The following is a 72089-nucleotide window of genomic DNA, read 5'->3' on the forward strand; positions in this document are numbered from 1 at the left end:
ATGGCGACGGACCATCGCGACCAGTACTTCCAACTATCAACGCTCCACGATTTTCATCTACAGGCACAGACGTCGTGGACATCGAGTCTACAGAGGTGAAACAACCAGTTGTCACCAGTTCAAAGTCTTCTTCAAACCCGCCAGCACGGGACACATCAAAGCTGCCTCCTGGGTTCACGGAGTTCGAGCACTTGTTCACGCCAGAACTTGGTCTGGTACGGAACCAGACGCATACTGTAAAAGTATGCCAGAACGTGCCTCCTGTACAGTCAAGGCTACGTCGTCTGCCGATCACCCTACGTGATGCAGTTTCCGAAGAAATTTTCAAACTTGAACGTCAAGGAGTCATCGAGAGAATCAACGCCTCGGAATGGGTCTCACCAATCGTAGTAGTTAAGAAAAAGGACGGCAGCATCAGGATGTGTGTCGACCTGCGTGCGCCCAACCGGGCCGTCGTCACAGACTCTTTCCCTTTGCCACACATCGATGAGCTCCTCAACTCTTTACAAGGAGCATCACACTTTTCCAAGCTGGACCTAGCATCCGCGTACCACCAGATCCGACTCGACCCGGTGAGTCGAGATCTAACTGCATTCATTACTCATTTATTTTTATTTATTTTATTTATTTATACTACCGGCCGCCATGCGTTGGCCAAGGTAGGAGGGATACATGGATCAAGTTTTACGAGAAAAGCAAGCACAGAGTGTAACAGCGCAGCAAAACAAAACAAAAAAAAAAAATTTACATATATGATTACGAACACACAAAGAGCAGAAAAATATTCGTTTGAGGGGTATCAAGGCCTGAAACCTCAAAACTCTGGTAATTCGTTTATCAATGTTAGAAACAACGTTAGACAATTTGAAGAGACGATTTGTCCGGGTAACGCATTCCAGGCATGGATAGTACGAGGAAAATAAGAGTATTTGTAACAGTCGGTCCTGCACTTTATTTCAGTGATTGATTTACTGCGTTTATTTCTTGTGAACCTAGCTGTGTTGAAGTGAAAGTAATCTAGATAATCCAAGTTGTAGTTCCCATTTATTAGATTAAAAATAAATTTCAGTCGATTGATCTTTCTACGTTTTTCTAAAAGCGGAAGGCCGGCCTGTACATAAAGCTCCGAAATCGAGGTGTTTCTGCCATACTTGTTAAATATAAATCTTAATGCCTTCTTCTGAATTCTTTCTAATTTGTTAATATTACATTTTGTGTAAGGATCCCACACAACGTCGGCATACTCGAGTATAGATCTAACAAACGTTTTGTACGCCATGAAGGACTCTTTAGATTCAAGAGAGTATGTTTCGGTTTGGCATCCGCTCCTGCAGCGTTTCAGCAGATAATGTCAAAAATCCTCAAAGAATCTAAAGGAGTGCAGTTCTACTTGGATGACATTATAGTTTACGGATCCTCTCAGAAGGAGCATGATCATAACTTGCGAGAGGTGCTGTCAGCTATCTCCCGAGCGGGAATGAAGCTAAACATGGCCATAGTCTGTCCATGGACGGGTTAGCACCCCTTTCATTAAAGGTAGACCACGTCCAGAATTTTGAAGCTCCCTCAGATGCAGCCAAGCTTAAAGCATTCCTTGGTCTCATTGAGTATTACAGCAAGTTTATTCCGCACTGTTCAACCATAGTCGAGCCTCTGCGACGCCTACTGCGAAAAGGCGTGCGTTTTGTCTGGTCCCCTGAAGCTCAGGCGAGTTTTGAGAGAGTTAAGGCGAGCATCCATAATGCTCCCATCTTATCCATGTTCGATCCGTCCTTGTCAGTCGTAGTATCGACTGATGCCTCTAACTACGGTCTAGGCGTTGTACTTCAGCAACGAGCCGGGAGGCATCTTCAAACAGTTGCTTTCGCTTCCAGGTCGCTCACCGACGCTGAGCGTAGATATTCTACAGGTGAAAAAGAAGCCCTAGCTTGCCTATGGGCGTGTGAAAAATGGCACGTTTACCTATGGGGACGTCCATTCACCATTCGTACAGATCACCAGGCGTTGGTGACGTTACTCTCTAACAAAGGCTCAGGAGTACGTCCGCTACGTATCACCAGATGGGCATCTCGTTTGTTAAACTACAACTTTCGTATGGAGTATCAGAAAGGTGTTGATAATTTAGTAGCAGACGTCCTGTCTAGGCTTCCCAGTCCTGATACCGAGAACGGTATGTTTTTCGAAGAGGACGTAGTATCCCTAGTCATTGCTCCCTTGTCTCGCACAGATTTTCAGACAGCTACGGCCAATGATCCAGTTCTGCCTGGTGTGATACGGTATACTATGTCGACATGGCCACCGGATAGTGCCAGTGTGCCAGATTTGCGTCCGTACTACAGTGTAAGAAATCAGCTATCAGCGCACAATGAGTTGTTGATGCAGGGCGAAAAGATAGTTGTCCCGCAAGCTCTCCGAGAAAACATTGTAGATATGGCACATGAGACACATCAAGGAATCGTAGGAACCGCCAGCATCATCCGCGATCGTTATTGGTGGCCACGGATGGATGAACAGATCAAGCATAAAGTACAGCATTGCGCAGTCTGTAACGCGACAGACAGACCGGTCAAGGCAGCATCTGCTCCGCTGCAACCAGTCCAGTTTCCAGATCAACCGTGGGATAAGATTGGGTTGGACATTGTAGGACCAGTAGATAAAGCACCGCAGAGTCAGAGATTCTTCATAGTCCTCGTTGACTACCACTCTAAGTGGCCAGAAGTCCAGCATACTTCGACAGACACATCAGCAACAGTGATCGAGTTTCTAAAAAACATTTTCGCTCGAGAAGGACTTCCTCGCGAGATCGTCACAGACAATGGTGTACAGTTTGTCTCCAGAGAATTTGAAGAGTTTTTGAAAGGGCATGGCATTAAACATCTCAAGTCGTCATTGTACCATCCACAGTCAAACGGCCAAGTGGAAAGGTTTAATAGAGTTCTAAGGTCTTGTCTGTAACTTGCTACAGTTCAACACCGACCTCTTCCTGAAGCCGTTTAAGAATACTTAGAAGCATACAGACAGACGACACATCCAGCTACAGGGCGAGCCCCTTCAGTTTTGTTGCATGGTAGAATACATAGATCAAGAATGGATATCCAAGGTGTACAGACACCACAAGTGACAGAAAAGCATAGGAATCAAGCACAACTTCATGAGCGAGTTGAGAAGTATCAGTTCAAGATGAAGCGATATGCAGACACTAGAAGAGCGGCTAAAGAACCGAGGTTTTACGTAGGACAGTCAGTCCGAATTTTTCGTCCGTTGCATCAGACTAAGCTCCATAGCACGTATACAGAACCGCAAGTTATTGAAGAGCAAGTTGGTCCAGCAACGTACCGTATGCAAGATGGCCGAAAATGGAATGCGAAGAAACTTACGGCGGTACCTTCACAGTTGCAGAGGAGTTCGCTACAAGCAAGCGCAACCACAAATACAAGTCGTTTGCCACAAGAATATTTTGATGACGATGATAACGATTCAGTTACTGACAAGATAACAGTGCCTTTTATGCGTATGAAGTCTAAAGTTTTCACAGCATCGCCTTGCAAGGATGCTGTCCGTGAGAATCCAGCGACTACGACTACAAAGGAGTCAACGGTCCCTCCCGCTGCCCAGCCGGAGCCCGTCGTGACTTCATCAGCCCAGTGCTTTCAGCCACCGGATGCAAGCACGCCGGTTGCAACGCGTCCAGCGACGCCAGAATCGACGAATCTTCTAGAGCCACCTGACGGTGAAGTGAGTGAGTCAATGGTGCTTGAAGATCCCTCAGCAGTGACAGAGTCTGTCGGGATCACAGAGTTCCCTGTAGCGACCACAGTGTCTTCTCTATCGGTTACGGAACAAGAGACTTATGTACCTGATGACCGATCACAAACGGACAATCAAGTAACAAGCTCCACAACACGACGTTCCACAAGGCAAAGACGCTTGCCCGAGAAACTTAAAGACTATGTACTTTCCTTTGTTCATGATACGTCACATAGTACGTCTAGCGAGATTTTTGATGTTTAATTAAGACTTATAAGCATAATTAGATAAAAGTGCCTAACGCAAGTGTGAACGTTTTCAGAAATTGTAGAGGACTGTTTTTTCCCTTCGGAAGACTGTAACGCAAGCCAAAGATTGTATTCTGGAAAGAGCATAACGTGCCGTTACAGGCGTTTTAAGAATTTGATTCTCAGTGTGATACCGCAAATAAGTTCTTTTGTTAATTTTTTTTCCAACGGACATACAGTGTAAAACGGGCATGTGTTGCGAATAGTTCTTGTAGTTTCTCGAAATATTACGTCACTGTTAGTGTTACAGTGTATAGCCTAATGTTCGTCCAGAATACTGTCCAGTCAGTTAAGCAAAGAGTGTCTACGTCATGCTCTGGGTAAACTAACGTAACTCACAACTAACCATTGTTCTGAGCATAACTTAAGAACGACTACGTTGAGAATTTTTTTGAAGGAAAGGAGGAAAGGATCAGGAAGTGAAAAGTTCAACTTTCTAAGCAGTGTTCTCCTAACATTTTCAATTCAAGGAAGGGAGAAATGTAGTGTCAGCGTATCTTCCATGTACAGCGTTTCAGTTGGCTTCACGAGCAGTAGCATGTTTTCCTCTGTCATTTTATGGGGAGGAGAAATGTAGTGTTGCAAACTAGCGCCATCTACGGGAGTGTGTAAATAAATGGGGCGGCTCGAGGAGCTTGCTTGGGGCGGCTCGAGGAGCTCGCTCAGAGATTGGCCCGAACGTTGACCCGACGACATGTCTCTTTGATATGACCACCGGCCCGGCTCGCGTCATGGGGCCCTGTTGGGCAGCTCGGTGAGTTGCGCCCTTGCCGGCCACCCTCGTCCTTGACATGTAGCTGGACCAGGGGGGATCGTCGCGTGTACCCCCCTAAACCATAACATATATGCTCTAAGATAGGCGCAAAAAGATTCGAGCAACCTTTAACAATAAAGTTAGGCACATGATCTGTACCAGATGTTAGTTTCGGCTTTAGTTTCCTTATAGCCGCCAAGATCTCGCTAACAGTGACTTTGTCTACTGCACAAACATCAGAGTAGACAGGATCGTCAAGAAATGCACTATCTTTAGGGACATCGGAGGAAAAACAACCACTGAAATGACTTGCAAAAAGTTGGCGATATCCTTCGGGTTAGACAGATAATCAGAATTTCTTCTTAGACAGATACCGTGTGTACTGCCTTTTGTATGTTGTCTAGCAAATTTCCAAAACTTATCTGGTTTGTGAAAAATACTATTTTCTACTGCGTTTCAATGCACACACTCGTCATGAATAAACAACTTTTTAACAAGAGACCGATAAATGCTGAACTCAGCATACCACATATGCGATCCATTTTTTTTTTTTTTTTGTACAATTTGTGACAATGTGATTTTTTCTTTATGTAATATATTAGATCTTTAGAATACCACGAAGGATACTTTCTAGGTTTCGATGACCGTTTTGGAATAAAGTTTTCCATTCCATTTCTCACTACTGTCGTAAACGACTTCGCCGCTGAGTCGACAGAATCGTCCTTCAAAATGGATGACCAGTCGTAATTTTCAAAAAACCTATAAAGACCAAAATAATCGCCTGTGTTGAAGGAGTAATACGTCTGCTTTGGGAGAGCTGCAGATTTCAACGAATTATGGAAGGCAACAATAAAGGGTGGGTGAAAAGCGTCAACCTTAACAAGTGAAACATCGGCAAGAGTTAAGCCGATGATTGGCACATTTGAAAGAAAAAGATCAAGGACGTTCCCAGCGCTGTCATCACACCCGTTTAATTGACTAAGGCCATTAAAATGTATGAAATTCAATAGGTGAGACGACTTGCTTGCTGTTATACTGTTTTGACTAGTAACAAATCCTGACTGCCAGTTGGCACCAGGTAGGTTAAAATCACCATAAATGTGCACCCTGAACTTTGAAAAGTCAATTTCTTTTTCCAATGTATCAAAGTGTTCATTAAAAATACGATTATCCGATAGGGGAGGGAAATAATATTTCCCAATTAGGTAGTTACAACCATCATTTGAAAGCAATTCTAACCAAACGCATTCTGGGTAGGTTTCAAGGTCTTGTCTGCGATGCGAGGTAACTGACTGATTTACGGCGATTAATACACCGCCTCCGAATTTCTGGCGAGTTAAAGCATAATCACGGTCACGACGGTGGACGGTATAAGAAGGGGTCTGCACTTGAAATTTCCTCGTTGAGCCATGTTTCAGTTAGACAAATGATATTAAACTTGGAAGAGACTACATTTGGCAGAAATGTGTCTGCTTTGGTTCGTAAGCCACGAGTGTTTTGGTAGTACGCATTAAATGTCTCCATCATTCATCTTGGCATGATTGTTTTCAGATGTGCTCATACGCGAAGCGTCCAACCTTCCAAAGAACGGGTGAAAAATACAACCATCGGGCCACACTTCCGGTCTGTTAATTAATTCGAATGAGTCCTGATTCACCTCGACATGGAAGGAAGAGTACGTCTCATACTTGGTCTTCATTTTAGAACAGCAAATCGGATTTCCCTTCAACAAAGGTTCGACGAGTAAAAGAACGTCAGAAGCTGTCGTGTCTGGAGCCAGACGTGAAACAAACAATGCTGCTTTCCGAGGGCGGGAAATTACGCCCACTTTCGAAGCCTTTCCAGTCCCAACCATTGGTTTGGTTCTTCGGCGTCTGTTCACGATCGTGAAGCCATCGGGCACTTCTGTCGCACTCAGGTGCTCACCTTGGCGGGGAATCTCCCGTAGACCAGCAGCTTGTGACGAGTCTTGCCCGTTCGAGTTGATTTGGCGCACTTGTGCGTCAACTGCCGGGAGAACGCCCCCCGGCGCCGCCGCGGATGAACTCGAGGATTGCCTCGGCAACGCGGCCTCATTGGATTCCGCCGTGACGGACGAATACTGAGTCCTTGGTGGTACCGGTGCGGTAAGTCGTTCCAGAAGTTTTCGTTTGAGGTCGAAAACTTCAGAACGATGATCTTTGTTTTCTTCTCTGAGGCACTTCACCTCTGCTGTCAGTACTTCCATTTTGATGCCGATGGTATTGATGCAGCGTTCAACAACTCGCTGGATGGAGCCTTCCCCGGTGATGCCGGTCTTGGTAGCAGAGACGACCTCTTCGGGGTCCTCAGAAAATGTGTCTGAGTCATACCCATCCTTCGAGCTTGTGCGATGACGACGAGTGCATTTATTGCACTTGTAGGCACTTTTTCCTGACTGCATAAGCACTTCGTATTCGCCAGGACCAACATTAACGCAGTCGCAATGAAAAATACGTTTGCAACCGCCTGCACAAGCAAGGAGGTTTCCGCTGTGTGCAAAACGTACTCAACTTTTACACGTCATTTCATTTCATTTCATTTGTTCAACCCTTAAAGGCTCAATGGGGGGAGGGGCAGGGAATATAAAATCGAAAATACAGAACACTGCACGAAGCGAAAAAAAAACGCCCATCATTTATATATTTGTACACGCTATAAAAATAGCAAAGCAAATCCACACAGAAAACAAAAACATAGGTCAAAAATCACCAACGCAGCGCCTATGTAAGCACTAGCAAAACAAAATAAAAAATAAAATAATAAAATAAGTAATAAAAGTAAAAGTACCCAACTATGAAAAACAATGTAGAAATCACCTCACGAAACAGACCGGTGTCACTAATGTCGACTAACGTCATTCCGTAATACGGAGACTTCCATTTTAACCCAGTGTACCTAGCGCTGCCAGCGCTGCTGGCAGTGCTCCGGAACTTGGAAGTTTTTAACGGCTTTGTTTGCTCGTATGATAAAATCAGTAGTAAAATACATCGCTGCAACCGAAATGTTCTGCACGCTTGGACTGGAAGACGGAATTAGAGGCGCCTTTCGCTTTCGCTGAAGCTCAATCATCTGGGCAACATTTATTAGACAACCCGCGGGACATGCTCCAAAAAGCGAAACCCAAAGAATATGAAGTGGGAGGGCGCTACATTTACCCCCGTGGACTCTTAGAAAAAAGCTAGTAAAAAGCTAGTAACTGCAGCAGTTATTGTCCCTTTCTGACCGTTACTACCTTTCACTATTTACTACCTCAAACGCGCGATAGGTAGTAAAGTGTTAGGAAAATACAGCCATTACTACCTGTTTCTGAACGTTACTACTTGCTTACTAGATATTTACTACCGCAAAGGCGCGGAGAAAATGTCGGCGCTTCTTCCTACCCGATTGCCAGCGTTAGAGACGTACTTGCTGTTTCTGATCACAGAGGGAGGTATTCAAACGCAATCGTAGCGTCAAATATTGTATGAGGGGGCATGTTTAAGGGTTGGAGCTGACTTTATAACGATCACAGCCTCCATACCAGCACGACGTGGAAGCCAGCGCTGCTATGGTGCCTGGATCGCGTCTCCGACTGGTGTGTTTAGCGTCCTATCCCGCCCATACATTAAAAGTGGTCCCGAAGTTGCAAGGAATGACATCACAGAAGCCGAAATGTCAGGCTCTTGCCAGTCGCGATCCTTACGGTTGGCCGTAGAAATGCTGGCGAAAAGCACGAGCGAACGCGAGTGTCGCTGTCATCACAACGTCCTGGGCGTCCTAGGCGTCCCAACTTCCGGCTACTGTAGCTTCCGTGGACTCTCACAGTGGAGAGCGACCTGCAGCAGAACAGGCGTCTGTCACACGTACCGCAGCTGTTGGGACACCGCCAGGATCGCGTCCGACGACAGCATGACACTTCTATGACGTCATCAGGCGGAAATCGAGGGGCCACTTTCTTGTACGCGGTAAAAACACCAGTCGGAAACGCGTTCCAGGCACCATTGCGCTGTAGCGAGCGCAGCAGCCATTGTTGATGGGATGGTCATGCGGCTTACTTTCTTTCTCGTTTGCATTTATTTGTGAGTGTTTATATTTTCATTTTGGTTTTAACTGGGATGAAAATACCCAAATAGCGCATACTAAAACCTTTAAGAGATCAAAAAAAAAGAAGTTCGTTCCGCTTTTATATTTTTTTTTTATATTTTGTATTCCTTTAAAACTAATGTTTTTCTTCCACAAGTGACGCTTGGCAACCTTGTACGACAAGCAAGTTGGGGCCAGTCGGGGCAGTCGGAGTTTGCAAGACACTCATTTTTCTGATGTGAGCCTGCCGTCTTTGCCTTGTGTCGGTGGAGTTTTCGTGTTTCCGTATTGGAGTGCATAGTTAACGGTCGTGCGCTCGACGGGGCGAGTGTGTGCGTGGACCTGAACTGCTCCGAGGATAGTTCTTACTAGGGTGCCTCCATGTGCTAGGGTGACCACCCGTCCCGCGACTCGCGGGACTGTCCCGCATTGAGGGTTCATGTCTTGCGTATCGCAAGAAATACCAAAATCCTGAAAATGTCCCGCATTTCACACCGCTGTAAAGTTCACTATGCAACTCATGGCGCTACTGAACAACGGGGCACGGGGAAGTGCGGAGGTCGCTGGCAATCGTGTGGATCGCGATGGTACAGCATTTTCGATCCAAGCATTGCGGGAAGCGACCGTCGTTTTAGCATTAGAACCGACGTGCATGAGCCGTGGTCCTCTCTTCCCTTGGTGGCAATATATTGCCAGAGAAAATTGCTCGCCGAAAGTTGAAAATAAATTATTGTAATTATTATTCAAATCGTGCTAATTCAATGCAAAAAAAGTTGCCGAAATTTTTTTTTGTTAAGATGGTTACACAAGCTACACGACTGCAATTAACAGCGGTCAAAAACAACAAGACTCGAAATTTCTGTTGGAGCAGGCTGGTAAAAATAAGAATCAACAGGAAACCATAAAAGATTTATTGTTTCTTCTTTCCTTCTGATGCATTGAGTTCTACTGCAGTCGATTTTATATTTTCAACTTAGGCCCGTTTGTTAACATATGTGCCATTAAAACTCAAAATAAATCACTGGGAGTTAAAATTATTTGAGCTTCATTGCCGCAATACAATTTGCAGCTGTAGAATAGGCTTTGAGACAAAACAGGATAGGATGGTAAATGTGCTAAAAGAGCCTCATTTCGTGGCGTCTGTTGATGCATTTCCTCGAATATTTATTTTTTCTATGATTTTATTTTCCCTCCTTATGCCCTAGTCTTAAATTAAAAAAAAAAAAAGACAGATTGGGGCACAAGGAGGGAAAAATATGCTTCCTGCTTCTACTCCAGTCTCGAGTTAAAAAGCATCATGGTAAACTTCACCGGCTCGACTGCGCACTAAGTTAATTTTTTCAGTTGCCACAGTCCAAGTATATTACCGTTAGTCTCTCCACCCCCCCTCTCCCCTGGGGTCAGCGTGTCCCGCATTTGGCTAGCAGGAAGGTGGTCGCCCTACCATGTGCGCTTCGCATAGGGTGATGCCCAACTGCCTGTTTCCCTTTCCCACAAACTCGTCCACCGCCATTTTGTTCCTCATTGTTTCCCCGTGCGCCGGAAAGTGGCCTTTATGTCCATCGGTCCTCCCATCCGGGGGGGGGGGGGGGGGGGGGGGGGGGAGGAGGGGGGAAATGCTAGCCCTCCCTCGTGGGCTCCACAACGCTGCTTCGAACTTGAGAAATAAAGTGCTTGTTTCCGGGAGGGTTATAAGCCCGCGGATTATCGCCGAGGACCAAAATGGCTACTGGTTTTTCGGCGAGTTGTATTACAAAAGTAGGCATCACCCTAGCAAAGCGCACATGAAGGCTCCCTAGTTCTAGCGAGCCGGTGCCGCTGTCACCCCAAGCAGCGCCAGAAAGTGACTTTCGATCGGCCGACGGTTGGCCAGTGTCTGGACAGCTTGGCCACTTTAAGTTCTTGGCCAAAGGAGACATAAAAACAAGGCCGGCAAGAGTCCGGCCACAAACTAGCTGGCCAGACGTGTTGATTTTCAGCTTGGCCGCCGGAGACATAAACGCGGTTGGCAAGTGTTTGGCCTCCAGTGCTCATATTCAGCTTGGTCGCCGTCGACATAAACACGGCCGGCTAGCGTTTGGCCAGAAGCGCTGATTTTCAGCTTGGCCGCCGGGGACATAAACACGGCCGGCAAGTGTTTGGCCAAAAGTCCTGATTTTCAGCTTGGCCGCCGTGGACATAAACACCGCCGGCAAGTGTTTGGCCAGAAGTCCTAATTTTCAGCTTGGCCGCCATGGACATAAACACCGCCGGCAAGTGTTTGGCCAAAAGTCCTGATTTTCAGCTTGGCCGCCGTGGACATAAACACCGCCGGCAAGTGTTTGGCCAGAAGTCCTGATTTTCAGCTTGGCCGCCGTGGACATAAACACCGCCGGCAAGTGTTTGGCCAGAAGTCCTGATTTTCAGCTTGGCCGCCGTGGACATAAACACCGCCGGCAAGTGTTTGGCCAGAAGTCCTGATTTTCAGCTTGGCCGCCGAAGACATAAACACGGCTGGCAAATGTCTGGCCAGAAGTGTTGATTTTCAGTTTCGCCGAAGGGACACCCATAATCTTCACTTTCATCACGCTGACGAAACTTTGGCATGACGACGGGCAGCGACAGAAGCATCATAAGCGAGTGGTTGGCAGGATTGTAGTGCGTGCATCGCGTGAACACTTTTAGCGCAAGCAAACGATCACCGTTTTATTCAGTTTTTTTTTCATTAGACTTCAAAGGATATTTTCTTGACTAGCACTGCCGTGTGATATGTTCATTTGGAACATTACCAGAAGTGGGAAAATATTTTGCCCGCCGTTCTTTGAAAATAAAATACGAAAACAGCGCCGATGTCATCTTCGCGCTAAAAATATCGCTCTGTCGCTGCGCGGCACTCTTAGCACGAATAGCACATTCGCGTTTTTTTGTTTAGTGCTCCGCATATTTACTTCCCAACTGCACTCTAAGAAAAAAAAAAGTTGGAGTTGGGTGCATCGGGCGCACATGCACCCCTCTGCTGGAAGATGCACCCTCCGTTACCCAACCAGTGTACTTGTACACCGACCATGAGCCCCCTCCTCCACCTTAAAATCCTATAGGTGTATCAATGCACCCAGCATTAGTACACCGCCACGCTAGCCACGCGCCCCGATCAGCTTGTGCTTGGATCGGATAAGATTGGATCTTTCGGGCTTCGTGCTTTGGATGAGCCTAAACATAACGTCTCTCATACATTGATTACACAAAAAGGTTGCGATGCTGCGCGGGCCGTTGCTGACAGGCAGTGCTCCGTAGGGTACGCCCGGCACGAGAACGTTTTCGCGTTCGCTCCGCAAAGGATTTTCAACGACAAAGCAGCGTCCTGCATCAACAGAAAGCTAACGCTGCTCGCGAGTCCCACGCTCAAATTTTCGCAGAGCGAACGCGGTCGGTCAATGTAGTCACCGAAACAATCAATAGGAGACTTTTTGATCACTTGACTCCGCTCTCTGGGCGCAGGTAACTTGAGGAGCGTGATCACGTTGTGATGGTATCCCGGATGACGCAGGAGCTTTTTCCAATCCCAGGAATGCCGGCTTCCTGGCCTAGTCTCTTTTGTGCTATGCTGTGACCTGCGTAGCTGCTGTAGATTTTGTCCGCGACAACGCATCCAAGACAAGCAGTATTTCAAAAGTCTTTTGCGTATAACGGCAACAAGCGATTTCTTCAAAGAAGCCTAAGAAATTCTTGTGACGCGTTTAGTCTGCGTTCGGCAAATGACTGCTTTTGCCACATCGTGCTCGGTGAATCTTAACGGACCCCTTTTTTCCCGTTTTTGTGTGGTTGTTCTGCAGTGCCCGTATCGACATATATCTCGCAATACATCTTTCAAGTCCGCTAAGTTTGTGGTAAGTGCACTGAACCCGGCTTGTAGAAAACGAGTGACCGCTGTTCTACGGGTACTCTTCAAGATTATTTATAGAATCAGGCACTGTCTATTCTCCCGGCAGACGGGACAATAATTACTCCGAAAGTCTGCCCGCAGTCGCCTCCAAATAGCTGGCTTAAATCGTGCGACAATTATACTGGACAATACTTATCTTCTTGTTCTCTCGGAATTTCGTGGAACCATCTGTCATAGGCGACTTTTCGTGAATGCACGTTTGATGGACACTTTGTCGACACTAACATATCACCGACACTCGTTACGCAAATTTCACACTGCGGGGACATTTTTTCGCGGGTGTGTCGATCATTGGCCGGCAGTTCCGTCCATGCAGCTTCGCTGCGACATTCTGCAGCGGCTCATTACAGAAACGTTATCTCACGTGGCCCACCCTACAACCAATTTGCGGCGACAATCTGGGGTGACTTCTTACAAAAAAAAAGGCTACTCATTGTAGCTGTTTATAAAACAACTGTCGATGAAACATCGTTCGACGAACTGATTGTTTGTTTGTTTGTTTATTTGTTTATCCTTATTTTCAGTGACCCACCAACAGCTTGACGCCTCCTTAGTGGTGCACTTATTCCTTCAGAAATACAACGCTAAACAGGATAAAAGCGAAACGTTAGGAAAGAACAATAGCCTCAACACACTATCGAAATTTACGCTTTTCATCAAATATATCAAGGCTAGCATTCGCACAAATCCGTTCTAAATGGTTATAAGTCAGTTGTAGGCGTGTTATGGGTGCAGCATGATAAAAGTCGATAGGATAAAACAAATTATAAAGTCTACACGATTGACGAGGAACGTGCAAATAGATGTGGCTGAGTAGCTCTGGGGAGTCAATTATACCATTTACAATCTTATACAAGTATGTAAGTTCACGAATTGTTCTCCTGTTGTGCAACAAGTCTAACTTCACGAGTTCACAAATCCTCTCATAACTATAGAAATAATTCGGTTGAAAATAACGATCAAACAAAACACGAACAAACCTACGTTGAACACTCTCAATTAAACCTGAATTTGTCACTCCAATACAGTTCCAGACAACTGAGGCATATTCAACACGACTACGCACCAGTGAAGAAAACAAACGTAAAATACAAAGTGGTTTAGAAAAATCGCGTGTCACTCGTGTAATGGCTCCCAGCACTCGAAAGGAAGCATTCGTAATTGTGGTCACGTGATGGTTGAAATTAATTTCAGGATCCATAAAAACGCCTAGATCACGGATGACCTCAACACGAGTAATATTGGTGGAATATAATACATAGAGAAAACTCAGAATTTCACGCTTCCTAGAAAAGGACACAACTTTCGTCTTTGATTCATTTAAAAGCAGGTCATTTGAAAAACACCACGCCGAAACAGAATCTATATCGCGCTGAAGACATTCAGAATCGTCAACCCTTTTAACCGCTACAAAAAACTTAATATCATCAGCAAATAACAAAAACCGCGTGTGTTTAATACAGGAAGTTAGATAGATAACTTTGGTTTCAATGTTTTAATTGCCTCCAAGACTTCAGATTCATTAATTGGAGCACAAGACAAAAAATTCAGGCAGTTTTTATTCGAGCTAGGCATTAAGCCATTATTTGTACTGAAAGAAGCACTAAAGTGGCGCGCAAAAATATTAGCTACATCAACAGGGTCAGAGACGAAATCCTCATTATCTCGCAATGTGATCGTGGTAACATTCTTTTTGATGCTCTCTTTGACAAACTCCCACATACACTGTGGCTCTGTGCTCAATGATTGCTCGGCGATGTCAGCACGTTGTTGTTTATCTCGCTTAAACAATTGTTTCGCCTCTGCACGACATTGACTAAATCTCGTGTACCAAACGGCATTGCCAGCTTTTTGTACAAGCGATGATAGTGCAGCTTGCGCCTTCAGCAATGTCTTAGTTCCTTCGAGAACCATATGGGATAGTCACTTTTATGAGACACCCTCTTTGGTATAAAGAGTCACATGCTTTCCTGGACAATAGTCGAAAGTGTGGAAGTTGATGATTCAACACACTGATCAGCTAGAACACTGTTCCAGTCATAGTTCCGAAGATACTGATACAATGAATAGTAATCACCGTTGGAGTAGGAAAACCATGATTGTGAATGGAAAATTCGCTTGGCAAGTGGGAAGAAAAATGATACAATAAAAGGTTGATGATAGTTATCTACTCGAGATAGCGGAGCTTTGGAAAGACTGATATCAACAGCCGAAGTGACCAGGGCAAGGTCAGGTATGTTTCCACAACAGTTGCGTACAGTATTACATTGTTCAAAACCATTGAAATGAACGAAGTCTAACAGACAAAGTAGCTTCAACCCTGTGTTCGTGTGACTGACTAAGAAGCTGCCTGACTCCCAATGGTAACCAGGAAGGTTGAAATCGCCATACATGTGCACTCGAAATTTAGAGAAGTCGATTCTTTCTTCCAGGAAGTTGATATGCTAACAGAAAATAATGTGATCAAACATCGGCGGAAAATAGTAATTGCCAATGAGAAAGTTTCTACCATCGGTAGACAGTACTTCAATCCACCGCCAATGAGAGGCGTTTGCAGGTAGAATTTCAGGAAATTATTTTCTAGCTGCCGGGAGAATAGGCAATGTATACCTTCGAATTACCCCTGTTCTTGTATGCTTTGCAATCTTCTCAGCAGTATAAAAGCTTAGAAGCACATTTTTACATTTCGCAGAGCGCTTCCACGTTTGTGCTTATCTACGGGACAGCTGTGCATAATAAACTTCTAGGAGATTTGAAAACAAACTTCTGTGTCTGTCTTCCTGCCCGTTTACGAACGCCTGTGCGAGTAATTTTTTTACGGGTTTCCTTCATATAAGTAGGTTCATTCAGTTCGGGACATCCTTAATAAGTTTGAGATATCCAACCTTCCAGATGGTGCCCATTTAGGGTTAACGAATAATTAGCCTGGGTGCCACATGCCAGCTCGAGAGCGATTTATTTCAACAAGCATTGGTCAGCGAAGGGAATGCCGCTGCTATGCTTCTGCTAGAGCAAGTGAGCCAACCCTGCCTTTCGTGGCTTGATCGCGTCTGCTCATTTGCTTGTGCGTCATATGTTCAGCTGCATAGTTCAGAGAGAGCTGATGGTGGCCAGTCATCCTTGACGTTGTGAGGAGTGTCTGGCGAAGGACTATGCCAGGCGCACGTGCGCGGCACGTGCCGCGAGAGGACGAACACGGAATGGGAAAGACGACGAGGACGGACCGGGGGAACGTGCAATTAGGTTCTGGGATTAAGGACGGACAGTAAAGGTTCCATCCTAACAAGTGGGGGCCCGTCCGGGATCGAAGATGGACAACCTGGAGGTGCCAGATGAACTGATAGCCCGCCTTTTGAGACAAACCGACGGATCCGTGATGCAGCGGGAGCGAGCTTCTGTTCAAGTGCGCCAACTGCTACTGACTGCTGCAGTGCCCCCAGCCAACGAACCCGAGGTGAGCGCGGCTGCAGTCCACCCGTCTGGCGGCCCTCTGCCGAGAATTGCGGCGCAGTTGCCGAAGTTCACAGGCTTCAGTGATCGACAGTCGCCCGAAGAATTTATCGAGAGGCTAGAAAACTTTTGCTTGATTACGGGAGTCACCACTGAAAACCGTCTCAGCCAGGTCGTTCCGGCTGCACTGGATGGGAGCGCCAAATTATGGTGGCGTTTTATCGGTAACTTCGGCAGTTGGGATGATTTCAAGACGGCGTTTCGTGCCGAGTTTGCCTCAATCGACGCCAAGCCACTTCTAAAGGACGAGTTGAGACACCGCACTCAACACCCCGAGGAGAACCTCAAGGAATTCATTTACACCATCGCCGAATTTTACGAAAGAATCGGGGAAGAGGTGCCCGACTCAGAAAAGGTCGACCGCGTGCTACGCCAAATGCATCCCCAGCTCCAGGATTTGGCGGAAGGGACGCAGTACGCGAATCTGAGCGAGCTCGCCAAGGCAGCGGACGGCCTCAGCGAGCGTGCCTGGCGGCGCCTTCAGTACAAGCCGCCCCCCACAAGAAGCAACCAGGTGGCCCGTGACCTAGCTTTCCGGGCACAAGGTAACAGCGACTTCCCCGGGACGGAAACTGCAATTCCCGCTACTTTCGCACCGGCTCTAGTAGCGCCTGTGTCATCTGCAGCAGTCGCTATGCCATCGACGTATCGCTGGCCACTCCACCCTGCGGCAATCGAACCAGCCTACTACAGGGACCAGCTTTCAGGGCCCACAACGTCAGGGGGAGTTGCAGATTCAGTTCGGCCGATGTCTCAGTGGCATCAGCGCCAACAAGGAGTCGACCGTTGCCGGAGATGTGGAGGAATCGGTCACTCCGCTCGCACCTGTGCCACGGGTCGGCGTTTGGGTCCAGGCCTCTGCTTCAGGTGCCGACAGCCTGGCCATTTTCAAGCACAGTGTCCGGGAAACGGACACTGGTAGATGCTGTCCCGGCGAGCATCTACGACAGAGCGCTGCAAGTGGCGACTACTGCCGGGGGAAAAGAGCCTCTCCTTGACGTTACCATTGGATCATCAACGTTCAAGGCGCTGCTCGACACAGGCTCCAGCGTCAGTCTCTTGGGTCGGCCGGCCATCGCAGCTGCTCAAGCCACAGGTGCTAGTCAAAAAAGGGAAGTGCGCACGCTACGACTGGCAACAGGATGGTCCCAGTCCACTGCATCGCTTCGGTGCAAGATCCGGTGGGCGGCCGGTTCCCGGAGACAACGTTTTCTGTGTATGCCCGACCTCTGCAGAGACATTGTTTTAGGAAGGGATTTCCTTACAGTTACAGATATCTCCTTGCATGTGGCGCTTGGGGGATGGACAATTGGAACAGAGCCCCAGCGCATTGTTCCATTTGTGAAGGCCATAAAGCAAGCAAGCAGCGAGCTTGGGGCAGAAGAATATTCGTACTCCCTGGAGAACCTCTTCAAAGAGGAGTCAACTTGCGCCATCACACTCAGCCATAGTGCTACCGAAGGCGATGGAGACTCTGCAAAGACACCGGGCGTGTATGCTCCTATAAAGAAATTGTTGGAGATCTTTGGGCCAATCTTCACCAAAACTCCCGGCTGCACTTCCCTTGCCAAGCACCGAATTGACACAGGAGACAGTCCACCCGTTCGTTGCAAGTTGCGCCCCGTCAATTCTAAGAAACAAAAGATCATTGACAGTGTCCTTCAAGACTTGCGGGAACAGGGACTTGTGCGTCGGAGCACCAGTGAGTGGACCAGTGCACCTGTTCTGGTGGCCAAAAAGTCCGGAGGCTTTCGCCTAGCCATAGACTACCGGCCGCTCAACGCACGCACCAGGGTGCCAGTGTATCCAATGCCCCGAACCGACTGGCGGCTGGCGCAACTCGGGAGAGCGGAGTGGTTCTCAAGCTTTGACCTTTCGCAGGGTTTTTTCCAAATCCCTATGCGCGAGGACGACATTCCGAAGACGGCGTTCATATGCCACCAGGGCACCTTCGAGTTTACAAGGATGCCGTTTGGTGTGGCAGGTGGTCCAGCCTCCTTTCAAACGCTGATGGACAGAGTCCTGAATGGAATCAACCACCAATTTGCTATGGCATTTATGGACGATGTACTTGTGTATTCAGAGACGCTGGACAGCCATGTTGCACATGTCCGAGAAGTCCTGGAGCGCATCAGATCAGCAGGACTCACCATGAACCCCGACAAGGTTCAGGTGTGCTGCCAGTCGCTGAAGTTTTTGGGCCATGTAATAAGCCCTGGACAATGTAGGCCGGACGAGGGGAAGGTGTTGGCGGTGCTCGACTACCCCCGACCTACCACAGTCAAGCAGCTGCAAGCCTTTCTGGGTTTGGTTGGCTATTACCGGAACTTTATCCAACAGTTCTCCATTATTGCCCGCCCTCTCACCGATCTCTTGAGAAATGACCGAAAGTGGATCTGGAATCACCAGCAGGAGCATGCCTTCACCCTGCTAAAGGATGCACTGGCTCACGATGCGGTGATGCGTTTGCCAGACCTGAATCGGCCCTTCGTCGTCGAAACAGATGCCAGCGGAGTTGGCATAGCTGCAGTGCTTCTACAGCAAGGCCCCGACCAACTGCAACCGGTGTCCTTCATCAGCAGGGTGCTTACTGAATCTGAGCGACGTTACACCGTCCAGGAGTGGGAGTGTCTTGCAGTGGTCTGGGCAGTAGACAAGTTCAGACCTTACCTCGAGTTTACCGAGTTTGAAATCCACTGCGACCACTCCTCACTATCCTGGATGTTCAGCACCGACCAGGCCTCCCCAAGAGTCAAGCGTTGGGTTCTTCGACTCCAGGGCTTCAACTGCAAAATCAAGCACCGGAGAGGGCTTGCGAATATCCCAGCAGATGCCCTCAGTAGGGCACCTCTCCAGCAGGTAGACATACCTGATCAGAGCCTGCCTGAAACGCTGTTTCCCATCTGTGCACCAGAGTCGGAGCCTCAGATCACCTTTGAGGCAGCTGCAGCAGCGTCCCTGATCGACGATGTCACCTGCTTGAGCGACAGAGCAAGATTAATTGACGAGCAAAAGCAGGACACTCTTTTGTCGAGGCTCCTGAGTGTTAAAGAAGGCATGAAGCTTCCTGATGATGACCCTGACCGGCGCCTACTGGCGGACTTGGCGGAAACAACAGAAGTAGAAGCCAACGGCCTCCTCGTTCAACTACGCGGGGAAAGAAAGGTGCCCTGGCTCCCTACCCATCTTCGCCAATTGGCGCTTAAGATGTCACATGACCATCCCACAAGCGCTCACGCAGGTTTTTTAAAAACTCTAAAACGCGTCTCTTCCCGCTTTGTCTGGTTGGGAATGAGAGCTGACGTCGCCAGGCACGTTCCTTGCTGTCAAGTGTGCCAACGCACTAAAGCCCGCCGCCAGAAGCCACAAGGGCTTATGAGCAGCCAGTGGGCCACTGCACCGATGGAGGAGCTAAGTGTGGACATTGTAGGACCTCTGCCCACCACACCTAGACGCAACAAATACCTTTTGGTGATAATCGACAAATTCACAAAGTTTATTGAACTTTTTCCTTTACGAACAGCGACCAGCAAAACCATTATAGAGTGCATGGTGCAAGTTTTCTGCCGACACGGCACACCTGTTTCCATCTCCAGTGACAACGGCAAGCCATTCGTCAGTAAACTGTGGCGAGGTCTCCTAAGCCACTGGGGGATCGCCGACCGCCACACTGTGCCATACAGACCATCAGGACAAATGGTAGAGAGGCACAATGGCACGGTGAAGGAGAGCCTTAGAGCATATTGTTCCACCCACAGAGACTGGGACCAGCACATTCCTGAAATCGCTTTCGCGATGCGCACGGCAGAAAGCGTCGTCACTGGATTTACCCCAGCCTTCCTTTGCTACGGCCGAGAGCTTCGCACCCCGTGGGAAGTGGCGGGACTCAAGGATGACAGCGAGCCACCAGCTTCAGAATGTCATGCTTTTGCGGCGGAAGTCACTCGGCGCCTGCACGACGCACTCCATTTCGCTCGCGATCACCAAGAGAAAGCAAGGCAGGCCCAGAAAACTTATTACGACCGGTACCGGAAGCCTGCAACAATACGTCAAGGTGACCTTGTCCTCCTTGATGCCCACACATTGAGCGATGCGGCCAAAGGCATTACTGCGAAGCTTGCTCCACGCCGCACGGGGCCCTTCCGTGTGGTCCAGTGCCTGGGTGCTAACGACTTTGTGCTTAAGGACCCAGTTACTGGGCGAAACCGACACGTGGCTAACGCGGACCAGCTAACACCGTACCACGAGCCAGTTCCAGATATACTCCCGTCTGGTTCACGTCTCAAGAGGGGGAGACCTGTGAGGAGTGTCTGGCGAAGGACTATGCCAGGCGCACGTGCGCGGCACGTGCCGCGAGAGGACGAACACGGAATGGGAAAGACGACGAGGACGGACCGGGGGAGCGTGCAATTAGGTTCTGGGATTAAGGACGGACAGTAAAGGTTCCATCCTAACAACGTCACGACGACTTGGTTGAGGTTACGGGAAACCTTCTAGCCTATTGTGAGCCAAGCTCTTGAGGACATCTCGATGATAGATAAACGAGTGAACTTGTATAGAGCCTTGGACGACGTCAACTTATGCGGAAGAAAACTGGAGTCGTCGATAGAGTTGGATTACAAACGATGCTCGAGAAAGAGCGGTATGCGTGTCTGTATACGGGCATATCTTTTCAATGACAACCCGCATGCGGATACTTTTTAATAGGTAAACGACACCTTGGGTAAGTGATTTTGAAGCACTGGTAATTATTTGAGCAATTGCGTTCATTTTTGTTTTGCTTCAACTTTATTCAACAAATGGAAAGCAGCCGTTCATTCCAAAATTACTTTTAATTTCTTAATGCGCTAAGGGCTCCAATAATGCCATTTTTACTGTAACTGCATGTATTGCCCTCTACCAGTTACTCTTGGTGCAAGCTGTACCACTTGAGTTACAATCAGAAAAAATATCAACAGTATCAGTTAAAAAATCAAGCTGCTTTGACTTCGTTAAGAATGACGTGAACCCTTTCTTGATCAAAGTTTTTTTTTTCTTGTTTTATTTCAGAATAGTACAAAGAAGTCATTGCACATGTGTTCTTTTCATTTTCTAAAGGGAACACATGCAGTGCTTGCAAGCTGCTCAGATTGACAAGCATCGAATGAAAATATTGAGGTTGAAAATTTGTCGCGATTCTTCTATTTGGTTTTATTTTAACGCACGCGCTTCCACTACATTCCGGGAGTATCAGACTCTGTACCGGAGGTACACAGTACAAGTTTTTACACCTTTAAGGATGTAAAAGGGCTGCTATAGCAATTTACACCCCGGGCTACACTTTTTTATTACCTTTAAATCTAGTAATACACCCTCATAATTTTAACAAAAGGCGCACTGTTTCCTGTTACACCCTCCATTTAGTGAAGGGTGTAAGAATAGTGTAGAAGAGGGTGCTAAATAAATAATACGAAAAGGTTTTGGAAAGCTTATAGATGGCTCTCTTCAAAATGTACAGGTTAGATTTCTGATTGAACACCAACGCTTGCTAGCAGTCTTCTTTTTTATTATGTCAGTTGTAGCTCATGCAAATAGCTGATAATAAAGTGCCTCTTTTGCATACAATTTTTATGTTTGCCGACAAAATTTTATTCATGAGTTTATATTTAATTTTCTTACAAATTACTCTGCACTCAGAAATTTGAAACCATAGAGAAATGCTTAATACTTGCGTTTTTTACAAATATTTATTGATGGATGTGTACAGTAAGAAATTCAGTTAGAATCGAGTTTATATCTGACAACACGACATAAAATGAAAATAAAATAGATATGTTCGAAAAATATTCATGACGTGCTGCTAGAACCTGTCACATGACCATGTCAACCTAGGTAAAATATTCATTTGAGAATATGATTATATGCGCCAAAGCTCACAGACATAAATAGGCAGAACCCATAATAAACCAGTCCGAAACATCCCATAAAAAATGGTCTATGGTCGTCTATGAAAAATTAAATGACAGGCTATCACGTCCTATAGCCTTGTATGGGCGGCCTTAGAAATCTATAAATACAGCTACAGCCAGCTATAGAAAAGTCTAGGGCCCTGTGTCTAAAGCCATGGAACCAATAAACTGTCTTTACCCGCCTATAGACAATTCTGTGGTCCTGAGTCTAAAAACTCAGGGCCATGCTTCAATCACAACGACAATAATCAAAATCATAATATAATTAATAAATGAGTGCGTTTTTAACAGTGGCCAGGGACATTCAATTGGTCGTATTGCTGGCTCAGTTCAATAGAAAGCACAAACAGACGCTTGCGCGCGCGCAGGTACACACATACACGCGCGCAAACCGAAACTAACTCAAGCAACGTTTCGTTGCTTGAGTTAGTTTCGGTTTTGCACAAAAAAAAAAGAAAACCTAAAGTTTAAATAAAACCTAAAATTTAGTAAATTTTTTGTTATTATTTTACATTATTATTGTGGTGAAATTCTTATTGTTACTAATATAATAATGGTTTGCTTCTTTTCGTTCTAAAAAGAAAAAAAGTCTCTTGAAGACTGCGCAAGACCATCGCTATTGCAACCAGTTTCGGTTGGGGCTGACGTTGAATGGCCGTTGGAGTTGCAGTGGCTTCAGAAATCTCCTTTCTTTTTTACGTTTTAGCCGTTTTAGCGGATTTTAGAGCGCAGCTCTTAGGGGCCCGTTCCCGGCTTGAGCGGCGTCGGCGTCGGCGTCGGCGTCGGCGTAACCGCAACTCTCGTAACCCTCGAGAGGGTTACGAGGGTTACGAGGGTTAATCTCATGAGGGTTATCCTCACGAGGATCACGAGAGCCACGAGGGTTACTTACCCTCGTAACCCTCACGAGGGTTACGAGGGTTAGTTACCCTCAAAAGGGTTACCTTCACGAGGGTTATATACCCTCGTAACCCTCACGAGGGTTACGAGGGTTAGTTACCCTCAAAAGGGTTACCTTCACGAGGGTTATCCTGACGAGGGTCACGAGGGTTATGAGACTTACCCTCACGAGGGTCACGAGAGTTACCCTCACGAGGGTCACGAGAGTTACCCTCACGAGGGTCGCGAGAGTTGCCCTCACAAGGGTTACTAGGGTTACCCTCACGAGGGTCACGATGGTTACCCAGGTCACGTGACCCCGGGGGGGTCACGTGACCTGGGGATACCCCCGAGGTCACGTGACCACCCGTTGACGTCATAGCCACTGATGACGTCATCAGTGACGTCACTGATGACGTCACCGGCATCCGCATCGTCATCGTCATCATCACTGATGACGTCATCAGTGACGTCACTGATGACGTCACCGCCATCCGCATCGTCATCATCACTGATGGCGTCATCAGGACGTCACTGATGACGTCATCGGCATCGTCACGTGGCCCCAGGTCACGTGCCCCCCCCCCCGAGGTCACGTGACGCCCCAAGGTCACGTGACTCCGACAAGGCCACGTGACTCCCACAAGGTCACGTGACCCCCAAGGTCAGGTGACTTCCCGCCCCCCGAGGTCACTTGACCTCCCCCCCAGTACCCTTCCCTCCTCCTCCTCAAGAGCTGCGCTCTAAATCGGCGTTACAGGGAGTTGTAAACGGCTTTCCTTTTTTTAGTTATCTTCCTTACGAGGACCGTCTTCAAGAACAGCAAGCGATGACTGAGAGTTGGGAGACGCTGCGTCGTGCCAACGCCCGTAAGTTTAGGACAGCATGGACGACTCGTGCAAACGCCCGTAAGCAACTTTCTTTTGTTTCTGCGAAGTGGGCTGTTGTTTCAAACTTTGTCGTGTACCATGTGCCAGCCACGTAGCCAGGATTTTGTTTCGGGGGGGGGGGGGCCCGCCCATGACAAAATGCTGTATGTGGGGGAGGGGGGACAGGAGGTCCCAGCAAAATCGAAGATATTAGTGGTGGGGGGGGGCCTGGGCCCCATTATCGCCCCCCTGGCTACGTGCCTGCCATGTGCTTTCTAACCTATGCTTGATTCTAACTATGCTTCTACCCTGTGTTATTTCGTTATTTGAAAAGAGCGTATCTTCTTCAAAACCTGTGACTCTCTCCGCAGTGTGAGAAGGATTGTCGTGCGGCGGAACTGTGGGCATGTTCTGGAGGCCGTCCTTCGACGCGCCTCCGACGACGCTTTTGTGGAGCGTTCAAGTGCCGTCTGGCGGCAGTTCAAGCATTCAGTCGCCGTCCCAAAGTATTAATCACAGGTCATGCTAGTTCTGACGTCTCGTCCCAACAGCAGCTCGCCACCGATTTGTTTAATAAAGCGGGAGCAAAAAAAACGTTACAAGAGCGAGCAGCATGATATTTCTCTTAAGCTAATGCCTGTGCCGCAGAGACGGGCGGTCTCTTCGCGTTTGCCGAACTGGCACACTTTCCAAGTTTACGATTGTGTGATGTAAAAAACGAAGAGTGTAGATGTCACGTTTTTTAGTGGTGCCGAAATCCCTTACAAAAAATAGAGCAGCTAGAAAAAGCATATGAGTAAAGCTATACGCACTCCGGAGTGCACCTCGGACGGAAATGGCTATTCGCACTCCGCGGAGAGCTCATGCCGCTCGGGCCACCCTTTTCGAATGGCGCGTGTATCACTGGGGAGCTCGTTAACACAGCCCTTCGTCTGCGTTGACGCCGCTTTGCGGCGACAGTATGCAGCTGCTAATTACAAAACATCGCCAGTACACGCCGCTTTGCTGCGTCCTGCCGGCAACCCAAGCCCGGCTGTCCCCGATCGCACCTCCGAAAAGGGAGTCCCATACCATTTAGTTCTGAAAAGCTTCATCGACAACATTTGTTGTTGTTTTTTTGTCTCGTTTTTTTAGTGTTTTTTGTAAAAACAAATTGTCGTAAATATCGCCAAATATCTAAAAAAAATGCTCGAGAAAAAAAAAAAGTAGTCCCACCGCGGATCGACCTGCGTCCACTTGCGTACAAAGCAGACACCTTAACCCCTATGCTATGGAATCGCTCAGAAAACGCGTTGCGACCATTTTTTTTATACAAGATTGGCGTAGTGCGTATAGCGATTTCTGTCCGAAGTGCACTCCGGAGTGCGTATAGCTTTATTCATAGCAAAAATATAAGAAAGGGAGAAAAAAAGTGAAAGCCGTTTACAACTTTCTGTAACGCCGAATTGGAGCGCAGCTCTTGAGGAGGAGGAGTGGAGGGTATATTCCTCCTCCTCCCTCGTGATCATGCCTGCTAGTCCTCCTCCCCTCCTGCTCCCCCTCCCTCTCCTTTACCACCTCCTCGTCCTTCAAGCTCCTCCCCTCCCCTCGCCTCCGCCTCCTCGTCTCTCCTCCCCCCTCCTCCACCTTCGTACTGCTTTCCTCCTTGCCGCTCAAGCCGGACAATGAGGGGAGGAGGAGGAGAAGGAGGGGGAGGAGGAGGAGGGGGAGGAGGAAGAGGGGGGAGGAGGAGGGGAGGAGGAGAAGGGGAGGAGGACGAGGGGAGGAGGAGGGGGAGAAGGAAAGGGAGGAGGAGGAGAGGGAGGGGCGCGGTTACGCCGACGCCGACGCCGACGCCGACGGCGACGGCGACGCCGACGCCAACGGCGACGCCGCTCAGGCTGGAAACGGGCCCCTAAGAGCTGCGCTCTAAAAATTAAAGCAGTTTACAAATCCCTGTAACGCCGAATTGGAGCGCAGCTCTTGAGGAGGAGGAGTGAAGGGTACTGAGGGGAGGGTAGACCCCTCCTCCTTCTCCTCCTCCTCCCCTCATTCTTTAATATGCTCCGGGGGGGGGTCACGTAACCTCGAGGGGGGGGGTGTCACGTGACCTCGAGGGGGGGGGTGTCACGTGACTTCGGGGAGGGGGGTCACGTGACCTCGGGGAGGCGTGACCTGGGCGTCACGTGACCTGGGGGGTCACGTGGGGGTCACCTTGGGGTCACGTGACCTTGAGATGACCTTGGGAGGGGTCACGTGACCTCGGGGGTCACGTGACCTCAGAGGGGTCGCGTGACTTGGGGGTCACGTGACCTTCAAAGGGTCACGTGGGGTCATCTTGGGGTCACGTGACCTTGAGATGACCTTGGGAGGGGTCACGTGACCTCGAGGGGTCACGTGACCTTGAGATGACCTTGGGAGGGGTCACGTGACCTGGAGATGACCTTGGGAGGGGTCACGTGACCTGGAGGGGTCACGTGACCTTGGGGGTCACGTGACCTTGGAATGACCTTGGTTACGCCGACGCCGACACCAACGCCGACGCCGACGCCGACGCCAACGCCGACGCCGACGCCGACGCCGACGCCGCTCAAGCCGGGAACGGGCCCCTAAGAGCTGCGCTCTAAAAATGAGCTTAAACGCCTAATGTCCAATCTGATTATTGCATGGAGTTTGAAGACTACCACCGTACCAACTCGCCGGGTTATTCTTTCTGTCAAAGAATAATAGCCAATGGTAAGAAATAAATAAATTCCAACTGTTAATTGGTTACAAAAATCGTAAATGATGCAGTGCAGCCCTACCCTGCTCTACTCTTTTTATATCAGATAATGTTTAAAGGTATAGGACAGTTCATAGCAACCATTTATGTCCGACCCATTATATTGAATCGTTTCTCTAAGAGCTCGAAGTTATATAAAAAAGTGTTCTTCATAAATTAATCTGCACCACTGAATGTACAATAGCATGTGACTCGTATGTATGTGCTAAGCGAAAGAAAAGGATGCATTCAAAAAGCGTCAACCATTTTGTTTCTTCTCTGTTAGAGCTTCTTTCAGGTATACACAAAAAGTGGTTGCCTAGGTCTAAAAGAGTGGAATTGACTTTTCCAGCATTGCTGGAAGGCCTGACTCAGTTTGGCTAGCAGCTTGAAACCTATGGGAACCTGGGGAACTGAACCACAAGCTTGAGAGTGACACCCGCCTTGCACTTCCTCAACGATGTCACCATGAGGAAGGGGGAGCTGCCCTAAAGGGAATGCAATGGCAGGAGGGTCGTTCCAGTGAACCCTTATACAGATGATGCCAAGCAGAAAATTATTGAAAAATGTATTATTAAAAACATAGAGTGTGAAGGGCACGGACAAGAAGGAGGAGATCAACACAGCGCAGTGTTGTGTTGGTTTCCTCTGTTCCCATAGTCTTCATGATTTCTTTTTAATGATTGGCTACCAACTGGTTCAATCATCAGCACTATAGTGCTGATGCTTGAAGTAGTTGATAGCCAATAGCAGCATGCTTTCATTGTCTATATACAATAAAAGTATGCTGCTATTTATTAGTATGCATTAACACTGGGCTTACAGTTGAATGCTAGTCATTCATTAATGAACAAAAATAAAAACGAGGGTACAAGCTAGCTATACAGGCTAGACACGAATATCTTATTCAAGACGGGTTCTCAGGAAGATAATACAAACGCAGAGAAGTGTCCATTACAGCTGAGGTTTAATGGACAAAAAATGAATGAGTGACCCAAAAGAGGAAACATAGGGAAGACATGAAGTCACTGTTTACAATTTCTCGTCTGCTTACCACCTCTTAACGAAGGGAATCCCTTCCTGGACCTTACAGCGTAATACTGTTCACAGCTCCTAACATACCCAAAAACAGCAAGCGCAAAGAAGAAACCTACTAACATCTGGGTAATTGTGATTAAACAAACTGGGAATGCCCTTGAGCTTTCAACAGGAAATAAAAAGTATCATGCTCAACATCAAGATTTCAAAACACAGACGGACATCACACCTGTTTCTAATGAAAAATATAGGCCAAGAAACTTCTTCCACTCGATGGCAAAACACAGGGAAGGCATTCAACTAATTTCTGGGTTTCGTCATTGTTATTGATTCTATCAGTATACACTTGTGGTCACTCTCGCTAGTCAAAATTTTTTCAGTAGTGTTCTATAAGGCCACACAATTATTACATAAGATCACGTGTTTTGACACAGCTGAATACAGATTATTATTTTTCAGCAACATTTATACTAAGTTCAATCAGTCCTTAATGCAGGGTTTTGTCGCATGAAGTGTTCCATGAGTCGAACGCGACTTTCTAGCGGTCCTTGGGACATGTCATGCTGTGGCTTATGCATTACTGTCATTTTTTTGTTACTTTGCGGTATATGGCAAGCTGTATTAAATGTATTGCAGGTCCCAGCTGCACGAAGCGGGTAGACTCATCGTCAAAGACCGCAAGCCGCTCTCTTCAAGCCGCACAGAGTGTTCTATGAGGAGAGCAGTCATTTCTGGCGGTCCTTGGTACATGCCGTGCTGGGGGTTTATGTAAAACTGGCACTGTCTTTGTTACTTTCTGGTATATGGAACGCTGCATTGACTTTCTTGTAGGTCCCAGCTCCACCAAGCGGGTAGACCCACCGTCAAACACTGAAAGTCGCTCTCTTCAAGCCACGCAGAGTGTTCTATGAGGTGAGCAATCATTTCTAGCGGTCTATGGCACATGCTCTGCTGGGGGTTTATGTAAAACTGGCCTTGTCCACTTTGTTCTAGTGTTTCTTAACGAAAAAGTGGACCTCTATAGTTGGATGGTGCACGGCTGCATGCACATGCACCCGGAATTTATAAAATGTTTTTATATACACATATACAAAGCTTTCTACTTCAATTCAAACAACACATTAAAAAACGGCGTGAATGTTACCTGGATGCCGCCTTCACCGTATGTTTGTGGGGCTCTGAGGACATTACATAAGGGGAAAATCCTTCGGACTATGTTATTCAAAACTATGTACCCAAAATTTTAATAAAAGTTTTAATAGTGGTTTTGTGGGATATTTTTTAACTCTAGTTTCAAAGGCAGTGAATATTAAAGACTAGCCCCATTGACACAAATCTGCGAATGGCAACAATTTTGAGATATTCAATCCTAAACATCTGCCTTTTTGTAGCCCAATAACAAAGTCTTGCGCTCGGAAGGCCTCAGGATGTCGTGCGGACGTGGTTGCTTCGGACGCACCTTCACTATCCTGGAAGTATGACGCCGATGCTTCCACTAAGGACACACTGTCGAGATAGTGACGACGTACTCGGTACGACTATGTCACTCATCAACGGCACGAATTCTTGAGCTCAAGCTGAGCGCGGTTTTTGCACCCGACATTAAAAATGCAAAAGTTTGACAATCAATACCTCAAAGCCGCTTGGCTTGTCGTCATTGCTTTAAATCGGTATAGCCTTTCATATTGACTGGCTTTTAACACTGCAGTTGCAACATGGCCCATAAAGGCATTAATTATAAATCTAACAGATTATGGTCAATTAGTCAATATACTGTGACAATTATTCCCTTTACTAATGTCCGCCGAGTTCCACGAACACGCAGTGAAAAAGACATCAACGTAATTCTCACGGCTTTTTTTTTAAATTCTCTTAGCTTTCAAATAGAGTGCTGTGTATGCATGTAAAACGACTTCTAGGATATAATCATGCGCATAATTCTTACATTGGCTTGCTTTTCACCCAATAAAGTATTGCATTTTTATAGCAACCTTTAAAGCATAAGCAAAAGATCCAGTTTGATACTGAAAGTGTATTCTATTCGGCAATAAATCAACAGACTACTACCTTGTTCGCCTTTGGCTTCATGCTTAAAATGATAGGCATGTGCGAATCATATATTTTGGGCTGAAACTGAATAATGATTTGAGCTTATTAACTTTTCAGTTGAATATCACATAGCTTCTGCACCTCTCTCTATGCTCGCGAATTCTCGGTTCGTTAACAGAAAGTCATCCAACAGCCGCAGGTTACCTTTAGGGCCTTCGAGATTGCTCTTCTCTTGACCTAGACAGCTCGTTTTATATTTTGTCAGAACACGTTTTGTCTGTCACGAATTCCAGGGGCGCAGCGAGGTTCAAACTCAACAATGTCTCATAGATAGCTGTAGAAATATATTATCACGAGCACCTTTTTAAATGAACCCCCCCCCCCCCCCTCCACCGTTGATAACCACAACCGTCAACCTCACTAGATTCGACGCGCTGCGTGCTAAATTTTCGCTGCTCCGGTTGGTGTTCGACGGGGGAGCTGATATGGCCGGCGACTAGACATAAAATATAGCTCGTGAAAGTTCATTTCTACAGCCACATGAGAGACATTATGTTTGTTGTTTTCTGTAACCTTCATCTTTGGGTTTTTCAGTGTAGAAGAGGAGGCAAAAAATTAACATTGGCCAAGGGACAAATATTAGCATGCACTGTTATGGTCAGTCGGCGGCCCAATACGGTTTATAATGCAGAGTGGCGTGGTGGAGAATGGTGCATCCGCGGCAGACATAGATTGTAGCACCTGAGCTCCCCACCTTTTGTCTGTGTTTGTCCCTTTTTTTTTAAACTTGCTTTCCCTTGGCTACGTTCGCTGATACCGTTAAGAACCCATTATCGCACCCAATGAACGCTGGCGACTGACGACACCGCCTGGAAAAGTGTGTCTACCCAGACGTCCTGGATTGTTGTCTTCTGACTCTCTTGGGAATATTGTTTCTCAGCTGTGCATCCTCTTACCCAAACAGTAACCTCAAATGCACACAGGAAGGCTGCTGTCTGCAGAAAGAAAACCGGCCGCTGTAAAAGCGAAATGTGAGAGCAAAGCAAAAAACCACTCTCATTGTGAAAACGAACCAGTGATGCGTTGGATTTTTGGCGTGGCTTCTATTTTGTTTTTACCTCCAAACCTGTCAGTTCATTTCCAACCATAAATGCAACAAGGTACATAAGTCTAGCAGCGTATCATAATGCATCGCAAAAGTATTTCACTACTGAAACACAAATAGATTTCGCAAATGCATCTTGATACAGAAATAGAGATACTCAAAAGTGTCGCTAATATTATATAGCAATACTTTCATGTCGTGATGTTGCCCCGATTGTAATTCCTCATTCGTTTTACATTGCTGCAGACGCCGGTTACTTGTTTAAACATAAGCACTGTATGTCTATGCGGAGGCTGAGGCTCATGGCCTTAATGGCAGCGAATAATAGCAGTTGATGAGAGCAAACATGTTTTGGCCTTCTACATTAAAATATATTGTGCTTTATCTTTTTACCTAACGCAGGGCGAGAACATCCCACTGACACCATCTGTCCTCTACACCAAGCAAGAACTGGACGATGCAGTCTTTCTTCACCTTGTGGATCGTGAGCGCTTGTTCCCCGTTTTTAAAGCAGAAGAGGGGCTGTGCATGTTGTTGGCAGCATGTTGGCTGCTCAGCATCCAGTACGAATGCAAGGCCTCCAACACGCTGGTTGCTCTGGGGAGGCTTTTCCTTGGCTTGAGCGACACAACTCCAAGGACCGTCGTAATCAAAATTTTGAACAAAGTTTGCAGACAGGTATGGAATGAAAGAGATGTTTTTTGAGCCGTTTTAAAAGTTTATAATGCAGTTTTTTGCGCCAGTATTATCAGGTTCATTTTAAGTTTGCTTCCAGAACGAATGATAGAAGGTTTTATGGAGGCGTGTTTTATTTTTCTTTCTTTAAATGTTGAGCACTTTCTGTGATGACTTATGCTTACCTCCTGAAGGCGAGGCATGCTTAGAATTTAGCTGTACGAGTTCCTCTTCCATAGTCGTCTTCCAGAACTTTATAATTTTCCTTCTATATGTGCAAGAGGATAGCGTCTTCTACCGAAACATTTGCTTTTTTTGCCGCAGAGTGAAAGTGCATTGTGCCATATTTTTCATTACATGTTTGCAGATAGCATTATTTATGTCATAGAATGGCATACATTGTATTTTTCATATGTCTCCTAGGGTTCAATAAATGTTGAATTTAACACATTCTAATTGATGTCGAAATGAGGGAACCCTTACTGAATTACTGTTGTGGTTCGGTCAAGGGCTAGACCACCCCCCTCTACCCTGTTTCAAATTAGCAATCAGATGCGCATAAGAAGACAAGTGATAAGTGAAGCGTGTTGTCTGCAATCCCCTGAAACAAACAAAACATGTCACTTGATCTCCGAACAGGAAAGCTCCTTTGCCTCGTTTGTGGCAACCCATGATGCTTACAATGGTTCAGCCGTGCAGTACGATGCTTGGGGCCACTGCTTGCTTAGAGTTCGGGGAAGGGGGGCGCCGTAGCACTTCCCAATTGCCCCCGGGGTTATGATCTGGCTTACAAGGAGCTGTTATGTATTACTTCATAAGTTGCGTTCAGTGTTACTCATTTTTTCTTTATCACGTGCCTCGTATGAGGTGGTGCGGCTATCCCCCTATGTGAAAAAGTGTAAATGTGTTCAGTAAACATGAGAAGCTGTAAATCATATCATAATAATATTATAAGAATATGCAATACCATATATGATTTTTGTACAATTTACACATTCTGATATGTGTATTGGACACATTCCTATAATATTTTCACTAGGGCCTATAGTTCATTTCACCCTTCGTTCGACAGTGGCGGACACTACCAGCCAATCCAGCGTCGAGAGAGCGTCATATGACCTTGAACTCCACATAACGAAAACTTCGCGTGATACTCTCCCGGCGACGGATTGGCTGGGGTGGCCCAGCATTCACTGGGCCACCAAAGCGGGTGCCCATCCATGCCAAGCACCCTTTCCCTAAAGTGTTATCAAGCACCCATTATGAAGGGTGCTTGCCTGAAAATTATGAGGGCGTTAGCCCTGGTACAAACGGATTTACACCCTTAAAGGGGTACTCCACTGGCTTTATCATAGTCTCCGGTTTGCTTGAAATTTTTTTAAACTAACCAACAAACATCGTGAAAATAGTATCCAAAATATTCGGTCAAAATATTGTTTTTTCACAAAGTTATTGAATTTACAGTTTTGGTCCTCACCGTGTTTTTCAAGCTCGAAGTCTCCACTGGCAACAATGAAAAAGTGACGTCAGTGGAAGGCAGGGGTTCACTCTTTGGGCTGTAGATTTTGTTTTAAACTGATTCGAAGCAGTTTAATGGTGTCAAATGAATGCTTGGGAAGCTCGCTGCAGTACCCGCGCTTCAGCACGGAACAAATGATTGGCAAATTCTATTTTTTTGGCTGCTTGCTCGAATGGCAAGCCTGCCTGCCACTGACGTCACGGCACTGAAAAGTGCGCGTATATTTGAATGTTGGTTTTTGCATCATTTTCATTTGCCGATTTCACAATACCTATTATGAATTTCGCGATTCTATATAGCATACCGGAGAGAGTAAAGGCCGGGGAGTCAGAAAATATAGTTAGTTAAGGTAGCTAAAAAAATCGGTGGAGTACCACTTTAAGTGTGAAAAACTTTTACTGCGTACTGAAGGCTTCGCTTTATTACTGGTGCCAGTAAGCTTGTGTAAGGTGAAAGTATTGTAACTGAATATCGTTGTACAAGCTACAGCCTGTACGAGCGCGTGGTAAATACTGAGTCTCGAGTTCAATTTTCAGCCTTTTAAACATCGTTTATGCTGCGAAGTATCCAGCATATCCTTTTTTTTTCTTTTCTTTTCTAAAGCGCAGCTCTTAGGGGCCCGTTCCCGGCTTGAGCGACATCGGTGTCGCCGTCGGCGTCGGCGCAACCAAGGTCACCCCAAGGTCACGTGACCGCCAAGGTCATCCCAAGGTCACTCCAAGGTCACGTGACCCACAGAGGTCACGTGACCCCTTCGCAGGGTCGCTTAACCCCTAAGGTCACGTGATACCTGTGACTCCCCAAGTCACGTGACCCCCCCAAGGTCACGTGACCCCCGGGGTCAGGTGACCCCCGATGACGTCATCAGTGACGTCACTGATGACGTCACTGGTGTATGCATCGTCATCATCATCACTGATGACGTCACCGGCATCGTCATCGTCATCGTCATCATCACTGATGACGTCATTAGTGACGTCACTGATGACGTCATCGGTATCCGCATCGTAATCGTTACTGACCCCCCTAGGTCACGTGACCCCCCCCTAGTACCCTTCCCTCCTCCTCCTCAAGAGCTGCGCTCTAATTCGGCGTTACAGGGAGTTGTAAACGGCTTTCACTTTTTTGCCACGATTTTAAATTGATTATGTACTCCTCTAGTCGTTGAGAACAAATACAAAGAAATACATTGTCGTATCCGCGTAGTAAGGAGACACTACTGCCCGAATACTCGTTAGTATATTTTCCAGGACATCAGAGTCTGGCTTGCGCCATCAGCCGCTCGCAGTTCTACGAGTTCACGCGCTCAAAGATCACGCGACCCTCGCAGGCAAAACGATCTTCTGTATATGCACGAGTGGCACAGCGCTAGACGTTACACTCCTTTCCCCTCAGATGTTGTCGCCGTATCCTTGAGGAGGCCGCCTTTGACGTTGAGGCCTAGACGAACGCGTTGTTATAACCGCGTCTGGGACACGAAGGATGTCCGGTTGAGCGTAGGGGGGGTCTTGCTCCTAGGTTGGTGCCGGTCCTTCAGTGGTCGGAATGGTGCACTGTGTTGGCACAGCTTGTAGGCCATTATTATTATTTCGTGTTGCAGAGGATCCCGTGACCAATTTTTCCGAAGAGTCTGTGACGGTGTCCCTTATGCCGTCCTCATGTCGCCGTACCTAGCCTTGTTCTGTTTTGATTAACCAAGAACGAGATCCGAGTCTTTTTTAATACGGTTCCTCGGATCCACGATGGCTTTCCAGCAAAGTTCTTGAAATACACTTCATGGTTAGCCGAAATATTTCTTGGGGATGTGGTCGACTCCCACGTCTCCTCATCTCTCCCTCTGGCTTGCGGATGTACTACAGTGATTGCGGTTGACAACTTACGACCAAACATTAGCATAGCCGGGGTCTTTCCTGTCGTGAGTCCAATCGTTGTGTGCGATTTTAGTAGGAAACGGGCAAGTTGGCATGATAAACTTCCTGTCTTGTCCTTAGACAACGCCTGCTTGGTTTCGTAAACCATTCTTTCCGCTTGACCATTGGTCGCCGGATGATACGGAGCACTTGTCACATGACGAATTCCGTTATTTTTAAAGAACTGTTCGGTCTCGTTTGACACAAATAACGTACCATTGTCGCTAACATCCTTGCGTGGTACGCCGAGCGCTCTGAACAAGTTACGAAGTCCCTGAATCAGTGAGCTGTAGTTGGTACTTTTCATTTGACGAACTTCCAGCCACATGCTGAAGGCGCCAACTTCTATCAGCAACATTTTACCTTGAATGGGACCAGCGAAGTCGATGTGCAGTGTACCCCATGGTCTCGATGGTCGTTGCCATTCCAAGTATTGTGCCTTAGGCGGTGCCCGTCGGTGACCTTGGCAAATGCTGCACGCCTTTGCCTTGGCTTCGATGTCTTTATCCACTCCAGGCCACCAAATGCAACCCCGGGCAGCTGCCTTCATTGCCACGGTGTCCAGCGTGAAGCAAGTGGAGTACTTGAGCTCTCGCTGTACTGGGAATCACTACCGTTGAACCTCGGGTCAAGCAACCGTTGAGTGGTGAAAGTTCGTTGGCGATTCTTTTGTAAGCCCTACACTCGTCCTTGTTTAGCTCTCCTAGTCTGCCGTGATGTATGGCCTAGTAAACGGGTGTTAGAACTTTGTCTTTTTCAGTGAACATTTCAGTGCGTTCAGGGCAGAGTTGTGGAAGTGGCCAGCAGGCTAACATTCGCACGCACGTCGTCGTATGAATAGATATATACGGGTCCAGAAAGCTTACATTCTATGTCAATGTGACGACAGCGGTGGTCATAGAGAGCAGAGCTATGACAACGCGATGTTTCATGAGTTGAGAGATAAAAAAAGGAAACTAGTTTGCTCTGACCAGACGTACACTATAGGGCTAATATTCGTTCAACAAATAAGTGGCATTACGAGCGCCTTTGGCGTTGGTTATAGCAAACAAACCATGTCAGCAAGGTAGAAAAAGACAACTGTCTTGCTTGCTGAAAATTATTGTGATATGTGAGACAGCACAAGGGAGATCGGTGGCCGAGTAGCCTAGCTACTAGTCTAGCGCACACCAGCTCTGAGTTCAATCCCCAACCCTGGCCGTTTCAATCTGGATGGGCATCACACCGGCAAGTGGTCATGTGTCATAACTGCGTGGTGGACGCTTAAGACCTCGTTCTAGCGGTTGTACCGCACTGGCTAAATTCCTCATCTACAGCTCTGACACCAGACACCAACGAGGCAGACTAACTTGCGGCTGCATAAAATACACACAACAATTTGCTTTGTTCGCTTTTGAGACAGCACGCACTCACGCTGTCTGAAGTGCTATTGAATATACGAAATATGCCGTACATTTAGGATAATGTTGATGTTCATGACACTACTGCCGCACTCTAGAAAAAGCCAATGTTGCCGTCGTGTCAAGGCGCAAAAGAGTAGGTCTTCACTCTGACCTGCTCATCAGAAATGATTAGGCAACAAACGTTTTTATTACGCACGTGCTGCTAAGTTTTCTTTTTTTTATTTTAATGTAAATATGGCTAATGCACTCTCGATACATTTTACATTCTATTTTATTCATATTTATACTTTCTGATAATATATTTTTGCAACAGATTATTGTCGACTTATTTCCTTCTTCCGGCGTTTACTCCCTTGGTTTACTTTACTTGTCTTATTATTAACGGTCACATATTTGCCCCAACTATGGCTCCTTTAACAATAAAGTACAGTCACAAATTGTCAGTTAACATAACTTGCATACAGCTAGAGCCTACATGCTACACCGACAATCAGCTTAAGAAACACAAGTGATGGCTTATTGTCTTCATACTTCAACAACCCATAAAATCGTTTTCGTAGCTGGCTTCTCGCAAAAGGAACTGCTGATACCTAGGAGCACATTCGGCTTTTACTTCGTTAAGAAAATTTTGAGTGCTATTATAAAGCTCATAAATTGTTGCGCGCGGTCTGGTGAATTTCATAGAATCCGCGTTAGCATAAAAATGTTATCCGCGAAAAGAATTTCAAACGTTGAGGTACTAAAACATATATTATGTTGGACACGTCTTTCGACGACTATCGCAGCCGCAGCACACTAATTACTTTTATTTTAGGCTCTTTGTTGAATATTTTTTTCCTGCGGAATAATTCAAGCATTCCACCGAAAACAAAAAAAAAAACATATTCATTTATACGAGCAATCTTCATTATTACTATTCAAATGACACATACAAAAGAACATCTAAAATCTACAGTTTTATCAACAGACTTCAGAATTTCATGGGGTTCAAGACAATCTCCCTTACCTTTTGCGCTTATTATCCGCACGACACACACAAATATTTTCGGGGCTGTGCGCGGCGACGACTTAATTGGGATATTACTGAATTAAGATTATTAAAACGGTGCAAAAAGAAAAACATTTCATTTTTTTTGTGCAGTCTGACAGGGCAAGTATGGTAGGAAACCATGGCCCGACTTGAAATACAACCATACGTCGTACATTAAGAAAATGGCATATAATGGGCGATGCGGCTTCTTCGTACGGCACTATGGACTACGGGTCGAAGTTGGGTGTGTTTGTTTTCCTTTTTGTTTCGACTGGCACCGCAGGCCGGCCCAATTAACCATCGGCCTGCTTTTAATCACCCCATCCCGATCTCTGCGCTTTTTTTCACCTCCCTCACACCCCACAACCTAAATATTAAATATTGCCACTCGAAACTAAAAAAAAAAGAACTTTATGTACACTACTTCTTGAAGGGATCTTTAATAATTTCAATAAAAAAACATGTATTCCGGTATAAAAATTGAACGATCACTAGCCGGTTCTGTTTATTAGCATTTTTTGCTTGCTTTTGATTCGTTTTTTCTGCGTAACAATGAACTGTTGCAAATGTAATAAGTACGGTGTAAATGTTCCGGTGTTTACAAAAGCCATCCAACAATTTTAACTTCGCAAAAAATTGTTGTTTTAAATTTTCACATTTTTTGTCTTACCAACTCGAACGAAGGAACTTTGAAACTTTTTCTTTGGAAAAACGGTTCTTGCTAGGTATATTCATTTTCCACGCTGCTCTTAGAGATTCATAGCTGGGATGCTGGTGGGAAGACTAACTAGATGACTTCTCCGATGTTGATTTTCATTTCGGGAACACATTACAGCACCGGTCCTTGAAAAACAGACCCCTTTGAGCAGCCGGATAGGAAGGGTGAAACAGCAAGAATAGTAATTCAGAGCCACCCCCCCCCCCCCCCCCCCCCCGGGCAGAAGTATCAGCATGCTATTTCCTGAGACGGAATACACCTCATCAAAAATATTAAGCCTCAAATTCACGCTGGGAAGGTGGTTGGACAGCAAAGCTCTCGGTATGACCTGCAACCATTGCCCACTACACTATTCGCAACTTTCATGACCCATAGGGAGCGCAGATGCGCCTGTCAAAACGGTTGTAATCTGGATGATCACCTTCTGTATATTGCTCTATGATATACTCCTGAAATTGTAAAGCAGGCGCGGCAACGCTGTCCCGGCATGTGCGCGTTGCCATGGCATCAGTGCGGCAATGAAATCTAGCAGTTCTCCAGCAAAACCGTTGGCAAAATCCGATCACGGCCGCATTCGGTGTCACCTAGCTGTGTTCGGTGATTAGCGTTTGTCCTTTGTTCCTCTTGTTCCCCTTCTCCAGCGATTATTTTCGTCATTCTTGCCCAGCTCGCTTGCATCTTTGCATTAAATTGCATTATAAGCACATTCTGCACGTCGTTTGCTTGACGACATTTTTTTTGGCTATGAAGACAGTGCATAGTCCCATAAAATAACAGGCTATGACCAAAGCGTTCGGCGTCCGTGCAATCGCGCAACTTCACCGCGGCTCAAGTTTATAGACGTGCGCTCTTGGTATTTCTGAAATGACATAGAAAGCAACCTGGATTGGAGCCTTGGGTCACCATGCTCGGAGAGCTCGCTGCCGTTGCTCGCTGCATCGGTTTTGAAAGTGAAAGGGAGGCCCGCGGCATTGAGTCATTGCGCGTTGTTACGGCATCACTACGTCATACATGCATCGTCTCGTCGTCTTAGACAAGCCTTTGGACACCTTCGTCTCGTTCAACGGTTCGTCATCACACTCGAATAGTGCCCACTCACTAATTTGGATCGAGCCCAACACGGACCGTTTTTTGACGCGTTGGCTAGACGCGACTTGGAGCCTGACTTTGATGCTCCACTCGTATCCAGTTTGTGTATACGCTCCATCTTACTGGGACGTCATCAACATGCTAATGCATAGGTTTTGCTTGTTTTAGGTGGGCTTATTCAAACCCATTCTCAAGACGTCAAGAAAATCTTTCAATTTCTGGCAAAACGGGTCTCGCCCGGGTCCGGTGTAAAAGCATAGACCTTTTGATTTCCGTAGTTCACAGACCGGCCCACACGAGCGCTGGCGCTGGCTGCCGCCATAAGGTTGCTTCAAATCAGCGCTGTTGCTGCTGCTGCGCTGTGGGGTTGTGTAGAGGGCATTCCGTTTCGGCGCCTTTTCCCGGCCTCTAAATGCACATGAGTGCCATAGGAAAGAAACAAAGCTCATAGCAGGCCGGTCAGACGTGTTCCGTCGTAGGCTTCAAAAATTGCAGAGGTTTTTTGAAGGCGTGGAACGCCTCCACGTGCGAACTACATGCGCCGCTGCTACATCAAGACTGCCCGTGCCTGCAGCCATATGCCTTGTATACTGCTTTCCCCAAGGCGAGAAAAACGAGCAAACTTGACGTAAGTGGGTCGCAAACCTGCAGCGGAAAAATCTGAACCCCAGCAACCACGCAAAGGTTAGTACGGCTCGTGTTAACGGACTTTGCCCGACGCCGCGGCCGCCGCTTCTGTAGACGGACCCTGCTATTGGGGGCGGGGTCAAAACAGGTAGACAGACTTTAAATGAACCCGTAGCTATCTCCCGGGGGATCAGGTTCCTAATTATTTTCAGACATCCCTGATTCGGGAGGTATTGGCAGCCGGTAGAAAACGTGCGCGCACAGGAATACCAGCACGAGCCTCTCGCTCGGGAATTAAAGAGCTAGAATCGTGAAGAGATTATTTGCGAATTTCCCAATCATCCGGGGCACGCGACGAATGTAGTTAGACACGCTGTACGCGCTCGCCTTACGTGTACTATATTTGAAGTAAACAAAAATGAGGCGACGACCAACACGCGTGCAACATCTCATTTGATCTAGATCTCTTAACCATTACTGCTGCAAACGCCAGCGCGCGTACCTTGTACAATCCCCGCATGCACCTTGATTCGATTTCCAAAGTTTGTAGATGCTTGGTGATGTGAACGCCTTTGATTTAACATCTGTCAACATCTTTCACAAATAGGTCTGCTGTAAACAGTACATTGATAACAGCATAACTTACCTATCGACCATGCTTACATGCACGCTTGGACGGCACGCTTATAGTATAACTGGTATATGTTCAGATCAACAGGTTTGCTCCATTCACTTCGTTGACGGTAGGCCGACTGAGACGAATCCATACCCGACATTGAGCTTGAGGACTACTAATGACGTAAGCTCCAGTGACGATTCTGACTTTTGGAGTCATGTGGACACATTACTTCCTTTTAAAGCATGCCATCAAAAGTCGCTTAATGAAAAATAATATTAGGGCTCAACTATTTCACTGGATAGTCAGGTACAGTGGATCAGTACTGTAAAACATGCTCGAGGTATGGAACATTGTACCGTGTGAATTAGGTCTACCTAGAAATGAATCACCATTCAGAGCACAGGATTTGCCAGTTTGTAAAACAAAAAGTGCATGTGCGAATTGCAGACATTTGAGTGTGAGGGTGCTGGAAACACTTTAAACCTTGGCAAAACAATTTGATGCATAAAAGCAGGCACCGACGAGGCAGAATGTGGGCATAGGCAGCACTGATCTTTTCACTGCCTGCATTCCATTTTTCTCCACAGTCCAAGCTTAAGTGTGTTTCTTCACATTCCTATGTTGATAAAACTGTTCCGACATCATTCACATCTTTTATTTGAAGGTCGCAAAAAACGAGGGAATGCACAGGCGACCCCGGCGCCCACTCTCAGGACATGCAGCACTGGCTACACCCGCTGGTGTGCACTCAAGCAGTGCGCTGTCCAACTCAAGCAGTGCGCTGTCCAACTTGCCGCCAGCTCTCTTCAAGCTCCGCCTTAATCTCCACCTCAAGCTCCACCGCCTTCGGTTGTGAATTGTGGTGCCCCCCAAGGGGAGGATATTGAAGTACATGAATTATCACCAAGCTCAATTCTTGTCCCCCAATGCACTTGCAGTAGTGGCATCCGGAAGGTAGAAGATGGTATACAGTGCGAAGTTGGACAGCAGAAGGACCACTCGTACTGTACACCAATGTCCCCTGTTGTCGTGACCAGAGCTACACATGCTACACAAACGGCATTTTCAGTTTGTGACTCTTTGCCTGCCAAAAAACTCCGGTTTTTCACAGGTCTATCAAAAGTACTGTTTGAAGTATACACCAGAGTTTCGTCGTCAGAGGCAAGAATGACTTGTGAACTTGCTGTGAATGACCAGATTTACTTATGGTGAATTCCGCTCGCAGATCTCGAGCGCTCCAAAAGCGCTCCATTTGGAGCGCACATATTCCGCTCGCAGATCTGGCTCAAGTTGGTCATCTTCCGCTCGTAGATCTCTGGCAGCGCCCGCTGCACGGAACGCCCCAAACTCCGCCGAACTTGCTCTGCGGGTTTTCGCGGATCTCTCCGGAAGCTTGCAAAGCGGCCCACGTGATTTCCGTCTAAATCGGCGGTGCGCATGCGCGGCGAGGTTGGAGAGATCGGCGGGCCGGTCGGGTCGTGGAGTTGGATCTGTTTGGGTGCGTCGGTTGTTTACTCTGGATTGTGACGGCTCGAACGCTTCTACCTCGCGTAGATCAGGTATAAAAAGCCGGGAATGTGGAGCGTGGCAAATCGTAAGCGCTGACGTCTGTGATCGTGAGAGGAAAAACGACAGAAAAGCCGGAGGCAGACGCAAGGTTAGGCCTATTCATTTTGCAGCCAGTGATTGTTTACTTTTTTACACTGCATTCCGTCGGCGTTTTCCCGTGAAATAAAGCAAGAAGTGGTTGGGCAACGACCGCGCAAGTGATGGTTTGTTACCTGTGTTTATTAAAGTCGTACCACAAATCTGACCTCCACCGCTGGCAATCGCTGCATGTCCGTGCCCCGCCGCTTCGAGGCGGCCGAAAGGTATGTGACGGTGCCGAACGCGGACGTCTTCGTTATTTGTGAATGCGCCGCGGTACGTATAATTTCGCCCGACCTGTGTCGCGTGTTGCTTCTGCAGCTAAGCAGTGACAGTCGTCACTGGTCGTCGGAAAGATCAGCCGGCTGAGGCGTTGGTGGGCTTGTCAAGTTCAAGCAGTGGCCATTCTGTACCGCGGAGGGAGAAGGGGTGGGGAGGGGTGTGGGGAAGGTCGCTCCAGAAATGCAAGTTTATCTTCCCCTCGTCGATTCGGAGCGGGTCCCACGGACCGGAATTTTGCCTCCCTCGCGGATTTTGGAAAGCGCTCCAGATCTACGAGTGGAATTCACCATTACTCTCATGAGGCTATGGTTAGGGTTGTTGCTCGTAGATCTCGCATTCCGCTTTCAGGTCTCTTTAGGTTTGGCGAGCAAGATTTTCAGGTTTTGGATTCAAGTACTTGCAGATATTTCGCGCAAGTACCTGGTTATGTGGCTGCCACAAGAGACGATAGCCTCAACAAGTCCGTCAGTGTTCGCAGATTTCCCATGTACAACATGCATAATCGACTGTTTCGAAATATTTGTCGACAAGGCCCAAAACAGTCTAAAGAGAGGGCGGACGTACAGCCCCTACAAAAGTCAGAATACAGTCAAAGCTCTCCATGTGATCGCACCAAATGGCTTTATAATGTTTATCTCAAAGTTTTATGGAGGCCGTGAAAGTGACCGGTTCATAACCTCACTCTAGGCTGCTGATATATCTTCTGCCAGGGGATCAAATCTTAGTAGATAAAGGCTTCACCATTGAAAACATGCTGCCTTAAGGAGTTAAACTGTCACATCCTTCATTCAAAAAGCAGAAAAAGCCGCTGTCAGATGCTAAAGTGGTTTACTCGCGTCGCTTGTCTAAACTGCGCGTTCATGTTCAAAGGTCCATTCGCCGCGTGAAGTGTTTTCGGTTTTTGAAGTATATACCCTCGTCGATCTTTACAAGAAGCAATTTTATCGACAACACCTTGACTGTCATCGCAGATATCTGCGATCTGTACGAACGCACCGCGAATGATAGATGAGCGGTACACTTTACACTTCTATTCCGCCACACAGAAACGACGTTTAACACGATTACTGCTCAAATACTTACAACGCTAACTTTAAAACGGCGAGTTAGCGCCAGCGGAATAAGTATTGTAAACAAGACCAAATCCGCAGATGATAACTCGCTATCGCGGCGTCGACCGCTCTCAGCATATCACTGGAATGCTACCCGTTTCAGTCATGTCACACGTAACACCAGTTCACATCTTTGATACTTATATGAGCGCTGAATCTTCGGCTAAAGCTTCAGGTCGTCCACACACGGAAGGGCCATTGCGGCCGGTCATGATCGCTGCCGATGATCGCGTCACACGAACTACCGCTGACTCCGAACGCAGAAAAACGTAAAAAACAGACTTCAAAACCGATTCGCACAATAACAGAACACAACTATATAAAAAGACAACGTAGGACAATGTAATTTAAAGGAAAAGAAGGACGACAAGCGTGGAAAATATGAATCCGGCAGCAGCACAACAAGGCGTACGGAGGAAGGTGGAGGGGTGCGGAGCGGAAAATGAAGCAACCTTATGGCGGACGGGTCACGTGATCTAAGATGGCGGCGCACATAAAAATTTGCGTGAAATGGTCTATACTGCGCGTGCCGTGCATCACTCGCTTGGCGCAAAAGTAGTACAGCTTTGCCTGGCTCTGACGCCAACGCTACAGGGCCCCGTGCAGTCGCGCAGATTTGAGCGTCGTTCAATGCTGTACACGCGCGATCTTCAATTCTTCAGGAATGCTCCGCGCCTGAGCACGCTCGCTCACGTTTAACGCGAGAAATAAACGTGATAATAAATCAAAATAAAACCGAAAGGAAACCATTGTGAGCGCTTTAATAAAACGCTAAATGTGTTTCACTCTGTCTTTTTTTTTGTATTTTTGCTTTATCGGCGCTGATATGCAAATGCTAAAAGATGCTTATAAACCCATTTTATCTTTAACGAATCACAGCCCACAATGTGTTAGCGTCAGCATTGGCTTAATAAACATCACGCCTTTTTTTCTTTTTTTTTTTTTGAGTATCCGCCGTATTGTGTTTATCCAGACCATCGAGGCGGTCGGATGGGAATCCGGCTCGCACCCAAGTTTTAAAGTTTGTACCAATGAACGTTTTAATAACTGTTCTCAATTAAACCATCCAGTTTTTCTTTTACAAAGACAATGATTTTTTGTGTTTCAAAAAAGTGATTAAATCACCCGCCATACGCACCAACGCTGAGCATCGCACCGGCCACAAGCTTTATTTTTTTTTTTTTACTGAATTCTGGGCTGTGAAGATTGTACTTCTGAGCGTGCGATCTTCACAGCTCTGCCAATACCCCTAGAAGACAAAGCCTGCGCATGACGTCATCCTTTGCAGATCCCTGACCCGCCCCCAGCGGCAGACACCCCGAAGCTCGACGAGAGTATAAGCCATGTGCCGCCGCAACTGCTGAGGGCCAGCTTCCACAGTTTGCTTGGAACGTGCATGCGACACCATCAAGAGACCCATCTTAGCAGCCTTTCATCTTATATGGGGAACAACTACAAAACATTATAGACGCTTTCAGGCAGCTGTGCATGGACGCCGCCATAACCGACCTTCAGTTTTCGTTCTCTCTTATTCCGTTCGCTTCACTTCATCATTGCCGCAGCAGGCAGGTTATTGCCACTTTAGGTGCTACTCTGTCCTTCTCACAAGCATGTAGGACCTTGTGGAGACTCTTCAACGCCTGCTTCAGTGGCTCGGCATCGCGGTAAGACACAATAAAGTCGGCTATGGCGGCTCAGTCAGGCGCGCGCTGAAAGCGTCTATATATAGTTAACCGTCCTTCGTCCTCTGAAAAATTCAAATAGAATGATAGCAAATTTCGCATGAAATGAGAGCACTGCTAACTATTTTCAGCAGATAAACATCCTAAATATATCTTTCCTTTACAAGCTCAAGGTGTGGTCACACGATGCATCTTTTAGGCGCGCAACAGTTTTGCGACGCTCAAGTTTCGCGAAATGTGCTCGTTCACACGTACCGCTTCACGTGCAACAACGATGACGTTTAGACTCGCGAAAATAGTTTGGCTGTTGACCATAAAGTGGCGCTTCAGTTGAAAGCCAACATCATCATCATCACCATTAGCCATTCAGCGTCGTGTTCTCCATCTCCCGCCACATTCTAAGAGTCAAAACGCAGGCGAGCTGGTGAACAATCATACTTAAGAAATAAAACAAGGAAACAAAAAGGGACATGCACACCACCGTCTTAAAACCAGCACAGCATACAGCTGTCATTTACTTCCATTTAATTAATTTACTCTTAAATTGTCATTTACTAGTTGTTGAATTGTCATTTACTGCCAATTACTTTATTTACTGTTGAATATGTATAATTTGGATAGAGGTTGACAAAGAAGAAAACTGTTGTGGAAGTAAATGAGAGCTGTACGCTCTGCTGGTTTTGAGACGGTGCTCTGTACGTCCCTTTTTGTTTCCTGGTCTCAAGATTTTATTTCTTAATTACGACTAGAAATAGACGCTAATTATCAGCATCACCAATTACGTCTTCGTCCATCGCTGGACTTTTTTCCGATATGCTACTCACTTTTCCTTCAGTGGTGCTTGACGTGCTTGCGGAAGCGCCGGCAGTATCCATCGTTCGTGGTTTCGATTTTTTTCGGATTTGGCTCGGCCACAACACCGGCAGTGAAGTGGTCTTCTCAAACAGCTCGCTCCCCCTCAAAAACCACGTGAGAGCGTTTCTGAGCGGCCATTGGCGGCGCCCTCAAAGTGATTGACAGGACTCGGCAAAGTTTCAGCAAAAGCTCGCTCCAGAAGCGAGGTGTGCGCGCAACTTTTATTAGATGCGCGCGTCCTTTTCGGACTCGTTTAGACAGCGCAACCATTTCGCGAAACTAGGTTTCGCGACACTAGATGCGCGAGAAAAATGCATCGTGTGAACGGGCCTTCAGACTGACGCCCCATGACATATCTGCCCTACTCGCAACCTTAAAATTGATTTTTTTATTCTAAACAGGCACTTCACGAGCTACAATACACGACAAACAGAACTCTTGTTTGTGTCGGCATGTCGTACAACATAGGGGGATTAATAAACAAGACACAATTTACCTCACTTACTAAACGAATTCATTTAATATTAAGTCATACCTGAAGTTTTCACCAAGTCCCACACAATATCCTTCTTTATGACGTTCACTGCCACTCACTCACACACTTTAACCCACATGTTCTGGTTGACCGCTGCTTCATTTTAGAGCGCAGCTCTTAGGGGCCCGTTCCCGGCTTGAGCGGCGTCGCCGTCGGCGTAACTGCAACCCTCGTAACCCTCGTGAGGGTTACGAGGGTTACGAGGGTTAATCTCATGAGGGTTACCCTCACGAGGATCACGAGGGCCACGAGGGTTACTTACCCTCGTAACCCTCACGAGGGTTACGAGGGTTTTTACCCTCAGAAGGGTTACCTTCACAAGGGTTACCCTCACGAGGGTTACTTACCCTTGTAACCCTCACGAGGGTTACGAGGGTTAGTAACCCTCGTGAGGGTAACCTTCACGAGGGTTACCCTCACGAGGGTCACGAGGGTTATGAGAGTTACCCTCACGAGGGTTACTTACCCTCGTAACCCTCACGAGGGTTACGAGGGTTAGTAACCCTCGTGAGGGTAACCTTCACGAGGGTTACCCTCACGAGGGTCACGAGGGTTATGAGAGTTACCCTCACGAGGGTCACGAGAGTTACCCTCACGAGGGTCATGAGAGTTACCCTCACGAGGGTCACGAGAGTTGCCCTCACAAGGGTTGCTAGGGTTACCCTCACGAGGGTCACGATGTTACCCAGGTCAAGTGACCCCCCCTGGGGTCACGTGACCTGGGGATACCCCCCGAGGTCACGTGACCCCCCGTTGACGTCATAGCCACTGATGACGTCATCAGTGACGTCACTGATGACGTCACCGGCATCCGCATCGTCATCGTCATCATCGCTGATGACGTCATCAGTGACGTCACTGATGACGTCACCGGCATCCGCATCGTCATCATCATCACTGATGGCGTCATCAGTGACGCTACTGATGACGTCATCGGTATCGTCACGTGACTCCCCGACGTCACGTGACGCCCCAAGGTCACGTGACTCCCACAAGGTCACGTGACCCCCAAGGTCACGTGACCCCCCGCCCCCCGAGGTCACTTGACCCCCCCCCCCAGTACCCTTCCCTCCTCCTCCTCAAGAGCTGCGCTCTAATTCGGCGTTACAGGGAGTTGTAAACGGCCTTCATTTTTTTATTTAAATTTTTCCCGATAAATCTAGTGGAAAAAATTTCCCCGCAAAAAATTTCCCCGCTAAATCTATCGGAAAAATTTTGGTCACGTGATCCGGGGAGTCACGTGACACCCCGAGGTCACGTGACCTCTGAGGGGGGCACGTGTTTGCCCCCACGTGACCCCCCCAAGGTCACGTGCCCTCGGGGAATTCATGTGACCCCCCCCCCCCCGAGAACACGTGGCCCTCAGTACCCTCCCCTCCTCCTCCTCAAGAGCTGCGCTCCAATTCGGCGTTACAGGGAGTGGTAAACGGCTTTCACTTTTTTGTAGACGATGATTGGTGCGTACTGCTGTACGTCGAAGAGAAGTCATTGTAGTTGAGTAGGGGCTTTACTCAGCGGCTTCTTTGCGATACTCTCGATCGCTTGTGGTCAGTCTCTATGGTTAGCGGTCTTCCATAGATATACTGGTAAAATTTCGGGCAGCCGTGACGGATCGCTAGCGCCTCCTTCTCGGTCTGAGGGTAGTTCTGTTGTGCTTCTGTCATTGCTGCTGAGCCGTAGGCAAGAGGCTTTCCTTCTTACAGGAGAACAGCTCCTAGGGCTTTTGAGCTTGCATCTACTGAAAGGGTCATAGCACCATTAACGTTGTAGTATGCGAGTGTTGGTGCACTCTTCAACGCTTGCTTGATTTCGGTCAGCGTCTTGCTCTGTACTTCTATTTGTAGGCACTCAGTGTCCTTGGTGACGACCTTTCTCAGGGGTGCAGTCTTTTCTGCAAGGTTGGGCACGAACTTCTGGAGAAGCTGGATCATCCCTAGCGGTCTCTGTAGCTCGGTCTTGTTCTTTGTATCATCTAATTTGTCAATGGCGGCTACCTTTTCTTGGTCGATCTTGAGACCTTCTGCTGCGATTTCGTGACCAAGAAATTTGGCTGCAGGCTTGTCAAAGACACACTTGTCCTTGTTCAGTTTAGTACCAGCTTCTTTCAGAGCATTCATGACCTTCTTTGTACTTTCTTGCAGCTGTTCGCTTGTTTCGGCATACACCAGGATGAGGTCCATGGAGTTGACGACGTTCGGAGTCTCTTCCAGGATTCTGCTGATGACTTGTTGAAAAAACTTCAGTGCTGTGGTTGTGCCAAGTAGAAATATCTGAAAGCAGTACCTACCCCACGGCGTGCTGAAGACTAGATACTTCTTGGTGCGCTCCGACACTTGAATTTGCCAAAATTGTTTCTTGAGATCTAGCAGAGTGAATTACTTGGATTCTCTGACATACGAAACGATTTCTTCCAGTCTTGAGAGGATAGTTTCGTCTTATGAGAACTTTTTTCAGTTCCGCGTTATCCATGCAGATCCTGATCTTTCCTCGCCGCTTCACAAGAACCATTTCACTACAGTATGGAGTTGGTTCTGTCATTTTTTCGACAATTTCTTGATATTCCACGCTCGTGAGCTCTTGCTTGACTTTATCCATAGGTGCGTATAAGACTCTTCCGGGTGGCTTAATTGTTTTCCAACTTCTTGCTTGCTTCCTCTCTGACGTCAGGATCATAAACATAGTTCTTGATGCAACCGATGCCCAGAAACATTTCGTCATCTTCTTGCGTTCCTTGGACTGTGTGCTCTCTCTTCACGAGATTGAGGGGCTCGCATGCGTTCTGACCCAGAGAGGTGTAAAGTCAGAGTTCACGACGAGAAATTTCAGCTTCGCCGGCTGATCACGGAGAGTGCATGTTTCTCTCACCTCACCGATCACTTGGATTTTTTGATTGCTGTATGTTGCAATTCTCTTGACTGGCGAAGGAAACACTTGTAGTCTCGTGGCTTGGCAGGACGTTGTCATTGTGCTCCTGTCTCCAGTTTCATCACAACTTTAGCTCCACACTTGAACTGGATTTTTTCTTGCCTCACTGTCTCGCTTGTCTTGGTTCTCAGCTCTGACGCATACATTTCTCCTTCAAAGTCTTCGCGGTTGTCGATCGCATAGACCTTGTGTTGCACCATACTTTTACTTGATCGGCACACTGCAGCAACTTTCTTTTGGCATTTTTAAGCCAGAGTCTCACTAGAGCGACAGACAGAAACAAACGACAGCGACAAGCCTCAAACCAGAGTCTTTGGCGATTTGAGAGGCTTTGTAGAATAAATGAGGCTATGCTCAAACATGACCATCATGCACGTGAGAATATCTTTAGCAGGCTTGCAATCGTTCGTGCTTATTTCAGGAGCACCGAACGATTAAACGCCTGCCAAAGGTACCATCGCGAGCATGCCACATGGGTTTGAGGCTTGTCGCTGCTTTTTGTTTTGTCTGTCGCTCTAGTGGGACACGGGCATTACACGTCTTGCCGTACGCTGGACATTCTTTTGGTCTGTGAAATCCTCCACAGAAGCTGCATGCTTTCCTTGTCAATCCCAAATTGGTCGTCGCTTTGAATGGAATTGCGGCGGAGCACCCGTTGGTGGCACGTGTCTTGCACGTTTTGAAAACAATGGTTGACGATACTTGAAAGGGTGAATTTTATCAAGGAACTTTACTGCTGGTGATGAGGTTTAGAGGAGGAAACTGGCAAGCCTTGTCTTCTAGGAGGTGTGTGCTCGGCACACATGTGTTCGTCAATTCCGAAAGCAAACAGAGCGGGCTTCGTACGTACAAGCGCTGAAAATGACACCACGACCAGAAGCTATTTTCTACCTACGACCGTGAACTGTGCATAATCTGACGCTAGTCATTGCAGGCCAACATCTAAAGGCTGAACTCAGTGAAGCAAAGTTCAACAGCTAAGTTTGCACTAAAAAACTCCATTGAAACTCGCCGCTGTGTATTTGTCGGAAACCAAATTTCATGCGACAAACAAGCGATGAACGCCGCCAAAGCCATGATGCCAAGGCGTCGGTCGCGTGAGCGGCTTCATTTGCACCACGGGGATCTGCACACAAAGAACGCACTTGCAAATGCCGAAATCTCGAGTGCAAATCAACGCACAAAAAATTCAGCAAACAGGGTGTTCAAAAAAAAGTTCGAATGGTTCAAACTACTGGCTCTTGTTTGAATGTGGTTCCAACGGGGGGGGATCGGTGGCCATTCTACTTCCGGCTTCCGAGCACTACGGTTGGAGAATTATGAGCTCCTCAGGAGCGTCGATAACGGCCCTCGCCGGCCGCGGTTCATCTGTTTCTTCTGCTAACTCGGATTGTCGCATTGTTCTGCCTCCTCTGCCATCAGGAGCCATTGTGCGCAACTCTGTGCTGCTGCACGGTGACGTGAGTGCTCGTCCATACAAGATAGTCGATTTCAGGGCCGATATGGAACGTCTTGGAGTGATTGGGCACATCGAGGCGCTCGGCGCCTACTAAATGAATCATCTCTGGGTGATGACCTTCAAGACGGAGGAAGCCAAGCTGCGCCTTGTCACCGCCAAGGAACTGGAGGTAAAGGGCAAGCGTTGCATCGTCGTGGACCCGGAGAACGCAAACGTCCGCATGAAACTGCATTGGCTCCCCTTCCACGCGTCAGACGAAACCGTCAGGAGGGCCCTACTACTCTTTGGGAAGGTTCAGGACCTGACGCGTGAAAAATGGAAGGCGGAAGGATTCGCCGGCGTCCAGTCGACGACCAGACTGGTGCGGCTAGGCCTAAAGGAGGGCGTCACTTCAGAACGCATTCTGCCCCAGTTGAGGACTGCTGGTGGCAACGTTCTGGTCGTGATTCCGGGACGTGATCCATTATGTCTACGCTGCAAATGAACGGGACACATTCGACGAGAGTGTCGTGTACCGCGATGCGACGAATGCCATCGCTTTGGAAATGAACGAGACAACTGCGTTCGTACCTACGCTACAGTGACGCAGGAAGTGGTGGCGAATGGAGATGGTGCCCTCAACATGGACGATTAAGAGGCAGAGGAGGCCGCAAGGGACGTCAAAACTGAGGTTTCCGCCACAGTCGGTGCGAAAGAGGCCCCGGTCGATGTACTGAAAGAAGTGCACCCTCCACAGTTGCAGCCCGAGGGGGACGCCATGAAATTCGACCATGCGCAAGCGTCGAGCAGCAGCCCTGTCATATCGAGCGACGTCCAAATGTCTATATTAAAAGACGTAGAGGCCATCCAAGCTCTGGAATCAAAAGACACGAACTAGGTCAGTTTGAGGGACGACAACTCCGACCTTAGCGACGCCAGTGAAACGTGCACCATGCTGCCAGGGGAAGCATCAGCACGCTCTGAGTTCAAGTGGCACAAGAATACCACACGGAAGGAGCGCTTTAACCCGAAGCCGCGCATCCCGACGGAAGAGCGACGCCGGCCGGCCCCTCCGGAGGTCACTTCTTTTTTGTTCTTCTCTCTGCTCACTACTCATCTTTCGAAAGTGTGCTCGTCGCATGACATCACCAGCACCCCCTTTTTCACTATATGCGACCCCTCAAGTTCGCAACCCTCAATTGTGTAAGTCTTTTCGCGAGAAGAAGAAAGCAATGGGTGCTGGACAGGATTCTGCACGAGCGGGTTGATGCCGCTTTTTTGCAGGAGACCAAGATTGCCACAGATGGTCAAGTGGAGGAGTTGACGCGCTTTTTCATCTTCCTGTCGAGGGCATTTGGACAGAGCGGAGGAACGGCGATAATGATTCGCAAGAAGAAAAACATCGCAATCTGCCCCGAGTGGGAGGGAGACAGGAACGGACGGGTGTGCGCTGTAGAAATGCTGCACTGCGGACAGCTTCACAGGCTTGTATCTGCGTATACACCTAATGACGCGACTGAGCGACGGGACTTTTTCAAAAATCTTCGCCAGTATCTCGACACACCTTGTCGAACGATCCTCGCTGGTGATTTTAATTGTGTGCTGGCCGAGAGGGATTGCTCGAAGCGGCTGAAAGCGGACGTCAGTCGGCTGGAACTGCGAAAACTGCTCCGCGACTTCAACCTGATGGATGCTAAGAACAACGAGAAAACAGCCGACCCAGCGTACACGTATTGGCAAGGAAATTGCCATGCTCGACTAGATCGTATTTACCTCTCGGGAGAATTTTCAGCAATGACGCCTGTGTTAGAAGTCCTACCCTTAGCGTTATCGGACCATACTCTGGTCACGGTAACGCTGGGCAGACCCATGCTGCGAACCCGGAAGTCCTCTTGGTGGAGTGGCTGAAAGCTAAACGAAAGCCTCATCGAAGACGAACAACTGCGGAAGCAGATAAAGGACCTTCTCGAGGGCAAAACGAGAGGTGCGCCCATGAACGCGGTAACCTGGGAGGAGCTGAAAGAGGACGTCAAGCTCAAAGCGTTCCGGCACAGCCATGAAAAAGCGGCGCGCGAAAGGGCGGAAAAGCGCCGCTTGATGAAGACCCTGGAAATCCTCATCGCAGAGGAAAATCGTTCCCTGGGACTCTTCAGTCAAGATATCCGAGATCGCAAAGGCAATATTCTGGAGGTTCTCGAGAAGGAGTACCGCGGTGCCATGGTCCGAAGCAGAACGCTGTTCCTCGAGAGAGATGAACAGCCGAGCAAAATTTTCAAGACGAAGGAACGCCAGCACGCTTCACGCAACAAGATCGGGAAGTTCCAAGTAGGCGACATCGAGGTTGCCCGGCAAGAAGAAATCGAAGACGCGTTTTTGCAGGCCTACACCGACCTGTTCACGAGAGTAAAGGACGACGGCGTTCTCCAAACGACTGGAGTGGCGCTGCCCAAGATATCCCCAAAGTTCGAAAACAAATGAACCGGAAAATAACGGCATCAGAGGTCGAGGAAGCCATCAAGGAATTAGCTCCCCGCAAATCGCCAGGAGTGGACGGGCTCGGTAGCCAGTTCTACAAGACGTTCTCAGCCCAGCTGTGTCCTATCCTACGAGACGTGTACGCCGACGTACTGAAGCAAGGACTGCTGCCACCATCCATGCGACAGGCGGTAACGGTGCTCATCCAGAAGAAAAACTCAAAGGGTACCCCAAAGGTCGACCATTTCCGGCCCACCAGTCTGCTAAGAAGCGACTATAAAATCCTAGCCAAGATTCTGGCAAGGCGGCTGGAGTGGGGTCTACGGGACGTCGTCGGAGAGCATCAGGCGTACGGCATCAACGGACGGACCATCAGCACCAACCCGCACGCGATGCGAATCGTGTGCGAGGCAGCGCAGGTGTTGAAGCGTCCAGTGGCAGTGCTTCAGGTAGATCTGAGCAAAGCCTTCGACCGGGTTCGCCATTCGTTCCTCTTCCGGCTCATGGAGGAGTGTGGGATCGGGGTGCGACCGCTGCAATATGTGCAGCTGTGCTACCGTGACATCACGACGCGGCTCCTGGTCAACGGCAACAGAACGGCTCCCATTGCAGTTACCCGATTCGTGCGACAAGGCTGCCCGATGTCGCCTATTCCGTTCGTATTGTACCTGGAACCGTTGTGTAGGGCCATTATCGGTGACGCGAGCATTTGTGGGCTGTCCCTAGCGTCGGGTACGCTTAAAATGCTCGCCTACGCAGATGACGTCACGGTGTTGTGCTCGTCAAGGACGCAAGTGCGCGCTGTAACCCAACACATCGCAGACTTTTGCAGTGTCTCGGGTACGGCGATGAACACAGACAAATCTGTCGGAGCCTGGCTTGGAGACTGGGACTTGAAACCGGAGCAGTTCCTCGGTGTCACCTGGACGACGAGCGTTTCGAACTACCTGGGGCTCAGTTTGACCGCACAGAAACTGAGTGGCCCATGCGGTGGTTTGGACATTAATCGCCGCAGAAGTAAGGTGCTTGACTGGCATGCCAGGGAACTCTCTTTGTTCAATTGCGCATTTATTTGTAACTGTTATTTTTCCCGACCGTTTGGTACGCAGCACAAGTGGTGCCGTGCTCCCAAAGTGACGTGGCAAAGGTGCATCGATTTTTCGTAACGTTTATCTGGGATTCGTGTTTTGAACGTATGTAAGCCAGAAGAAAGGAGGGTTGGGTCTTGTAAACGTAGAACTTAAGCTGAAAGTACAGCGTTTCCTATTTTTCTGCAATCAATTTTGGGGCCGTGGCTCGAGGGGGACACTGGGGACTTCCGGGCACGTGCTCTGAAGTTTTACCAGGAAACAGCAGCGGCGAAGGACTTTTTCCGAGCCCGCTTTTCCGACGAGTACCTGCAGAAAGTTAAAAAGAAATCTCTATACTGGGACACGGTTGATTTGCTCATACCGCCCCCACTCTATCGCAGCTTTCCGAGAAGTGTGGATAAATCGGATGTATTTCGTCACTTACGTAGATACCCTGTCAGAACGGCAGTCAAAATTTTTTTCCTACGCTTCTATTTTGAAGTACTGCCGGTCAAGACGTGGCTGGTTAAAAAAGGTTTCTTTGAACCGTGGTCAACAAATTGTGCGTTGAGTCCGTTTCCCGAAACACTTGAACATCTGTTTTTTTACTTTACGAATGCGGAGCTTTTTTGGGCAGAGCTTCGAGCAGTGCTGCAGATAGATCTTTACGTAGAGTGGAAGAGCGCGAAGTTTCTGCTTTTCGGCGACAGTGCACATAGTAGGGCATGGGAGCTGCTCGCACTCCTCGGTCTATATGCGCTGTGGCGGTCGAGGACGGATCACTTGGAGGTCCGGAGGGATCCAAGCCCGCCTGGCAACACTTCTGCGACGGCTTTCTGTACGTGAGCAGCCTTCTTGAGGCGACGGAACAACAAGGGCTTAAACGTTGGTCGCTATTTGGAACGCGTATGCATAACCGCGCTCTAAAGGCTCAGTGGTAAACAAGGATTCCCGGGCCACTGCGCGAGTGACTGCATGGGGTGCATGTGACGCTACAGAGAAATGATTGAGCGAGATACATTTTGAATATGTGTGTGAATCGCGGTCCTCGCCTGTCAAACAGTGCTTACTGACATGATAAGTGTACGGCAACCAATGTGATCATTTTAAAACTTTGTAACTAGACATACTTTTAATAAAAAAATCTTTCGGGACAAAAAAAAAGGGGGAAAAAAAAGGGAAAAAAAAGGCGGATCAGTGGCCGAGTGGACTGAAGTGCACACCCAGCTCGACGCGCGTGGAGCGAAAGCTCGCGCTGCAGAACCCAGGGATCCTGGGTTCGAGCCCCACCCCTGCCCGTTTCGATCTGGATGAGCATCGTACCGGCGTGCGGTCGTGTATCACTACTGCGTGGTGCACGTTAAAGACCCCAGGCTAGCGGTTGTACTGCACTGGCTAAATTGCTCATCTACAGTGTGTGACTCGTCGCAACTTTAATGGCAGACCAACTACACGCTCTATAAATATCCCCACAACCCAATTATTTTTGGTCCAACTTCGGAGCCAGTTGGACCAAAAAGTTGGACCATATTTTGGTCCAACTTTTTGTTGTCAAGTCGGAGCCAGTCGGACCAAAAAGTTGGACCAAAAAGTTGGACCATATTGCGCAGAATTGTTTTTTCCGAAACAATTCTGCGCAATATATGAGGAAAACCCTGTGTCAGTGAATAACCTACTCGGTGTCTAGCAACGGAATGAGAAAAATGAAGACCCGAATGCGTTCGTGCGGGCACGTGGGACTGAATCGACTGAATCAGCAAAGAAGAAGAAGCCCCATTCCATTCTCGTGTCAGCAACCAGGCGTCACAGGCTGAAAATGGGTAAGCGTCCGAGCCCTCCCCCAGCGGGTCAACGTGGTGCGAGAAAGCGGGATCATTTGGGATGTCTTTGTGCCTCAGCAGGGAGTGGGAGGCGCTGACTTCTCAGCGAAAATTCATCGCTTTTGACGGTCGTTCGAACGTCCTCTGTTGCCATATCCTTGTGTTCTGGTTGCTGTTATTTCCGAGCCTTTTCTGATGGCTTTAGTCAAAACCGCCTAGAGGACAAGGCCTCGCCCCCCTCTCCCAGAGGTCATCACTATTGGATTGACACAGCACTACCTAGGTTGCGTCAACATGGCCGACAACGCGTCTTGCAGCGTGTGAGAAAAAGCGTGACGCCACGACAGACGCGTCTGCTATCTTGCTGCGGCTTTTATGGATCTTCAGCGTACTTGTCACTTGGGGGGGGGTCGAGTGTTTTCTAACGTTGACGCCATGCGCAGGCCTTGTCTTCTAGGTGCCAACGCTTCAATACATATCAGTTTATTTCTTCTCAATAAAGAGGAAAATAGTCTAAAGCACTATTTTCATAGTTCGCACATGTCCTCCTAAAAAGATTTACAGTGGTCGTTTTTTTTTTACCCCAAAAATAAGCTACGTATCGCCGAAGGCTCATTTTGACGTCCAAATATAGGGCTAGTGGTTCAAACTATATGCAGAAGGCTCAGAACTATTCCTAATCTCAGTCAAAAGTGTAAGTGGTTTCTTAAAACTTTAATTTGAAAATTGGGCCTGTTAACTGGACGCCATATTTCAGTGCGCAGTTCAGTGCGCAGTTCAGTGCGCATGGTCAGAACGAGATCGCAATCATACGCTTGTAAGACTGGCAGCTTTACAGGGGCGGGACACACGTTGCGCAAGAGTCGTGGAATGCCGCCGTCAGCTCGTGCTCAGCAGCCGCGAACTTGACTATTGCCGCCAATGAACGCTTCGTATTCGAGAACTCCGTCGGCCGCGATTTTCCCATTAAAAATACAAAACAAAAATAACTTACAACTTTTAAATAAACAGCGGTCATTCCTGACCTTTGGAACTTGGTTCGGGACACTGGCGCTCTTTGGGCAAAAAATTAGCGTTTGTCGATGCGTAACTTAATTTCGCGGTGAAAAAAAAAAAAGATAGTAATTTATTTTTGAGAACCCCCTTTGGTGTCCTAAAGTTATTCTAAAAACGAATTGTTTAAGTTCTAAACTTATAGTTCGAAGTATCAGTCTTGTTTATTACAGCGGAGCTGTTAAAAGCTATGTTCCCCAGTATCACCAGTATGTCGACACAAACCTGGACCTGGACAGTTACCGCCATTGATGAGCGACGGCGGCAAACACAAACCAGTATGGTTTCCGCCGTCGCTCGTAGATGGCGGCAAGCTTTCCAGCTATAAAAGAAGAATGGATAGTTGGGTGCGTTGGTGGGAATTCATCGTAAGAAACAGTGCGAAAAACAGACGACGACGAAGAAGAAGCACACAGTGCATCGAGCAACGTTATTAGAACCAACTCAGTTCTGGAACTCCGCTCCGGAGGGGAGTCCCTTTGCGTGGCGCCTGTTAGAGGGCGCGCGCTCCGCATTAATACTCACTATCATCATCATTGACGGCGCGCTTATGTCCGTTGCCATAGAGATCGTACATGGCCGTTGCATCTGGCCTACTGAGCTTACAGATTTTCGTGGCGCTTTTTCTGACAGTAGCAGACGACTTCCAAATTGTTTCTGCTTCAGTTGGTAGTTGTAGGAGCCCGCAACAATGGCCGCAGCACGGAGCTCGGGTCACGAGCTCCGTGACGCGGGTCACGCGCAAATTAAAAACGTGCGGGCAGTCGGAGCCCGAGCACCAATCGATTCGGTCGTGTTCTTTTCCCCATAAATGGTGACCCGGAATCTGAAGGCTCCCCGTCGCCTTCTCTAGCAGCCTCAACCAACATGGATCAAGGCAACGCTCACACTGGCGACGGCGCGCCACTTCACTCCTCTGACGCCAACCTCGCAGCGGTCAACTTGCGCCTTCCCCCTTTTTGGCCGAAGAACCCGAGAGTTTGGTTCACCCAAGTCGAGGCGCAGTTTCATCTTCGGCGCATCACTACCCAGCTCTCACGATTCTACCACGTCGTTGCCTCTCTGCCGCCAAACGTGGCCGACGAAATCGACGACGTGCTCACGGAGCCACCGCGTGAGGACGCATACGATCACTTGAAAAGCATTCTGCTCGAACGAACAACGGCATCGGAGCGGTCACGAATCCAGCAGCTGGTGACAGCTCAGGAGCTAGGAGATCGCCGCCCATCACAACTTCTCCAACAAATGCGGCAGTTGCTGGGTCCACAAGCCACCGATTCCCAAGACCGTATACTGCGGGAGCTCTTTCTTCAAAAACTTCCGCAAGGAATGCGCATGGTTCTTGCAGCTGCTGACGACATGCCGCTAGATCGCCTTGCCATGCTGGCGGATATGACTGCTGAATATTCAGCCTCTTCTATTGCTGCTGTGGCATCTCACGAGCCTCACGAGCCCCAGCCCTGGCAAGCAACAGTCGCCGAGATGAAGGCAAGCATAGCAGAGCTTTCCTGCGCTGTTGCCGCCATGAAAGCGTCAGACGAAAGACCTCGACAATCCAGGCGCGGCTCCCCTCACGCCCGTTCATCCTCGCGACGAGCCTCGCGGTCGAGCAGCAGAGCCCTGTGCTGGTACCACCGGCGTTACGCGGAACGGGCCACACACTGCCATCAACCATGCTCCTGGTCGGAAAACACCGAGGCCCGGCACTAGCAGCGGGGAGTGACGATGGCCAACACACAAGCCGCCTTTTCTACGTTGTTGACCAAATCTCTGGTCACCGCTTCTTAGTGGACACCGGGGCCGAGGTGAGCGTCTTGCCTGCGTCACGACTTGACAGTCAGCAAGTGCAACATACCGCGCCCCTACGAGCCGTCAACAGCTCGGCAATTGCCACTTTTGGCCAGAGGTCCCTAACCATCGACAGAGGACTAAGGCGACTTTTCCGGTGGGTCTTCGTTGTCGCGGATCTCCGTCAAGCCATACTGGGAGCGGACTTCCTGGCGAACTTTGGCCTTGCCGTCAACATCCGTGGCAGAAGCCTCACCGATGCCACCACATCCTTGACCATCCAGGGTATCCTGTCGTCATTCAACGCTTCCCCGATGCGTCCCCTGGCGACGACGTCGAGGTACGAAGCACTCCTCACAGAATACCCTGCCATAACCCGGCCCTGCAATACGGAGGTACCAACCAAGCACGGTGTGACACATCACATCATCACCAGTGGCCCGCCCATCTCCGCGCGTCCTCGCCGCCTATTTGGCGAGCGACTAAACATCGCGCGTCGAGAGTTCGAACATATGCTGGAGCTCGGATTCGTCCGCCCGTCTTCCAGCAACTGGGCGTCGCCACTACATATGGTCCCGAAAACGGACCCGAACGACTGGAGACCATGCGGAGATTATCGAGCCTTGAATGCACGCACGGTACCTGATCGGTACCCTTTGCCGAACATTCACGATTTCTCCGCTGGGCTTGCTGGTACCAACATCTACAGCAAGGTAGACCTGATAAAGGCCTACCACCAGATTCCCGTAGAGCCAGCGGACGTGGCCAAGACTGCCATCACTACTCCGTTCGGACTTTTCGAATACGTAAGGATGCCCTTTGGCCTGCGAAACTCCGCGCAGACGTTCCAACGCCTTATCAACGAAGTCACCAGAGGACTTCACTTCATTTTCGCGTACGTTGACGATATCCTCGTGGCCAGCACCTCTGCGGAAGAACACGAGCAACACCTGCGACTGTTGTTCGAGCGGCTGCAGGAGTACGGTCTCGTCATCAACGCGAAGAAGTGCGTTTTCGGCGTTGATGCGCTGGACTTTCTGGGCCACCGCGTTACGAAAAGGGGCATCTTACCACTCGCAGACAAAGTCCGGGCAATCCGCGAGTTTCCCCAACCCACGTCACTTCGCAAGCTTCGCGAGTTTCTGGGCTTGACAAATTTCCATCGAAGATTCATTCCGCACTGTGCTGAAATGATTCAGCCCATGACGGATCTTCTTAGAACCAAGAAAGGGCCATCATCAGCAGTTCCATGGAACGCAGAAGCTGCGTCTGCTTTTTCCAACGTTAAAGAAGCCTTGGCCAATGCAGCCCTGCTTTTCTATCAACAACCTGGAGCCTCCACCCGTCTCATGACTGACGCCTCCAGCACTGCTGCCGGCGCTGTCCTGCAACAGATGCTTGACGGCGAGTGGCGAACACTTGTATTTTTTTCCCAGAAACTGAAGCCCGCCGAAACACGTTACAGCACGTTCGGACGTGAACTTCTTGCGGTGTACCTGGCTGTCAAACATTTCAGGTATATCCTTGAGGGTCACGAGTTTCACATCCTGACGGACCATAAGCCTCTAACTTATGCTTTCCATGGCAACCAGACCGCCTACTGCTCCCGAGAGATACGACAAATTGCTTTCATTTCCGAGTTCACGGTTGATCTCCGCCAAGTAAAAGGCAAAGACAACTCAGCGGCGGACGCGCTCTCCCGTGTCGATGCTGTCTCGGCAAGTCGTGGAGCTGTCGATTTTGAGAGCATTGCTGCCGCACAACGAGATGATCCGGAGTTGCTTGCCCATCCTGACATGCTGAAGTCCTTGGTACTCAGGGAAGTTCCTCTCCCTCATTCTAACGGTACCATCCTCTGCGACATGTCTACCAGCAGTCCTCGACCTCTTGTTCCGCTAGCTCTTCGTCGGAAGGTTTTCGACCACCTCCACAACATCAGTCACCCAGGCATCCGAGCCACACAGCGCCTGATAACAGCTCGCTACATCTGGCCTACCATCAACACGGATGTACGTGGCTGGGCACGAACATGTCTGCAATGTCAGCACTCTAAGGTGAGCCGGCACACGGTGACTCCATTGGTACCGTTCCGCTCTCATTCTGCACGGTTCGACCATGTGCATCTTGACATTGTGGGTCCACTGCCTCCATGCCGGGGATTTACTTACATCTTGACATGCGTTGACCGCTATACCAGGTGGCCCGAAGCTATACCCCTGCCCGACATCACTGCCGAGACTGTCGCCAGGACGTTTGTTGAAGTTTGGATCGCCCGCTTTGGCTGTCCATCCACCGTCACTACGGACCGGGGACGGCAGTTCCAGTGCTCGCTTTTTGCCGCTCTCGCCCAGCTCCTAGGAGTTCACCATGTGCATACTACCGCCTACCACCCCTCGGCTAACGGCATGGTAGAAAGACTGCACCGACAACTCAAGGCAGCAATTACGGCACGAGACGGGCGACTCAACTGGGTCGATCACCTACCATTCGTCCTCCTCGGCGTTCGATCCGCGCTCAAACTAGACCTCGGATGCACTGCAGCGGAACTCGTCTATGGCTCGACACTTAGACTTCCTGTTGAATTTTTCAACAGCAACAAAAATTCCCAAACTGTCCCATCCCAAACGTACTTGGACAACCTGCGAGAGCTCATTCGAGAGCTTCAACCGACACTACCTCGATATCCTGATTCTCAGAAAGTTTTCGTCAGCCAGGAGATCCAAACATGCACACATGTTTTCATCCGCAAAGAAGGCAGCAAGAAAAGTCTGACTCCGCCCTATGATGGACCTTTCAAGGTGCTCAAACGCACCGAGAAAACCATGACTCTAGACGTCAACGGACATACAGAAACCATAGCGATGGACAGACTCAAGCCTGCATTTCAAGAATTTAAGGACCAGTTTCCATCCACAGAACACCTACTGTCTCTGCGAGCCAACAAGACCCCTCCCACAAGAAAGCGCGTTTCATGGGCCACATAGCTCCATATAGCTTTTCTTGTACTTGAATGTCAGAACCGAATCTACTCATTATTTTTCTTCCTTTTTTGTTTTTGCCAGCATTGGATCTATTAGTTTTTCTTCTCCTACAATCCATGCTACCAGGGGGGGAGAACTGTAGGAGCCCTCAACAATGGCCGCAGCACGGAGCTCGGGGCACGAGCTCCGGGACGCGGGTCACGCGCAAATTAAAAACGTGCGGGCAGTCGGAGCCCGAGCACCAATCGATTCGGTCGTGTTCTTTTCCCCATAGTAGTCATCGGCACATCTACTATTACAGTATGTGCAAACTTGCCCTGAGTGTAGCCACCGGATTGTGGCGCCGACGAATTTGGGATCTTCGAAACGCTTCGCGCTTTCAGCACAGCTAAGGCCAGCAGCGTTTTACAATAATGCAAAGCGTATGCCAAAACGGTCGTAGCGCTTTTCATGCTCAAATTGTAATTTTTACTGGCGAAAGGGAAAAAATCAACCAAAAACCATGCTGAACCTCGATAGGAGTCGGGACCCGCAAGCAGCCGCGGAGCAGTAGCAGACGAAAACGCGTGGAATAATGCGCCGGCAGCGCCATCTAGCTGCAAAAAAATCGGACATGGTTTCGGACCCCCTTCAATGTACAGCGTCAAAGGGAAGTTCCATAAATGAGTTGATATAGTAACGGTGGTATCGAGTACAGCCCCGCTGGTCTTCCTTCTTCACGAGAGTGGAAAGGCTGAACGTCTTTTTAGTTTCGTTTTAGAAAAACATGGTTCTAAAATGACATCGTGGAATAAAGGTTATTGCTGCGTTTTTGCTGTGGAAGCTTCTAAATATTTAGGGCAGATAACCATGCGTCGAAAGGCTGGTTCAGACATCTGCGTTGGTTGCGTTCGGATGCAATCGAAACTACTCTAACGACGAAGTCACCGGGAAAAGTGTTCGCCGTACACAGTGTAGCAAGCGACGCAAGGGGTAGCTTCGCGAAGCAATCCACGAGTCAGGGTTGTTGCGGTGTTTTGGCCGTTACGGTCGTTTCGGTTGCATGCGAACGCTACCATTGCAAATGTGTGATACAGCCTTAAAGTCACTTACTAGGTGAGAACTGCAGGAGGAGCTAAAGCTGTCCAGTCTCCGATGTGAGCTTTCTACATGCGACAACGCTTCAGCATATCTTGCACTTTGAGCGCACGTTCGGTCAAAGCTCAGCGAAGGGTATGAAGCGCGTGCTGAATGCAGGGCGTTTAAAAGACAGGCCCCGTCCTTCCTGTTTAGTCTGTAACCGTGGTTTTCCTCGTGGCCTGTGCTTACAGTTTAACATTAACCTTTCTTGCAGAGGAAAGCGAGATGACCACGACGGGCGGTAAGATCAAATCGGATTCTACTTTGTCTATAGATTTCGAGGAGTTTAGAAAGAGTAGAGTTCTTGCAGATTGAAGCATTAGGCTGCAGTCGCTGCTCTTACTTGCGCCAGAAGCTTGGCACGATAACTTTAAAAATGGATTCGTCATGAAACTTTAAAACTGGATTCGTCATGAAATGCCACAGATGATTGATTGCAACCGATCAGTCAATTCGTGGCCATAATTGTATCCGGATGGAAAACACATCAATTTGTTTCCTGCCACATATTAAAATGCCACCTCGGTGGCTCCGAGGAGAAGCGCCGGTCTACGGACACCCAGACGGCGGTTTCGATCTCGGTCTATACTCCGTTTCACCTTATGTTGTACCGCAGACAAGGCTAGAAGCGCGATCTCATAGCGTTTGGAGCTACTCTTAACGCACGAGACCTTGTGCCGCCGAGATGGGCCCTGGAGCAAGGAGCTCGCGCTTGTAGCCTTTCCAGCGGTACATCATAAGGTGAAGCAGAGTATAGGTGTCCGCAATGTAACGTAGCCTTATTGGTTTTAATGCGCTGTAAAAAGGAGCTTTGGGCTTCGCGTAACAGATTCCTCAGGTCATTGTAATTAATCCTGAATCGTCTGCTGCTACGTGAAAAATGCTCTTCATGTGTTTCCCCCCCCCCCCTCAAAAAAAAAATTGCTTTTCATTTTTTTTAAATACATTGAAAACGATTCATTTCAGTAAATGGCACGCTGAATGTCCCTCAGCTTCATATAGCTATTGGTTTGCCGTGTTTAGCGGTTCGCAGTTCCTAGAAGAAGGTCAATCTTTCAGGCCTCTCCTGATGTCTTTAAATCAGTAGTTGAGTAGATCCGAGTTGGTCCAGCGGGTCATATCACGTGATGATACGAAGAGAGTGACGCTGGAAGAGAGTAGTTTCTCGAACACCAAGGTACGAAACCTTTGCCCTCGAGAGGTAAATAGGTTCTGATGGCGCGTGCGTCGCAGCTACCAGATCAAGTCAGCTCTCCGCCTCGGTTCCAAACGGCGACCACAGAAGGCTTCTCGATATGCGGTCAATGGCAGCCTCTCGCGGGCACGGTTTTCCCTGCTCCCCTACGGGAAACATGGTTGTTCCTAAAGTCGTTTTCTGGGTGTATCACGTCATGTTGAACTTGGTACTTGCTATATGTGTGTTTGTCACATCTCACTGCCGCGCTAGAAAAGAAAGAAGCGGAAAAGAATCTCAACAAAACCGGGTTCGAGCAGGAGACCAATTTGATAATGCCTCGAGGACGCTGCATACCTCGGCCGCGACCCGTTGATGCGCACGAATTCGACGGTGTTCCGAAAAAGCTGCGAACCTCAGCCGTGACCCGCGGATGCAAGCCAATTCGACCGTGACTTTGACCCGCAGCACGGTGTAAGATACACACTTTAGGTGAGGACACGGCGGAGCTGAACGCGCGGCGCGAGGAATCAGATAGTGTTCGTTCGACGAGCATCCGAAAGGCTGCATCATTCCGCTGCCACCGTGCCCGCGGCTGACAGTGTCGCCGGCGGCCAAATGGCGAAACTGTGTGAGATCGAAAAAAATCATCTCGTTGCCATGACACCCCGGTACACCGTGGTCTTTTTGCACGTGCGACAACCTCGCTGGAGCTTTGCACGTGTGGTAGATGAGGCGGCACGAGCCGTCTTGTACGTGCCCACGGGTCGACGAGTCACCTGCCCGCGCCGCTTGAAACCATTGTGAGAGAGAGTGAAGAGCGAACTTTATCGGGCACGTCGCGAGGAGCGCGATGTACTCATCTGAAGAGTATTATCTTACACCGTGACCCTCAACCGTCTGCGGGTTCACACGAGGGAGAAATCCGGGGCGCTTCTTCCCGGCGCGCGCGCATCACGAGACGAACACGGGAGACTTTTACACATGACAAAGCCTGACATTTCGTCGCGGAATGTGCTTGCCGTGGAGAAATCCTCGGGATTTATCTCTCGTGTGAATGCCCCTTAAAAAGACAATGGTTATTCATGCCCGCCGAGGTTTTTAGTTGTACGTGACATATGAGAGCCCAACTACCCAGAATACAATGCGGGGCTCGAAATTCAGTTTCTTTCCGCTCGAAAACCGAGGATCAAGAAATGGCCGGTTCGAGTCTCGCTCCCTCTCTTTTGCGTGGTCACGGACCGTTTTCTAAGGTTTGGACACAACCACCAAATTTAATCAAAGTCATTGGTCACTGAAGGTATGCACTCAATATTAAAAATAAAAATAAAAGATATAAAACCCATTTTTTGTGGCTTTTAAGAAGTTGCGAATACGTTGATTTAAAAAAAAAAAAAAAAAAAAAAAAAAAAAAAAGTTGTTTAAAGAACCGGAAGCATTCTGAGAGTGCGTCGTTTCGCGTATCGTGGGACTCGCGCGGACGGCGATGGCAGCGGACGACGGGCGTGGGACCCCTACTTCAAAACTGTCGCTCGCGGTACCGGCGAATTCTGTCCGCCTTTGAAAGAAAATTCTGGGACCGATCAAAAGAATTTGTATTCATCCCGTACGACACGCCCGACCACCAAGCCGATTTGCACCAAGACGTCGCCGATCCGTCGCTCTTTTCTCGTAGCTGAAGACATCTTTCGCGCAAACGTCAAGCACGAAGTGTGTACTTCGATTTGAATATGCGCGCGTGCGATTTCTTTACTAGGTGCGAATGTGGGCAGTGCGTGACGCTTCCCGACTTCTACCCGAGAGTGCTTTTGCTGGAGGAAAATCGGCAGCAAACTTTTCAACATAGTTGACCGTCTGCATTACTACAAACGAAAGAGTTCCTTCCGTAGCTCAGTGGAAAGACGTCCGCTTCACACGCGGCAGGACCGGGTTCTATTGCCAGTGCGGGCGTATCGTTACAAAATTACAAGTAGTGCTAAACACGAGGACAATTGGAAGACACGGACACGGACGGGCGCTGACTTACAACGGATATTTAGTCAAGAATAAAAGGAAGATAAAGCAGAAGTGCAAGGACATTTACGAAATAAAAAAGAAGACTGACCAAAACAAAACGAAGCAACAATTACTTTGATTTCAATATTAAAAAATAAGAAAAAAGCCCGTTAAAAAATTGAAAAGTTACAATATAAAATTTGAATGAAAACCTACTCCAATTTAATGATTTTAATTTTGTAATGTATAACCAACTTGCCCGTCACATGGTCTTAGTACAGGCGTATCGTTCTTTTTTTATCATTTTGCGATGTTTACTTTTTTTTTACAACTATGACTGAAAAAAAAAAAAAAATGTCGACGAAACGTCGCTGAACTGAATGGTATGGGATTTCCTTTTCGACACCTGCGAACTCATTATAACCACTTTTCACAAATTGCAAGGAGCATATAAAGTGGGTAGCGTCCGCTTTCCCAAGTGCCCGTAACTGTTCTAGTGGAATTGGATCCAGCCATTGGTCCCCATCCCCTCGATCTTGCGAAAACGTGTGCATACTTTCGCACAGCGCCACTTTCGGATGCAGGACATGTGAGCCAGCTCTTCACGCAAGTTCCTGGGGGTATTCTTTTCGGAGCCGATCACGGAAATTCACCACGGGCACTCACTACTCACCTCCAATTCCTCAATGTACAAAACAACTCATATTGAAGAACAGTACAGCGAGCGGAAAAAATATAACTGCAAAGGAATCGCACGGCAAACAGTTCCTGCCACGCATGGCATCTGCTGCGCAAAAAAAAAAAAAAAAACAATAATATATTTTGGAAAAAAATCAAAAGCGCGGTCGGGGTGTAGTCACGTGACTTCCTTCCCCCCCCCCCCCCCCCCCCCCAACTCGCTCTCTCCTCTCTACATCTCCGACCTCCGTGCGCGGGCTTCAGTTTCGGTTTCGAGCAGTTGCGTTTTTTTGGGTTTAATAAAAATATACGTGCCTCTGTTGCAAAATATTAATTGGGTGGTCCTCTGACACCATAATCAATCGCCTAAAAATAAATAAAAAAAATTTTTATTTTATTTTTTGGGGGGAGGGGCGGGGGGGGGGGGGCGGGGTGTTAGTGTGTCTTTAAGGTGCAACCCCACCGTGCATGACGTTTTGGTGATTTTTGGCGATTTATACCTTCCTTTTTCTAATAAGGTGGAGAACTGTTGTCTGTTTCGTCCTCTAGTGTGTTTCTTTCGTTTTACGTCAATGGACCAGTTGGTTGACGTTACACATGGTGGGGAAAACAGCTCAGAGATCACGGACTACGAAGAGAAACAAACACGACAGGACAATGCTGAACTCGGAACTGAAGAATTTCAATAAAGGAAACGAAAGCAGAAAAAAAATACAGATTATCTTAAAAGATTGCACAAAAGCAAAGGACCACTCTTGCCAATCGTGAAGCGTGTTAATACACTACCCGTTCACTATGTCACTCGTGTTTTGCCGCAGGAAGGGAACCTCTTTGGCTGACACCGACAATGACGGTTCACTAACACATGAATGACCATGACACAAAGTGTGGAAGGCCTCAATGATCTTACTTGTCACCCTAACCTTGTGCGCTCTCAGAACGGTGACACTGCCAAAGTCAGGCCGACTCTCTGCAAGGAACGGGCAGATGTCTTGCCCCCCCCCCCCCCCCCAGTGTTGCAGCACTGCCACTGCAGACGTTCCCTCGACAAGCGGCGAAAACTCCCTTTAGTGACATAACTCGTTTTTAAGATACGCATGACGCCAAGTATATTTAAATGCACCAACACTTCCCCTATGTTTTTGTTTTGTAGAAGTTTGCATTGCATAAATTACAAAATGTAGTTGGCATTCGGCAAACTGGTCTCCTTCTTCTCCGCACTATACATCGGTTGAATGAACCAGGGGAACTGAATAAAGAGCAAGTGGGCCATTAACTAAACTAAACTGAAATCGCCGGCTCGTTTTCGTGATGTTAAGGGGACCCCACCCACTGTGCGATTCATGATCTATCGCACTGACAGAGGACTAGTGTGCGTAGCTAGCGGTGAGAAAAGCGTACGAACCGGCAGTACTGTACCGGCAGGCTTGCAGGACGCACATGATGTAAGTCGTGATAAATTAGGTTGGCTCTTCAAAGGAGCAAACTGCTATGGTAGCTAGTGCCACTTCCTTTCTCTTGTTCGATGTAGGTAAGAAAATTACGAAATTTTGGTTTAGTTTCGTACTAAAAAATATTTCCCACGATTTGCAAGTGTTTAAATTCTGGTTTCCCTTTTTTCCTAGCTGTCATGCTTTTTCCCACAATATGGGAAATTTAGCACGATTCGGCAACACTGCTTGGAGGAAAATGGCGGCGCAGCACTAAACTGACTGGCGCTTGAAAGTGAATGGCGCAGGGGCACTTGTTCCTGGCAGGTGTCTTGCGCGTCTACACAACAGTGGTTGACGGTACTTGTAAAAACGCCTTTATCAAGAGGCTCTAGCAGGAACCCTGAGTTCTGTCGCTCATCTGTATCCTAGATTCGTGCAATCGTGTATCACATATACTGCGTGATGGACGTTAAAGACACCGAGCTAAGAGTTTTACTGTACCTTTTATAATCTACAACGGGTAACAATGTTGCCCTACGAAACTCCTGCACTCTAAAAAAACTAATGACTAATATTAAATGCGGCTTTAAATTGCATTTTAATGTGTGTTCGCGTTATTTTTTTTTGTCTACATCTTTCATTATGCGGTTCTTACTTATGATGAAACAAACTACATTTGTCGGACTTCTGGAAAAATATTATATAGCTAAGAAAATGACACGTGAACGCAAAAGACAAAAAAAAAAACATAAGCGCACTAAACAAAAGGAAATTAAAAAGTAGAATTTTTTATAATTGTGTTTTAAAAGGCATGAGCCCACAAAAATCTATAAAAGCAAGCTCCATGGTTTCAACGGTGCAATTGTTCACTGGAAGGGTAGTTCAGGGAAGCATGCTCGCGCTTGTATGTTACGCTTCGCTCGCACGATAAAAACAAATACTTTGCTGGTTATGTGTTTAGTCAAACAAAGCTTACCTTCTGGATATGTGCAATACCCTCAGTTTCCCCGCGATTATATACTTGTTTATCCTTAGTGTTTTCGTTTCCCACTGCAATTCAGCTCGTGCTTTTTTGTGTGCTGCATGGAATAGAGACCAAGGCAACCCAAGAGCCTTCTATTTTGCGGATAGTGAAAACAAAACTATGCTACTTGCCATATGTGCCACAATCAACACAAAATATTCTAAACTTCACGTGTGGTCGCTTGCGTGAGTAAACAATTGCGAGTGTATGAAATCAGGTGGAAAAAAAAACTCTAGGTACACCTAAGCATTTCTTATGAGTTGTGAATGCGAAAGCATGCAAGCCACCCCTCCGCTCCCTCTGTCGCCTGCTGCGTACTAGCGCGCGCGCGCTTCGGAATCTCGGAGGCCATGGCGCAGCGGCCAATGAGAGCCCCGCTGACGCGCGCCAGCCAATGGAACCGAAGGTGAATCGCTCCTATTGGGATCGCGGAAACCAGGAGCCGTTTTCGCGCTTCTAACTGATGACGTCAGCTCACTCCATGAGACAGTTAATGCTTTCATATTAATACTCGTTCTAAGCACGCGACCGTTGGCATGCAGTGAGTACTAATAATCGGCGCCGAGATGATCGGTAGCTCTCAGCAGGCGTATATCGCTGTCTTATATAAACTGATTTATACGGTCGATCGTGCATACTCTGATTTCCCTCAGACTGTTGAACTGAGCAAAGTCAATATTCGCGAGCCTACCAGGGTCCAACCACGAAATGCGGAAATGTTTGCACGATTGTAGGTCTAACACCTGATCTAATATTGAAACGGAAAAAAAGATACAATCTGCGAACTATAAAGACGAAGCGATGCTTTAATCTAACAGGAAGTGAGGTAACTTCTTTGAAGTTGGAAACATCATGGGGATATTCAACTAGACGGTTGTATAAAAGTAGATTGCAAATTGGATGAGTTAAGGAGTTTTATTGCTGCTAAAAGAACTTTAGGATTGGAGGGTGGAGAGTTAAATGACTGAATTGATAGAAAAATGGCATACCTAAAAAGCTGGATTGAAGACAAGCGTGATTTAGAACAAGCTTTGATATCTCTTGGGAAGTATCATAATCTAGAGGAAGAATTGACGAAGTTGGCAACCGAAACAATCAAGGTTGACTCTCGCACCAGGTTGACGATAGGAAATGTCTCTCTGGTCCTTTACAAAATCGGGTGTTAAATTTTTTGAACTTCTGTTCTGTCGAAAGCTTTCTGGAATCGTATTAAAATATTTTAAAGCTTTGTTTAGATTTTTCACAGTTTATTTTGACAACTTACATAACTCCTGGTCACAATTGGCCGTTTAAATGTTTTAGAATTCCTTCTACTATATTTTTTGAAAATTAGTTTTGACGGAACCTTAGATTAACGTAAAAAAGGCACTCGGATTTTTTTTTTAATATATTTTTAGGATTTTGTTAGGAAATAGTTTCCCTGTCATACACATCCCACAAATACACATTGGAAACGAACACAAACAGGAACACCATGAAGCACTCAACACCGTATTCACAGACCTGTTAAAAAGAAATTGGTCTGCTCTGTATGTTTAAAGAGCCTTGATTGAGATACGCAACGGCGGATAATCGGCCTTTTAGCTGTGGATGAGAAATTTAGCCAGTGCGGTACAACCGCTAACTGGGGATTTTAACGTGCATCACGCAGGAGTGATCACACGAACGCGTGCCGGTACGAAACTCACCCCGATTGAAACGGGAGGGGCCGGGCAAGCTTTTGTTGCACGTTCCGCTGAGACGCGTAAGCCCACTCGGCCACTTCCTCCCCTCACAGACCTCTTAACTGCTACAGAGCCTTATATACCTACTGTGACGAGCCGCAAAAGACGACTCGCGCGGCACGTGCGAGCTCCGCTGCAGCGCGTGCGAGCGCAGTAGATCAAAAATCATAAAGAAAAGAGGTTCTGCATGGAATCTCGGAGGTTGACGTGTCTTTCCTGAGCTCGGAGCCCTTTTCTCTTGACGACCAGAACAAATCGTCACACCTACTTATTGAAGGTAATCACGTGGCTGGTGACCATCTCTGCACTAATTAAGGTTCCAAGTGTCCGATCTCTTTGCCTGGAGTCTGTCAAGGGGAAAACAGGGCTTCGAAGTTAGTGGATTCTATCTCTTACTAAAAGGCATTGGTACAACGAATACTCATTTGGCACAGTCGCAAAAACATTTTCTAGAAGAAATGTTTTCGCTTTTCAGTGTTCACGGGTTAGAAAAAGAGGGGGAGGGGGTTAGGTTAATGCGTTTCAGCGGTCCGTCCGGACGTAACGCGAACCACAGCAAACTTTTATGTTACGTCAGATGTAACTTTAATTTTATTTCTGTTACGTCAGATGTGCTATCAAAATGTTTTATTAAATAGAAACAGAAAAGGCTATGAAAAAATTACTTTATTTCTGTACTCTGGTCTAAAACAAATTTTCCTAGATGAAAAAAAAGAAGCGCAAAGCAAGTTACTATC

The sequence above is a fragment of the Ixodes scapularis genome, unplaced genomic scaffold (assembly GCF_016920785.2).
Source record: "Ixodes scapularis isolate PalLabHiFi unplaced genomic scaffold, ASM1692078v2 PGA_scaffold10__122_contigs__length_95168666, whole genome shotgun sequence".
Taxonomy (NCBI): Eukaryota; Metazoa; Arthropoda; class Arachnida; order Ixodida; family Ixodidae; genus Ixodes; species Ixodes scapularis.